This window comes from Metopolophium dirhodum, chromosome 6 (genome assembly GCF_019925205.1).
Source record: "Metopolophium dirhodum isolate CAU chromosome 6, ASM1992520v1, whole genome shotgun sequence".
Lineage (NCBI taxonomy): Eukaryota > Metazoa > Arthropoda > Insecta > Hemiptera > Aphididae > Metopolophium > Metopolophium dirhodum.
In genome coordinates, this window is record NC_083565.1 from 35,961,343 (window position 1) to 36,033,431 (window position 72,089).

At 28.3% G+C, this 72,089-nt stretch overlaps 1 protein-coding gene and 1 long non-coding RNA gene across 2 annotated transcripts; one reads left to right on the top strand and one right to left on the bottom strand.

The window, feature by feature from the left end:
* Positions 1-13,610: 13,610 nt before the first annotated feature.
* Positions 13,611-37,521, bottom strand: LOC132947766 (uncharacterized). The gene is made up of 4 exons (XM_061018008.1): positions 37,462-37,521; positions 36,362-36,524; positions 21,414-21,475; positions 13,611-13,966 (listed from the first exon to the last, which is right to left on the bottom strand). The coding sequence occupies exons 1-4, from the start codon at positions 37,519-37,521 to the stop codon at positions 13,757-13,759; spliced, it is 495 nt and encodes a 164-aa protein (XP_060873991.1). The 3' UTR covers positions 13,611-13,756.
* A 13,889-nt stretch (positions 37,522-51,410) lies between these two features.
* LOC132947816 (uncharacterized) lies at positions 51,411-59,465 on the top strand. The gene is made up of 2 exons (XR_009664938.1): positions 51,411-55,671; positions 57,083-59,465. It is a non-coding gene; the product is annotated as an uncharacterized LOC132947816 (long non-coding RNA).
* Positions 59,466-72,089: the final 12,624 nt, after the last annotated feature.

Here is a 72,089-nt window from a genome sequence, read left to right on the forward strand (position 1 = left end):
CACGAAGTATTCTATTATATTTTCAGAAATTGTAGCTCATAAGTCATAACTAAAGATAACCGAGGATATTGCATAAGATGCATCTGTTTCGGTACAATACATATTTGAGATCGAATATTCTTGTTCAATATGTCATTAAAGTTGACTATACAAAACCCTTATAACGAAGGTGGAACGTGTGTAAAATAAAATGTGAGTAAATAAATAAAAAATTCATTTTCCATTGCAAGGAAATCATAATCGCAAAAATCTTTTAACTTTGTAACATCACATTCCGTAATCGTGGCTTTTTTGACAAAACTATAAAATATAAATATATTTTAAACATTTTATTTTTAGTATAATTAACTTATATATCCATCCAATTTTTATTGTTAAGTTATAATACAAATAATAAAAAAATTTAATATATTATAATCCCTATAAAATTTATTTTATAATATTCCAAAATATATTACAAGATCCGGTTAATAAGTTTCATCGATTTGGAAAATCATTTTATTAAATATATTTAGAAATTTGAAACGAATCATGTACTTTTTGCCTATTATTCATCCCTAAAAAAACAAAATACGGTTTGTCAGTCTGGATATTTTATATTGTTATAATATATTATAGCTTGTGAGTTGTATTAATATTATAATATTATCATTTTAATTAGTGTCTATGGTGACAAACAAAGTGGCAGAAGTTAAAACCCCGTTTTTAGCAGTTTTTTTGTAACTTTTCGGTGGTTTTTCCCATGGCATTAAATAACTAAATGATAAAATCGGAAAACGACCTCTATAAAGTTCTATCCTGATCTAATTTGCTAAAAGATTAGATATTTTATGTTGTAATCGATGAACTCCGTCTGGTACAAGTTATGTATACAGGATAAAAAATAAATAAATAAACACCATAGTAAAACCAGTAGCTTCCTCGCTCCACTCAGAATCTAAAATTACATACAATTTTGTGTGTAAATACATAATATATATTTTTTATGAGCGTCTGAAGTTTATATTTTAGCGAAATTTGATATTCATGTTTAAAATTAATTTTATTCTCTACGATGTAAAACAAATTTAACAAATTACTAGTGCAGTTTTGAAATTTTTACACATAATATGTATATTAATTTTTACTAGTTATAAAAAACAAGTAAGTGATTATTTGTACTTTTGATTGAGTAAATTGTAAACTAAATCATGAAGTGTTTTTTAACAAAAGTATCTTTTGTCATTATATAGAATGTTGTATAGATTAGTAACCTACTAACCATTCAATTTATCAAAATTACATAGGTAAAAACAAATTTTAAAAATATAATTATTCATCAAAAAATTTACTCGGAAATCAATTTTCAGTTAACTTTTGTCAAGTAAATTTCACGAAGTATTCTATTATATTTTCAGAAATTGTAGCTCATAAGTCATAACTAAAGATAACCGAGGATATTGCATAAGATGCATCTGTTTCGGTACAATACATATTTGAGATCGAATATTCTTGTTCAATATGTCATTAAAGTTGACTATACAAAACCCTTATAACGAAGGTGGAACGTGTGTAAAATCAAATGTGAGTAAATAAATAAAAAATTCATTTTCCATTGCAAGGAAATCATAATCGCAAAAATCTTTTAATTTTGTAACATCACATTCCGTAATCGTGGCTTTTTTGACAAAACTATAAAATATAAATATATTGTAAACATTATATTTTTAGTATAATTAACTTATATATCCATCCAATTTTTATTGTTAAGTTATAATACAAATAATAAAAAAATTAAATATAATATAATCCCTATAAAATTTATTTTATAATATTCCAAAATATATTACAAGATCCGGTTAATAAGTTTCATCGATTTGGAAAATCATTTTATTAAATATATTTAGAAATTTGAAACGAATCATGTACTTTTTGCCTATTATTTATTCATAAAAAAACAAAAGACGGTTTGTCAGTCTGGATATTTTATATTGTTATAATATATTATAGCTTGTGAGTTGTATTAATATTATAATATTATCATTTTAATTAGTATCTATGGTGACAAACAAAGTGGCAGAAGTTAAAACCCCGTTTTTAGCAGTTTTTTTTGTAACTTTTCGGTGGTTTTTCCCATGGCAATAAATAACTATTGATAAAATCGGAAAACGACCTCTATAAAGTTCTATCCTGATCTAATTTGCTAAAAGATTAGATATTTTATGTTGTAATCGATGAACTCCGTCTGGTACAAGTTATGTATACAGGATAAAAAATAAATAAATAAACACCATAGTAAAACCAGTAGCTTCCTCGCTCCACTCAGAATCTCAAATTACATACAATTTTGTGTGTAAATACATAATATATATTTTTTATGAGCGTCTGAAGTTTATATTTTAGCGAAATTTGATATTCATGCTTAAAATTAATTTTATTCTCTACGATGTAAAACAAATTTAACAAATTACTAGTGCAGTCTTGAAATTTGTTCACATAATATTAATATTAATTTTTACTAGTTATAAAAAACAAGTAAGTGATTATTTGTACTCTTGATTGAGTAAATTGTAAACTAAATCATGAAGTGTTTTTTAACAAAAGTATCTTTTATCATTATATTGAATGTTGTATAGATTAGTAACCTACTAACCATTCAATTTATCAAAATTACATAGGTAAAAACATATTTTAAAAATATAATTATTCATCAAAAAATTTACTCGGAAATCATTTTTCAGTTAACTTTTGTCAAGTAAATTTCACGAAGTATTCTATTATATTTTCAGAAATTGTAGCTCATAAGTCATAACTAAAGATAACCGAGGATATTGCATAAGATGCATCTGTTTCGGTACAATACATATTTGAGATCGAATATTCTTGTTCAATATGTCATTAAAGTTGACTATACAAAACCCTTATAACGAAGGTGGAACGTGTGTAAAATAAAATGTGAGTAAATAAATAAAAAATTCATTTTCCATTGCAAGGAAATCATAATCGCAAAAATCTTTTAACTTTGTAACATCACATTCCGTAATCGTGGCTTTTTTGACAAAACTATAAAATATAAATATATTTTAAACATTTTATTTTTAGTATAATTAACTTATATATCCATCCAATTTTTATTGTTAAGTTATAATACAAATAATAAAAAAATTTAATATATTATAATCCCTATAAAATTTATTTTATAATATTCCAAAATATATTACAAGATCCGGTTAATAAGTTTCATCGATTTGGAAAATCATTTTATTAAATATATTTAGAAATTTGAAACGAATCATGTACTTTTTGCCTATTATTCATCCCTAAAAAAACAAAATACGGTTTGTCAGTCTGGATATTTTATATTGTTATAATATATTATAGCTTGTGAGTTGTATTAATATTATAATATTATCATTTTAATTAGTGTCTATGGTGACAAACAAAGTGGCAGAAGTTAAAACCCCGTTTTTAGCAGTTTTTTTGTAACTTTTCGGTGGTTTTTCCCATGGCATTAAATAACTATTGATAAAATCGGAAAACGACCTCTATAAAGTTCTATCCTGATCTAATTTGCTAAAAGATTAGATATTTTATGTTGTAATCGATGAACTCCGTCTGGTACAAGTTATGTATACAGGATAAAAAATAAATAAATAAACACCATAGTAAAACCAGTAGCTTCCTCGCTCCACTCAGAATCTAAAATTACATACAATTTTGTGTGTAAATACATAATATATATTTTTTATGAGCGTCTGAAGTTTATATTTTAGCGAAATTTGATATTCAAGTTTAAAATTAATTTTATTCTCTACGATGTAAAACAAATTTAACAAATTACTAGTGCAGTCTTGAAATTTTTACACATAATATGTATATTAATTTTTACTAGTTATAAAAAACAAGTAAGTGATTATTTGTACTTTCGATTGAGTAAATTGTAAACTAAATCATGAAGTGTTTTTTAACAAAAGTATCTTTTGTCATTACATAGAATGTTGTATAGATTAGTAACCTACTAACCATTCAATTTATCAAAATTACATAGGTAAAAACCAATTTTAAAAATATAATTATTCATCAAAAAATTTACTCGGAAATCATTTTTCAGTTAACTTTTGTCAAGTAAATTTCACGAAGTATTCTATTATATTTTCAGAAATTGTAGCTCATAAGTCATAACTAAAGATAACCGAGGATATTGCATAAGATGCATCTGTTTCGGTACAATACATATTTGAGATCGAATATTCTTGTTCAATATGTCATTAAAGTTGACTATACAAAACCCTTATAACGAAGGTGGAACGTGTGTAAAATAAAATGTGAGTAAATAAATAAAAAATTCATTTTCCATTGCAAGGAAATCATAATCGCAAAAATCTTTTAACTTTGTAACATCACATTCCGTAATCGTGGCTTTTTTGACAAAACTATAAAATATAAATATATTTTAAACATTTTATTTTTAGTATAATTAACTTATATATCCATCCAATTTTTATTGTTAAGTTATAATACAAATAATAAAAAAATTTAATATATTATAATCCCTATAAAATTTATTTTATAATATTCCAAAATATATTACAAGATCCGGTTAATAAGTTTCATCGATTTGGAAAATCATTTTATTAAATATATTTAGAAATTTGAAACGAATCATGTACTTTTTGCCTATTATTCATCCCTAAAAAAACAAAATACGGTTTGTCAGTCTGGATATTTTATATTGTTATAATATATTATAGCTTGTGAGTTGTATTAATATTATAATATTATCATTTTAATTAGTGTCTATGGTGACAAACAAAGTGGCAGAAGTTAAAACCCCGTTTTTAGCAGTTTTTTTGTAACTTTTCGGTGGTTTTTCCCATGGCATTAAATAACTATTGATAAAATCGGAAAACGACCTCTATAAAGTTCTATCCTGATCTAATTTGCTAAAAGATTAGATATTTTATGTTGTAATCGATGAACTCCGTCTGGTACAAGTTATGTATACAGGATAAAAAATAAATAAATAAACACCATAGTAAAACCAGTAGCTTCCTCGCTCCACTCAGAATCTAAAATTACATACAATTTTGTGTGTAAATACATAATATATATTTTTTATGAGCGTCTGAAGTTTATATTTTAGCGAAATTTGATATTCAAGTTTAAAATTAATTTTATTCTCTACGATGTAAAACAAATTTAACAAATTACTAGTGCAGTCTTGAAATTTTTACACATAATATGTATATTAATTTTTACTAGTTATAAAAAACAAGTAAGTGATTATTTGTACTTTCGATTGAGTAAATTGTAAACTAAATCATGAAGTGTTTTTTAACAAAAGTATCTTTTGTCATTACATAGAATGTTGTATAGATTAGTAACCTACTAACCATTCAATTTATCAAAATTACATAGGTAAAAACCAATTTTAAAAATATAATTATTCATCAAAAAATTTACTCGGAAATCATTTTTCAGTTAACTTTTGTCAAGTAAATTTCACGAAGTATTCTATTATATTTTCAGAAATTGTAGCTCATAAGTCATAACTAAAGATAACCGAGGATATTGCATAAGATGCATCTGTTTCGGTACAATACATATTTGAGATCGAATATTCTTGTTCAATATGTCATTAAAGTTGACTATACAAAACCCTTATAACGAAGGTGGAACGTGTGTAAAATAAAATGTGAGTAAATAAATAAAAAATTCATTTTCCATTGCAAGGAAATCATAATCGCAAATATCTTTTAACTTTGTAACATCACATTCCGTAATCGTGGCTTTTTTGACAAAACTATAAAATATAAATATATTTTAAACATTATATTTTTAGTATAATTAACTTATATATCCATCCAATTGTTATTGTTAAGTTATAATACAAATAATAAAAAAATTAAATATATTATAATCCCTATAAAATTTATTTTATAATATTCCAAAATATATTACAAGATCCGGTTAATAAGTTTCATCGATTTGGAAAATCATTTTATTAAATATATTTAGAAATTTGAAACGAATCATGTACTTTTTGCCTATTATTCATCCCTAAAAAAACAAAATACGGTTTGTCAGTCTGGATATTTTATATTGTTATAATATATTATAGCTTGTGAGTTGTATTAATATTATAATATTATCATTTTAATTAGTGTCTATGGTGACAAACAAAGTGGCAGAAGTTAAAACCCCGTTTTTAGCAGTTTTTTTTGTAACTTGTCGGTGGTTTTTCCCATGGCATGAAATAACTATTGAGAAAATCGGAAAACGACCTCTATAAAGTTCCATCCTGATCTAATTTGCTAAAAGATTAGATATTTTATGTTGTAATCGATGAACTCCGTCTGGTACAAGTTATGTATACAGGATAAAAAATAAATAAATAAACACCATAGTAAAACCAGTAGCTTCCTCGCTCCACTCAGAATCTAAAATTACATACAATTTTGTGTGTAAATACATAATATATATTTTTTATGAGCGTCTGAAGTTTATATTTTAGCGAAATTTGATATTCATGTTTAAAATTAATTTTATTCTCTACGATGTAAAACAAATTTAACAAATTACTAGTGCAGTCTTGAAATTTTTACACATAATATGTATATTAATTTTTACTAGTTATAAAAAACAAGTAAGTGATTATTTGTACTTTCGATTGAGTAAATTGTAAACTAAATCATGAAGTGTTTTTTAACAAAAGTATCTTTTGTCATTACATAGAATGTTGTATAGATTAGTAACCTACTAACCATTCAATTTATCAAAATTACATAGGTAAAAACAAATTTAAAAAATATAATTATTCATCAAAAAATTTACTCGGAAATCATTTTTCAGTTAACTTTTGTCAAGTAAATTTCACGAAGTATTCTATTATATTTTCAGAAATTGTAGCTCATAAGTCATAACTAAAGATAACCGAGGATATTGCATAAGATGCATCTGTTTCGGTACAATACATATTTGAGATCGAATATTCTTGTTCAATATGTCATTAAAGTTGACTATACAAAACCCTTATAACGAAGGTGGAACGTGTGTAAAATAAAATGTGAGTAAATAAATAAAAAATTAATTTTCCATTGCAAGGAAATCATAATCGCAAAAATCTTTTAACTTTGTAACATCACATTCCGTAATCGTGGCTTTTTTGACAAAACTATAAAATATAAATATATTTTAAACATTATATTTTTAGTATAATTAACTTATATATCCATCCAATTTTTATTGTTAAGTTATAATACAAATAATAAAAAAATTAAATATATTATAATCCCTATAAAATTTATTTTATAATATTCCAAAATATATTACAAGATCCGGTTAATAAGTTTCATCGATTTGGAAAATCATTTTATTAAATATATTTAGAAATTTGAAACGAATCATGTACTTTTTGCCTATTATTCATTCCTAAAAAAACAAAATACGGTTTGTCAGTCTGGATATTTTATATTGTTATAATATATTATAGCTTGTGAGTTGTATTAATATTATAATATTATCATTTTAATTAGTGTCTATGGTGACAAACAAAGTGGCATAAGTTAAAACCCCGTTTTTAGCAGTTTTTTTGTAACTTGTCGGTGGTTTTTCCCATGGCATTAAATAACTATTGAGAAAATCGGAAAACGACCTCTATAAAGTTCCATCCTGATCTAATTTGCTAAAAGATTAGATATTTTATGTTGTAATCGATGAACTCCGTCTGGTACAAGTTATGTATACAGGATAAAAAATAAATAAATAAACACCATAGTAAAACCAGTAGCTTCCTCGCTCCACTCAGAATCTAAAATTACATACAATTTTGTGTGTAAATACATAATATATATTTTTTATGAGCGTCTGAAGTTTATATTTTAGCGAAATTTGATATTCATGTTTAAAATTAATTTTATTCTCTACGATGTAAAACAAATTTAACAAATTACTAGTGCAGTCTTGAAATTTTTACACATAATATGTATATTAATTTTTACTAGTTATAAAAAACAAGTAAGTGATTATTTGTACTTTTGATTGAGTAAATTGTAAACTAAATCATGAAGTGTTTTTTAACAAAAGTATCTTTTGTCATTATATAGAATGTTGTATAGATTAGTAACCTACTAACCATTCAATTTATCAAAATTACATAGGTAAAAACAAATTTTAAAAATAAAATTATTCATCAAAAAATTTACTCGGAAATCAATTTTCAGTTAACTTTTGTCAAGTAAATTTCACGAAGTATTCTATTATATTTTCAGAAATTGTAGCTCATAAGTCATAACTAAAGATAACCGAGGATATTGCATAAGATGCATCTGTTTCGGTACAATACATATTTGAGATCGAATATTCTTGTTCAATATGTCATTAAAGTTGACTATACAAAACCCTTATAACGAAGGTGGAACGTGTGTAAAATCAAATGTGAGTAAATAAATAAAAAATTCATTTTCCATTGCAAGGAAATCATAATCGCAAAAATCTTTTAATTTTGTAACATCACATTCCGTAATCGTGGCTTTTTTGACAAAACTATAAAATATAAATATATTGTAAACATTATATTTTTAGTATAATTAACTTATATATCCATCCAATTTTTATTGTTAAGTTATAATACAAATAATAAAAAAATTAAATATAATATAATCCCTATAAAATTTATTTTATAATATTCCAAAATATATTACAAGATCCGGTTAATAAGTTTCATCGATTTGGAAAATCATTTTATTAAATATATTTAGAAATTTGAAACGAATCATGTACTTTTTGCCTATTATTTATTCATAAAAAAACAAAAGACGGTTTGTCAGTCTGGATATTTTATATTGTTATAATATATTATAGCTTGTGAGTTGTATTAATATTATAATATTATCATTTTAATTAGTGTCTATGGTGACAAACAAAGTGGCAGAAGTTAAAACCCCGTTTTTAGCAGTTTTTTTGTAACTTTTCGGTGGTTTTTCCCATGGCAATAAATAACTATTGATAAAATCGGAAAACGACCTCTATAAAGTTCTATCCTGATCTAATTTGCTAAAAGATTAGATATTTTATGTTGTAATCGATGAACTCCGTCTGGTACAAGTTATGTATACAGGATAAAAAATAAATAAATAAACACCATAGTAAAACCAGTAGCTTCCTCGCTCCACTCAGAATCTCAAATTACATACAATTTTGTGTGTAAATACATAATATATATTTTTTATGAGCGTCTGAAGTTTATATTTTAGCGAAATTTGATATTCATGCTTAAAATTAATTTTATTCTCTACGATGTAAAACAAATTTAACAAATTACTAGTGCAGTCTTGAAATTTGTTCACATAATATTAATATTAATTTTTACTAGTTATAAAAAACAAGTAAGTGATTATTTGTACTCTTGATTGAGTAAATTGTAAACTAAATCATGAAGTGTTTTTTAACAAAAGTATCTTTTATCATTATATTGAATGTTGTATAGATTAGTAACCTACTAACCATTCAATTTATCAAAATTACATAGGTAAAAACATATTTTAAAAATATAATTATTCATCAAAAAATTTACTCGGAAATCATTTTTCAGTTAACTTTTGTCAAGTAAATTTCACGAAGTATTCTATTATATTTTCAGAAATTGTAGCTCATAAGTCATAACTAAAGATAACCGAGGATATTGCATAAGATGCATCTGTTTCGGTACAATACATATTTGAGATCGAATATTCTTGTTCAATATGTCATTAAAGTTGACTATACAAAACCCTTATAACGAAGGTGGAACGTGTGTAAAATAAAATGTGAGTAAATAAATAAAAAATTCATTTTCCATTGCAAGGAAATCATAATCGCAAAAATCTTTTAACTTTGTAACATCACATTCCGTAATCGTGGCTTTTTTGACAAAACTATAAAATATAAATATATTTTAAACATTTTATTTTTAGTATAATTAACTTATATATCCATCCAATTTTTATTGTTAAGTTATAATACAAATAATAAAAAAATTTAATATATTATAATCCCTATAAAATTTATTTTATAATATTCCAAAATATATTACAAGATCCGGTTAATAAGTTTCATCGATTTGGAAAATCATTTTATTAAATATATTTAGAAATTTGAAACGAATCATGTACTTTTTGCCTATTATTCATCCCTAAAAAAACAAAATACGGTTTGTCAGTCTGGATATTTTATATTGTTATAATATATTATAGCTTGTGAGTTGTATTAATATTATAATATTATCATTTTAATTAGTGTCTATGGTGACAAACAAAGTGGCAGAAGTTAAAACCCCGTTTTTAGCAGTTTTTTTGTAACTTTTCGGTGGTTTTTCCCATGGCATTAAATAACTATTGATAAAATCGGAAAACGACCTCTATAAAGTTCTATCCTGATCTAATTTGCTAAAAGATTAGATATTTTATGTTGTAATCGATGAACTCCGTCTGGTACAAGTTATGTATACAGGATAAAAAATAAATAAATAAACACCATAGTAAAACCAGTAGCTTCCTCGCTCCACTCAGAATCTAAAATTACATACAATTTTGTGTGTAAATACATAATATATATTTTTTATGAGCGTCTGAAGTTAATATTTTAGCGAAATTTGATATTCATGTTTAAAATTAATTTTATTCTCTACGATGTAAAACAAATTTAACAAATTACTAGTGCAGTCTTGAAATTTTTACACATAATATGTATATTAATTTTTACTAGTTATAAAAAACAAGTAAGTGATTATTTGTACTTTCGATTGAGTAAATTGTAAACTAAATCATGAAGTGTTTTTTAACAAAAGTATCTTTTGTCATTATATAGAATGTTGTATAGATTAGTAACCTACTAACCATTCAATTTATCAAAATTACATAGGTAAAAACAAATTTTAAAAATATAATTATTCATCAAAAAATTTACTCGGAAATCATTTTTCAGTTAACTTTTGTCAAGTAAATTTCACGAAGTATTCTATTATATTTTCAGAAATTGTAGCTCATAAGTCATAACTAAAGATAACCGAGGATATTGCATAAGGATATGCATCTGTTTCGGTACAATACATATTTGAGATCGAATATTCTTGTTCAATATGTCATTAAAGTTGACTATACAAAACCCTTATAACGAAGGTGGAACGTGTGTAAAATAAAATGTGAGTAAATAAATAAAAAATTCATTTTCCATTGCAAGGAAATCATAATCGCAAAAATCTTTTAATTTTGTAACATCACATTCCGTAATCGTGGCTTTTTTGACAAAACTATAAAATATAAATATATTGTAAACATTATATTTTTAGTATAATTAACTTAATATATCCATCCAATTTTTATTGTTAAGTTATAATACAAATAATAAAAAAATTAAATATATTATAATCCCTATAAAATTTATTTTATAATATTCCAAAATATATTACAAGATCCGGTTAATAAGTTTCATCGATTTGGAAAATCATTTTATTAAATATATTTAGAAATTTGAAACGAATCATGTACTTTTTGCCTATTATTCATTCCTAAAAAAACAAAATACGGTTTGTCAGTCTGGATATTTTATATTGTTATAATATATTATAGCTTGTGAGTTGTATTAATATTATAATATTATCATTTTAATTAGTGTCTATGGTGACAAACAAAGTGGCAGAAGTTAAAACCCCGTTTTTAGCAGTTTTTTTGTAACTTGTCGGTGGTTTTTCCCATGGCATTAAATAACTATTGAGAAAATCGGAAAACGACCTCTATAAAGTTCCATCCTGATCTAATTTGCTAAAAGATTAGATATTTTATGTTGTAATCGATGAACTCCGTCTGGTACAAGTTATGTATACAGGATAAAAAATAAATAAATAAACACCATAGTAAAACCAGTAGCTTCCTCGCTCCACTCAGAATCTAAAATTACATACAATTTTGTGTGTAAATACATAATATATATTTTTTATGAGCGTCTGAAGTTAATATTTTAGCGAAATTTGATATTCATGTTTAAAATTAATTTTATTCTCTACGATGTAAAACAAATTTAACAAATTACTAGTGCAGTCTTTAAATTTTTACACATAATATGTATATTAATTTTTACTAGTTATAAAAAACAAGTAAGTGATTATTTGTACTTTCGATTGAGTAAATTGTAAACTAAATCATGAAGTGTTTTTTAACAAAAGTATCTTTTGTCATTATATAGAATGTTGTATAGATTAGTAACCTATTAACCTATTCAGTTTTTCAAAATTACATAGGTAAAAACATATTTTAAAAATATAATTATTCATCAAAAAATTTACTCGGAAATCATTTTTCAGTTAACTTTTGTCAAGTAAATTTCACGAAGTATTCTATTATATTTTCAGAAATTGTAGCTTATAAGTCATAACTAAGGATAACCGAGGATATTTCATAAGATGCATCTGTTTCGGTACATTACATATTTGAGATCGAATATTCTTGTTCAATATGTCATTAAAGTTGACTATACAAAACCCTTATAACGAAGGTGGAACGTGTGTAAAAAAAAATGTGAGTAAATAAATAAAAAATTCATTTACCATTGCAAGGAAATCATAATCGCAAAAATGTTTTAATTTTGTAACATCACACTCCCTAATCGTGGCTTTTTTGACAAAACTATAAAATATAAATATATTGTAAACATTATATTTTTAGTATAATTAACTTATATATCCATCCAATTTTTATTGTTAAGTTATAATACAAATAATAATAAAATTAAATATAATATAATCCCTATAAAATTTATTTTATAATATTCCAAAATATATTACAAGATCCGGTTAATAAGTTTCATCGATTTGGAAACTCATTTTATTAATATATTTAGAAATTTGAAACGAATTATGAACTTTTTGCCTATTATTAATTCATAAAAAAACAAAAGGCGGATTGTCAGTCTGGATATTTTATATTGTTATAATATATTATAGCTTGTGAGTTGTATTTATATTATAATATTATCATTTTAATTAGTGTCTATGGTGACAAACAAAGCAGCAGAAATTAAAACCCTGTTTTTAGCAGTTGAAAGGTTAGTGTTAAAAGGTTTTTGGTTAATAAAAACTGGAAACGTCTTTGTCAAGTAAATTTCATGAAGTATTTAATTATTTTTTCAGAAATTGTAACTCATAAGTCATAACTAAAGATAACGAAGACAAATGGCATTGGATGCATCTGTTTTGGTACAATACATAGTTTGTAATTTGACTTGGGTTTGTATATAATTGTATTTAATACCGTACGAAATCCACATTGACTTTATTTTATTCAACGAAATTGATAAAATCCTTAATAAAAACAACTTACTTATCGATAAACATACGATATTAAAATGAAAATTACACCTCCGTCTTTTCGATGGACATCAGCAATATAAAGCAGTAGACATCCTGAAAATATATTAAGTACCTCACTTTTATTAAATTAAGTTGCATATTTTATTCAATACCTGACGTACGATAATACTGACAGTCCAACAGTTGTATATATAATAATATAATACGATTTTTAAAACTTTTTAAATGAACGCGTAATTACCACTACAATAATATTTTTTAGTATTTTTTTAAATGAATAATATATTAATAATAAAAACAATGTCATCATTTATTTTTGTTAACAACTCGTTTTATTTCGAACACCTGCGTACGGTACACAAATAAAAATGAAAAAATAATATAATTTTATAATTTGAAGAGTATAATAATATAGGCGTTATATAGTTATGACGACTACGTGGTGTTTTTAAAAATAAATGGCTTGGCATCCTTCGGCCGTGTTGGTGAAATAAGCGCAAGGTCTTCTTCTGCTTTATCTCTAGCTGCCTTAGCTTTATCCCAATCAGACACACATTTGTCCAACGCCTTTTGAAGGTTGAATAATGGTTCACCATCTTTTGAAGATGACGGAGAAGGAGACTGAGACGAAGACATGTTGGTAGTCTAAAACAAAACGATAAGATCATAACCAAATAATAAGAAAATAATTAACTGAGCAACTTAAGTTAATTAAATTTAATCATCTTCACTTAAAAGTTGAAAAAGTGGATAAGTGGTTGTCACTCTGCTATATACATTAGGTTACAAGCTGGTCACTGTAATGGATGGTGTTAAATTTGAATTCAATGATATAATATCATTGTATAAGAAAATCTTTTCTTAGTGAAAACGGTCAGTCAGCATATGATATTATTAAGTATATTTAATGATATTATTGTGCAAAAAGTAATTTATATAGAACCTATTTACGTGGAACTTTGTTTTAAATTTTAAATCCTTAACTATAAAAGTTGAACATTTATACATTTTTAACTACAAAATAATTATTAAATTTTAAATTTGATATATTTTGTCAAAGTTTGAACTGTGAATGCTTATAAAAAAAAATTGTCCATATGTATTTTTAATATTTTTCAACAACTATTGTAACAATATTTAAGGAGCCTTGCATTAAATTTTCACGCTTGTTTACTCAACAAATAAAATAGTATTGGTATTTATAAAAAAAAAAACTAAAAAAATTGAAAACTGACAATGTCCGTAAACAACTCAAAAAGAGTCAAAATATTTTCAAAATTTTATGGTGTATAGAAAATAAAAATATAAATATTCAGTAAAATGTTCGTTTATCTACAGTCATTCCTTTTTGAACTATAAAAAAATAACAAAAACGGTACATGAGAAATCGAGAGGACTATCCAATCTTTAAAAATATGAACTTCAAACGCTTATAAAAATTTGATTTGCTTGTAGACATTTTTTTTTTTTTTTTGATAAAGGTAGACAAACTTATGAGGAATTCTTGTATTACTTTTTCGAATCCTAGATTTAAAAAGAAAAATTTTTATGAATCCTCAACTCAAAATATTTTGCTAATATTCGTGATTTTTCCGTATTTTGTCAAGATTTAAACTTTAAATGTTTATAAATAAAAATTGTGACTAAGGGTTTTTAATATATTTCAAATATCGTAGTAACAATCTAGTAGGAGCCTTGTATTAAATTTTCAAGTTTTTTTACCCAACAAATAATGTTTTATTGACATCCATAGAAAAAAATACTAATAAAATTGGAAACTGAAATTGTTCCTAAACAGTTCAAAACAAATCAAAATATTTTGAAAATTTTTTATATATAGAAAATGCGAATATAAAAGACCAGTGAAAATATCATGTATATACGTTCATTTATTTTAGAATTACACCAAAAACCAAAATCGATTTTTTGAAAACCTATTTTGCGTAAAAATTTTGGTTTTTCCTTAATTTTTATGTCGTTTTTCCCGTCGATTTTAAAAACTATAAGGAATTCTGACCTCCTCAATGCATAATCAATGTTCACTTTCCCATCGAACAATATACTTAAGCTGAAAATCGAAGTATTATTTTGACTACTTATCGTATACACAGACACAAAAAAAAATAATAAAAAAAAAACACACATTGTAAAATCAATACATTCATTTTTCCACTCAAAATCTAAAATTGAATTTTAAAATTGTCCGTAAACAGCTCAAAAAAAGTCAAAAAATTTTGAAAATTTTATGGTGTATAGAAAATGAGAATTTAAACATTTAGTCAAATTGTTAATTGTCATGTATCTTCAATTATTTGTTTTTGAATTACAACAAAATAACAAAATTGATAGAAATGTATTCGTAATTTGAATGTATAAATAGTTGCCATTAGTTACTCGGGCAGATGAGGTAAAAGTAAAAGATATTCATAAACTCGTCGTATTTATAGCCTCGTATGAAGAAATTATAGTTAAAAGTTAAAACAAATACGAGATTATTTTAAAAAATTATTAGAGGCAATAAGTCCACGGATGTACATAATAATATAGTATATAATATGAGCCTTCTAAATTCATTGTGAGGTAGGTACGGTGAAAGCACTATTCGTTGCAGGTCTATGTATATATTATTATAGTGGACAAACAATGATATTATTGAAAATTTAAAAACTAATTCAAGATTACCGACGACTTAAAATAATTTTTAGAGTTTCAATGATTTTCGAATATCGGATAGTACAATGCAAGTAATACAACTCAATTTAAATCTCCTTACGTCATGCCCAGGCACTAACCCAATTCTCTTGAATTTATTTTATCTTATCATAGATAGTAATTTCGTCGAAAAATATTATATTGTATAAAATAAATCGATCCTAAATAAGACCCATGTACGTCACGTTCATCACGTGACACACGTACAACTATAAAGTATAAATATAATAATATATAGTTTGGTTTCAATAATCTTCAATAACATGTACAATAATAATATGTAGTCATTCGCCACGAGATATAAAAATCTAGTTATATAAATTCGTGCTATACGCCTATACACAATTAATTGCTTTCACATTTAGAAGGCGGACGATTAGATATTATTATATAAATTCGGTAACCTTCTAACTTCCTTATAGATTACTATAGAAGCCAATAACGAATAAACGGATTTTATCATAAAATATTATATGATTTAATAATCTTTTAATATGTACAGTCGTGTTCGACATTTTCGTGCAATAGTTTTGTAATAATATAACACTATTGTAATTTCAAAGATACAACTCGAAACTGTAAAACTGTAAAATTGTAGCGAGAAAAGTAAATATTATAAGTGTTCAAATCGTCAATCTTACGAGAAAAAATATTATTTTCAGTACTTCAGCTGCGACCGCGCCGTACTGCAGCTGCTCAAACACGCAGTGCGATGGGTCTTTTCGAAGGGTTCACGAGCAGAGTAGAAGTGTCCACGGGGTATTATCACTATACCAGTCGTTACATTTTAACAACGACGCATCTCGGATGAGTGGCCTCAGGGTTGTTGCCAGAGGGTCGGCAGCTTTTGTGTCTCATTCTAATACAATACATTGTGAGTGTGCTGCTCGTGTACGTGAGAGTGTACGTAGTGTGTGTGCGTGTGCGTGGGCTAGAGCGCAGGTGTATCGTTTAGTTAATAATTTTACTCGTATAGAATACGTGTTTGTTTGGAAACTGTGCGTGGCGTGCGAGAGAGAGATAGAGAAAGCACTGAGGGGAAAGAGGAAAGAATATTATTATATTTTCTTTACCAAGGTTATAGAGTGTTGTATAGGTGAAAGGTATTCAATGCTACACCCAAATACTGAAATAATTACATAGGTAAGAATATAATGTATTAAACTAATCGGTTAAAATTAAATTAATCAGCATAAACAGATGAACATTCCATAAAAATATAAAATATAATTAGAACTAATTTTATTAGTTAAACTTATTTATAAAAATATTTATATTTCATAACATCGTATTGTACAAAAAAATATGTGAGATATACTGATATCCCACAGAAAACACTTCCTAATTCCTGCATACACATTTAACGATAAAACGACAAAAATTATAAAATATAACGATTAGTCATAATCTTAGTACACCGTGTATCCGTATGGTTTATAACATTATACACGCAAGTTATGGATTTATAATCAAAACCTACATGTATTTTTTTGTTTGTTGAGGCTTTAGTATTTTACATTTTGACTACGCTATACCAACAGCTTTAAGTACCAACAGCTCTAAATCTTTACACGAAAACAATTATTTAGGAACAATAACTACAATATAGTCATTATAGTCATTACTTACTACTTAGTAATCGTAGATCACAACTTTTAAATTTAAACATGGGATATATTTTTTATATTGCTGTTGCTTAGGCATTAACTCGTGGAATCGTATATTTGGTATATTTTATACTTTTTCGATTGATATTCTTCTAATGTACATAAGTACTATACATATTAATATATAAAAATGTATTTTAAAAATAATGAGAAAGTTAGCTGTTGAAGTTTAATAAGATCATTACAAATACAAATTAAAAATATATCATGGTGATTAATATGTTGTTTTGTACGCACTATTGTTATACCTGTACAACAATATTCAATATAAGTAGTATATCCGTGTAGGCTAAATCTTCTACCTATAACAAGAAATGTCTTGATAATAAATTATAATTTATAATAAAATCATAGTTATTATGCTTAAACTATAGATGTATAATAGACCTACGTCCTACCTATATAGCTATATGCGTACACTTACTAGTTATTATTATTATTATTTCTTTATTTTTAATTAATTACAATACGCGTTCATGAATTTAAGATAGGATTTTTCTCGTTTATATTCCTCTACCGTCGTTTTATAATGTATAATGTATAATTTATGATAATATGATATTATTTAATAATACATGGTACTACACATGTACACTCTACCCATTACGAAATCCCGAACGCAGCACTAGCTGCCAGGCCTAAACAAAAAACACGTTTTATAGGGTTTATTAATTTATTTAAAAAAAAAACCGGCTTATAATATATTATGTATAATACCTACGACCTACGTATAATATTATTTCGTCAGCCTGCGGGACGGTGTCAACGACCAACAACGCCGATCGTTATTTTCGAGGCCGGGAAAAGTGAAATACATATTAAGTATCGTTGACCCTCGCCGGCGTCACCCGGGAAACGACGCATGTGCCTACCAACCGTCTACTCGTCGTCGTTGCTACAATGTGAGTGCTCGTATAATATAATATTATCGGTCTTCCCGCTTACGAAATATTTAACGGCTGTCGAGAGAGAATCTACGCCGTAAAAATAACGACCTTATGATAATAATGCAATAAAATATTCAATATATTTTATAACGTTTAGTAAAGAGCAGTCGTCGAATAGATTCGGCGTTTTTAAAAAGTATAATCGTCTTTCTGTATAATATTATATTAATTATAATCGCTCGTAAAAGACGCACGAGGTTTTATCGACTCTGTCGTTTTAATATCAATTCCGCCGGTTATTTATTTATGTTGATTCCGCCGACTGTTAATTAAACAATAACCGAGATATTATAATTAATATACGGCATTTTTTTTAATTATCAATATGGGTTAGAGTACACTTAGTTTGCTATAATAGTATAAAGTAAGTTTTATCTATCTATACTAATGTATAAAATGATAGCGTTTGTTTGTATGTTCAGGATAAACTCCAAAACTACTTATTCAATCGTCATGCAGTTTTTTTTAAATCAAAGAGGAAATCACAGAGAAGGTTTTAGGCATAAATTTAGTCCAATAAAGTTAATAAATAATTATTAATTAAAATAAACGTGTAAATTGTATACCAGTATATTTAATTTCACATATTGTGCGGCACGGCGGCCCGCGGTTTCCAGCTACCTGCAACCTGGCCTTTTTTCTTTTGTGTGTGTTTTATCGGCGAGTAGATATGAATAATTGTTCCGAGAAGTAAAATTCAACAATCTATCTATATTATAATATGATATAAATGTATCTATATATATAAATTAAATATATATTCCTTTGGACGCGGCATCACGAGTGAACGGCTGGACCGATTTCGCTAATTCTTTTTTTGTTGTATTCATAGACCTTATACTAGGTCTATGGTTGTATTCGTAATTGTTAGGAGAACTGAGAAGGTTCTTATATACCAACAATTATGTAAAGGGACGGTCCAGGGCATGTCTCAGCTGTCCTATGTGGCTACGCCAATATAAATTATGTAAGGCATCATCAACGTTCTTATGAAAGAACATTTTAAGATCCACCAGAAAAGTAGGAAATATGGATGACGAAAATACAATAGTGGCGACATCTCTCCAGAAAAAAATAATTTAGCTTAATGTTGCTGATTAAAATAATAATAGTGTATTATATATTGGTTGCTATTGGTTAATCGGGCATGTTTGTTAATTTGTATTATTATTTTTCGTCAATATAAGAAAAATATATAATGTTTGTGTTTAGATTATACCTCTGGGAAGAAGATAGAATACTTAAAAAAGGGTTAAATTTTTTTATTCATCGGACTTCAGTACGGTTAGGTTACGTTAGGTTTTTATATTAATTGATTATATTAATCCATCGTAGGTGGAATTTAGTAAAAATGACTAACTTGGTATAATTTTGATACTCTAGAGCTAAATCATACACTTACGTACAAACAGCAGATAATAATATATAATTAGTATATTATACTGCTACGAATCAGAATGTTTATACTGGGCACAACGGTTAGGTTAGGTGTAACACCATACACCGAATAATAAATAACAAATTGAACAAAGTTTGAGTCATATAGAGTTGGTACATTTAACGAGCAACGAAATACACGGGATCGTTTTTTTTTGTAATAAAAATATATTTATCATTAATACCGCTAGAAACATTTCAATACGTTTGCATTAACCATTTTTTCATATTTACTTGCCGACCACATTAAACAATAAAATTTGAATAAACAATTATACATAATATCATCGTCCAGAGGCAAAATAAACGACCAATCACGGGCGAAGCTGTGACGGGTCGGCTATATTTAAATATAAACATTTCAAAAAACAATTTAAATATTGACAACGGATAATATTTATTTAAAACAATACAACTCAAATCTACCTAGTGATTATTATTTTTACAAAATGAAGTAAAATCGTCATATTATTACAAATTACAGTGAGTTATAGTGTGTACCTACTAATGAAACAAAATATATTTTATATCATAAATTCATAAAATAGCATTAACATAATTGTAAGCATAAGCCTTTTACACTTTGTTATTATTAAAATAAACAATTTACAAATATTCAGTGGTTTGAAAGTCGGCGCCCGGCGGAATCAAATATGTTAAAAAGTTCCGCGGAGTTGATACACCAGCTGCTCAATCGATAGATTTTTTACAGATTAAAAGGTAATTTTGGAGCAATCGATATATGCCCCGACGCAGTATATCGTTTTACATTTCTTTTTCTCGGAACACATGTCACATAATGTTAAATATTAAGGAGCCAGGCTATAGCATTGATTTAAGCAGAATCATTTATATTATTATTTATATTTATAATATGCAATTTCTAATCTCGTCATCGCCACTCGAGATCTATGTATTAGTCGTTAATGATTATTAGTGTGTGTGGTGTCCATGCGGGTCAATTGTAGCGGTACGGAGGGCTCTCGTACGCACATGTCAGTATGTAATATTGTGATCACGAAAAAATTTTTATTTTTCACTCCAGCATACGATTCTAATTCCAACAATACGACGTCTCGATTAGCATTCTGACAAAATATTCTTTTTTCCACAATATGTATGAGGGATCGATCGAGACACATTTTTAAAATTGTATTTAGTTAATTAAATATTTAAGTTGGAAATTCTGAATTTTTTGAAAAAAGGCGTAGTGATGAGGCCCCTTAAATATAAGTCGTGATTTTTGGTTGTTTATTAACGAAAAAAAAAAAATAATATATCCCTACTGGCTCAACAAATAATTATAAATAATAATAAATAGGTACTCACAATATGTATAAGGTGCGAAGACTGGCCAGCCGCTACGATTGTAGGACACTTTGTACGGTCACCTAGAAAGAATTAAAACCGCGGCCAGTTTGTACTATTTCATATGGTAATAAAATGTCTATGATGGAGGACAGTTTGTACTATTTGAAGTAGAAAGAAATAATTTATACATATCACATAATTTGTTATTAAAAAACTCATGTAGTTAACAGACAAATAATGATAATAATAATAATAGTTATGATAATAAATTCGTGCTACGTACAATGTACAGATTACAGGCTTCGTGAATTTTTAACGTATGCACAACATACAATTATAAATTATAATAGAGAAACGATAAAATTGTATTAAAGAGTATTCAATTTTACGAGTTAATAGTTTCAATTAACAATAATAATTAAAATGTGCAGTATAAATCTATTCACATCATAAGACATTACACAGTACACAGTGCACACTATAATACACTGAAGTAGTAAATATATTTCCTGGTTTATTTATACCTACCGTACAAAGAGTCCGCGATCGATTTTTTTTCAATTTATTTTCATCGTATAAAATGTCTGCGGTATGCAACTCAAACAATAGAGAACTAAATAATAGATAGAACAAACTACAAAGTGTCTGTTTAACGCCACTATACATGTACCTAACCTAAGTGATGCACCACTTATAAATAATAATTATGACAATAATATTACGACGATTTCGACAAAAGGAATTTTTGCCAAATATTGCGCCGCGTATCGACTCCGCCGAACTATTTTAGATATTGATTCCGCCGACTATCAATCCGCTGAATATTTTTAAATTATTTATTTTAATAATAACAAAATGTAAAAGGCCTATATTTACATGTAATGTTATTTAATGATATAAAATATGTTTTATTTCATTAGTACACATTATAACTGTAATTATATGATAATTTTTAAAATATCAAATAGATAATAGGCACCCATAATTTTACACTATATATTTTACTGTTATTATATTGTATAAATATATTAAAAAATTACAATTTTACTTAAATTTGTAAAAATAACAATTACTAGGTACCTATTCGAGTTATATTATTTTATTATTTTAACAAATTTTACAATAGACATAAAAGTTAAAAAAAAAGAAGGCATAATATAATAGGCCACCATTTTACTGTATTTATTAAATTATAAGTCAATGGTTAAAATTAAATTAAAATATTCTAGTATAACTTTAGTACTTAACTTTATTTTTCTTAATTAAATTTAAATACCAGCCTTCATTTTTTTTTTATTAGTGTCTTTAGATACTAATGTTAATTAGATTATTTAATACAGTAAAAAAATATGGGTTTAACATTTTAAATACCACCAGTTATAACCCATGACTTGTGGCCCAGTTAACCCCTTAGCTACACGGCCCATCGGCCATCGGGAATTTCCTGATGATTTGGGCCCATGATGGCCCATGTGTCCTTGGGGTAAGCGTCCGTATGTTATAAGTTAATAATGTAATTATTACCAACGCTACACATTTTAAAATTAAAATATTATTATAAATAACTAGCTATATAGTAAGTACATACATATTATATAGTAAAATCACTTATACGAAATAAAAATTATTTAGAAATGTAAAGTGTGTACAATTTTGTAATGGTTTTCATGATTCCGTAGTTATAATTTTTTTTTAGATTTTAGTTTTTCCATACACATATAATGCATATATTTTTTTGTTAACTAGTTGTAAGTGTTTAAATTATATATTACTCGAAAGGTCAAACACGTAGAAAATTAAAATGAAAAATAAAATAATGAAGCAACAGATAAGCATTAATGATCTCATACAGTCATACATATAGGTTTTATAATAGATAATATTTTTAATCGTATACATATACCTATTACCGTTGAATGTATTTAAAAAATATATACTCAATGAATAATAATGATATTACCAACTAAATCTAACGTATTATTTTCACTGGAACACTAAAACTGGTTAATAAAGAAAGTCACCTTGACGGTATAATAAATGGGAATTTTGACCTATAACCTTTTAAGTTGTAATCTAATAACTATGCGTTTAAAATATTTAAATTAAATTAAATTTGATTGAATTAATTCGTTAGCATACATTGTGGAAAGGAAGTTGATGAAATAAATATAATAAAAAAGAAAATAGTGATTATTATTAATTAACACTATACTCTATAGACTATATTGACTATAGAGTATAAAGTATAGACTATTCAAGATATTATATAAAATAGACTATAAAACATACGTTATAACTTATAAGTTGATATACATATAATACATATTATATGTACCTATACTATTAAGTTACTACCTAACCTACTATAGTACATATGGTCATCAAATGGGTGAATACGGTTCTGCTGTATAGTAGGTTACAACTGGATCACTGTAATAAATGGTGTTAAATTTGAATTCAATGATAAAATATCATCGTATCGAAAAACGGAAACTTTTTATTAAATTTTAAAGTATTTTTATCAACCGAAAATTTTTTTATCGACAGTAAAAAAAAACTAATAAATATCCAAATTTTTTTTATGCCTTAAAATAGCTCAAAAATAGTCAAAATATTTTGAAATTGTAATGTTGTATATAAAATAATAATACAAACATTAAAACATCAGATGAAAATTTTAAATATTCATGGTATTGCCGTATAATATAGATTTCTTAGTTGCACCAAAACTTGGTTTTACATAAAAATCCTAGTTTTTTCTACATTTTTCAGGAAGAATTTGTTTCGCGCAAAACAGTTTATGCAACGAGAAAACACATGCGGGTGAGACGTACTGACGTCCTCTTAAATCAATGCTATAACGAGGCCCCATTAGAGGATGTGACACTCACATGTGTTGTCTCCGTCTTACACACGTACGACATTGACGAAACGCGTGTACGCAGTCTGAGTAGAACTCGCTCAATTTTGGTTCTAGAGCAAAATTACATATTAAAAAATTTAATTGTGACATTATTTATGAAAGCAAGTCGTTGCGCTTTTAAATTTTAAAAGTTAAAGGTATTTTAAGAATGTTGAAATTTTTACTATAACCCAAACGATTTAATGAACGTTATGTTAGGTATAATGGAAAAAACGCCGGACCACACATAATGGTTTGAACCATGTGGTTGAACCGCCCAATAAATTCGTTGTATAATATTCTTAATTTAAAATATTATATTATGTCAATGTTATAAAATATAGGTAATCATAATTTTTTTTTAAATTAATTCTAGTATTCTACCGAGATTTATAAAATATATGAAAATCTCAATAAAAAAAAAAACAAAAAACTAAAAAAATGAAAATATGTCCTATGATCTATATCAAACATTTAAAATATGTGTAGGTATGCCTAGATCAACACTATCCCAAAAACTAGATAAATATATTTTATGAAACCCAACCACAATTAATATCGAACCCACACCATCCCGATCACAAAAATCGAAATGTAGTAGGTACTTACCTACAACTAAAAAAAATAATTGTAATTTCATTACGTTGCGATTTTTATTTTAAAAATTTTAGAATATGAGTGAAGCGAAAGAATGTATTGATCTTAGAATGATATTTTCTAGTTAAGTTAAAAAATTTAAAATTCATAAATATATTTTGTGTTTTAATAGTTTAAGTTAAATGTCATTATAATTATATTAAAACATGATATTGAAGTTTTAATATTATTATTATTATTTTTTTTTGATTGCTGGATCGATTTTGATTTTTTAATGATTTGTATTTAGTTTTAAATATATAAATAAATTGTTTATTTGATGGTAGTATAAATAGTTGCACGTATTGAACTATGTTGATATCTTGTTTTTAAAGCTTTAATATTATAAATTGTTTTTGTATGCTGCCGTGCTGCCTGCTGGTATAGAACACATATAAATATATAATATAATATAATATAATTATTTATTTGTATTTATTTGTATTTAAATTAAATGACTAGTTAAATTAAGATTGAAAATTCATACAAATATTTTGTATTTTATTAGTATACCTGTACTGATGTAAGTTAATACGTTAAAATAGAATTATTCTTTATTTATAAATAAATTTAACTTATATTTAAGCGTGGACACATCGGACAGACAATTTTCGGATGGACACGAGTCTGGCCGAGCTATACCACGCCTATAGACGAGCAAGAGCGTTCCCACGGTGCGTGTAGTGTACCAGGCCAGCGCATTTAACTTGTGGCTCGCCGTCACGCGCCATGGGAATCCACCTAAATACCTACGCGCGCGGTATGTGTGTGAGACGCTATGAGCGTATAATGATAATAGTAAATGGACATTTTCCCGCCGACTGTTTTCGGTCTAGTAGGACCTTTCCCCTCCCCCATTCTTTTTTAAAGTTTTTTATTGAACACAATACCTAATGTTGAATTTAATAATATTTTACTATTTATTATTTAATATGAAATTATATTTTTTAAATAAAATATAAAACATTTTTTTATTTTCATAAAATATATGATAGAGTATTATAAATGTATATGTTTGATCAACTTAACTACTGAAACATTACAAATTTAAAAAAAAATAAGTATAAAATAAAATAAAATTAATAATTAATAAAAAAAAGGCTAAAAATTCCGAAATAAAAATGATACATTTTATAAAAAATATTTGATTTCTGATTTTTTCGTTAGTTCCAAACACATTTTTTTAGCCTTTGTTCATAATTATATGTTTTTTTTACTGTACCAGTTTGGATATTTAATTGATTGTGAGTTTAATTCAAGTAGTTCAGTTAATCAAAAATATAGGTACATTTATAATTTATTTTTATTTTATTATTTATCAGACTATTTTAACATAAATGATATCTATAGTTCAAGGACTTAGCTACCTATAAAATTATATTTTCATATTTCGTATAATTCCGTAATATACTGGTAGTATACCACATTACCACATTAAACTTTGCAGTAGGTGCTATATATATAATAGTTTGAACCGGAAATGCTTAAATGTGTTCATCTGATTTTTAAAACGTACCTAACGTATTCGTATTCGTACGTGTTTATAACGGACACAACACATGCGGGTGTTATTATTATTTACTTTTATTTGAAAGTTTTATTGAAAATAGTAATGAATCATGGTACCTACAACGGACAATTATCTGATGGCCGGCCAAGTGACAAATGTAATACACGGTGCACAGTGCAGCGGATGATCGATAATAAACAAATAAAATTACCATATTATATTTTTACTAGCTGATCTCGTGCACTTTGTTTCTCGTTAAATGTGCCAACTGTATATGACTCAAACTTTGTTCAATTCGTTATTTAATATTCAGTGTATAGTGATCAAAGTTTATCTTAACTTTTCTGTTGCCTGGAATAAAAATTGTGATTCGCAGCAGTATATTATCAGGTAGGCAATCTACCTGCGGTAGATCGCGGACCCCGTGCTGTTTGTACGTAACTTATAAGTGAGTATAACACACTCAATATTTACGTAGTTGTGATACATATAATATTAAAACACAGCATACAAAAAAATTAAATGCATTGAATGAATACTCTGATTTCACGGCAACCAATAATTATTATTATAATAGCTTTAAAACCCATGGCAACCATTTATAAACAAAAATTTCCACCGTAAATCTCTAAATCCCCGTTTGAGCACATCCCCTGGTTGGTCCTAGGGTGATGATTTGTGAATCTAAACCATCCGGGGCGTAACCCAAACTCATACAAAAAAATTCATTTAAATTGGTCCAACCGTTTAGAAGGAGTTCAATCACAACACACGTGCAGTAAAATTATGTATATAAATTATAAAGATTTTGAAATGTGTATTTTTTCTTCTACTTGAGGAATTTAAAAAAAATATAGGTAACACAACGGACGAATAGGACGAATGTTTTTTGTAATCGCTTTTACATTTGATGATGTATACCTACGATAACCTTCTCGTATACTTACTATTGTATACGCCTAAATGAACTCGACCCTCTCTGAATGCGTATATACATGAATTATATTATATGGGTTTTTCGTGTATTATTTTAAATGAATGTATAGACGCGTCGAAGGTAAGGAAAGAAAAAAATACGTATCATTATTTGGAAATTCTTTCTGTTCGAAAACATTAAAACCGGTCGCACCTTAGTATAATATATTATTATTGTCGTCCTTCGATGCACTATACTATAATGTTTATAACGAATTATCGTATATACTTATATAATATTATGTCTATCGCCTTCTTCTGTGTACCTACGTTTTTTTTTTCGGTTTATTATAGCATTTCTAAAACCTTGACCTTATCGGTATAATATTTAATGGGCCGCTTTGGACGTGAGAACCCACCGAGTTTACTTTACCTGCATCGAGCGGACTTCCTGCTGCGCACGGATCACCCAGGTTGTTAGTCGATGCACAACATTTAATATTATATAATAAAAGCATGGACGCACTAAAACTACATACTTAAATCCACGCATTTATAATAAACTCAATATGTACCATACATATTAGTTATTAGGTCATAATTAAACCCAAGACCAATATAATAAGTATATACAATATTAAAATATACATTATAATATTTGTAATTAAGCGTCCGGCCACCAGAACTATATATATATATTATAACAACAAAAATTATCAAAATTAGTTTAAAAAAAAGTTATGATAATGACATTAATAAGAATATTTGATGATTACTAAGACGTATAAGACGTCCAACGTACAAAAAATTTGAACATCAAATGACAGAATTATACCTGTCCAAATTCAATATCTTGATAATTGAAAAGTATATTATATAATAGCGATAGCCATCGGTTGCCGACAATCATATTTGCGTTTGAACAAATTTCATAATAATTACACTAGTTTGTAATCAGTTATCGGTTATGTCTACAGTTAAATGTGTCGTTTATATAATGGATATAATTTCAAATATCTGATATTTATTATAATAACTTCGGTGGCGACGGTCTTCTCACCGTAAATGTTTAATCGATGAAACTATTCGAAACTCAATGGTGACGGTACACTGTAAATCGTTTATCTTTAATTTGATTTATTGTAAATATATAATGAAAAAACAATTATTACATTTTTTTCATTTTATTATTTTTTATTATATATTTTTAAGTAATAAACAAAAACTGGGACTAAGGATTTTTAATATTTTTAAATTTCTTTGTAGCAATATATTAGGAGCCTTGTATTAAATTTTCAAGCTTTCTTACCCAACAAATAAAGTTTTATAGACATCCATAGAAAAAAATACTATTAAAATTGGAAACTGAAAATGTTCCTAAACAGTTCAAAACAAATCAAAATATTTTTAAAATTTTATCGTGTGTAGAAAATGCAAATATAAAAGACCAGTGAAAATGTCAGGTATATACGTTCATTTGTTTAGAGTTACACCCCCCCCCCCCCCCACAGTACCAACTAGATTCACTTTCCTATCAGAAGAGATACAGTTGAAGACAATCTGAGCATTTTTACTGTTCTAAAAGGTGACGGCAGACACAAAAATAAAAAAACCACACATCATCGTAAAATCAATACATTCATCGTCCCACTCAGAATCTAAAACGCGATATAATAAAATTACATTTCGATTTATGTAATCGGGTATAATTGTGGGTTTCATATACCTGCAAAAACTCTAGAACCTTATAATTAACCTAAATTAACCTATAACCTTATAATATCCCTTTTCCATCTTTATTAAATTAAATTTATCTAAATCTTAAAAAAATGTATATGAGTGTGCATCAAAATGCGTACAACATAAATTAATAATGCACTACAGTAGGCTCGCCGAACCTCACGCCTGTGGTAACGCTGTCTAAATGCGCGGCTCGTTTACTTTGGCGCAGACTACAGTTCTGCACGGTCCGTTTTCTTTTAGACCGGACCGGACTGATAATTTTTAACAGAGACCAGGACTGGACCGGACCGATAAAATAAAAATTAAGCCAGACCAGACCGGACTGATATATTTTGACAAAGACCAGAACCGGACCGGTGGACCAGACTAATACATTTTAACAAAGACTAGGACCGGACCGGACCGGACCAGGCCGATAAAATAAAAATGAAGCCAGACCAAACGATTATTTCATTATGATAATGATTTTTATTTTTCAACGTACCTAATATAAATTATATTATTACATCAACGTTCAAAATGCAGATCACTATAGACCGGACAATATATACCTAATATAAATTTGAAGGCGGACTGGACTGGACCATTTTTTGTTTTTTAGACGAAGAGACCGAACCGGAACGAACCACATTAAATTATAATACACAAAGACCGAAAAACACAAAGACCCTGGTCCGGTAGGGTCCTGTTCGGACTGGTATAGACCAGACCGTGCAGAGCTCTAGCGCAGACACATCGGACAGACAATTTTCGGATGGACACGAGCCTGGCCTAGCTATACCGCGTCTATAGACAAGCAAGAGCGTTCCCACAGCCCCGTGTAGTGTTACAAGTCGGTTGTCCGTAGCCTCGTACTTGCCAAGCCAGCGCATTTACCCGTGGCTCGCCGAGCCACGCGCCATGGAAATCCACCTATATACCTACGCGGGCGCTTGTGTGTGGGTGTGAGACGCTATGAGCGTATAATGATAATAGTAAACGGACATTAATTATAATAATAGAATAATATTTTAAACGTAATTAAAAATAATATATAGGCACTATCACAGTATAAAATATAATATATTATATTATATACGAGAAATAATAAATTACGAGGATCAGACATATCAAGCGATCTCATTTCCTTCCCCAACATGACTGGGCTGGATAAATAATTTTAACAATTAATATTCTTCCAATGTACATAAGTACTACATATTATTTTATATAAATATATTTTAAAAATAAAGAGAAAGTTTGCTGCTGAAGTTTAATAAAATCAATAGGTACAAATAAAGAATAAATATATATCATGGTGATTAATATTTTGTTTTGTTCGAACTACGTAGTCCTATTATTTATTATACCTGCAACACAATATTCAATATAAGTTGTATATCCGTGTAGTCTAAATCTTATACCTATAACAAGAAATGTCTTGATTATAAATTATAGTTTATAATATACATTGTTATTATGCTTACGGCCGCTAAACCATGGATGTATAATAGACTTACTTAATACATGGCTATATCGCCTAATTCGGGCGTACCTACACTTACTATTTATTATTATTATTATTTTTTTTTTTTAATAAATTATAATACGCGTTCATGAATTTAAGATAGAATCTTTCTCATTTATATTCCTCTACCGTCGTTTTATAAATTATAATTTATGATAATGTGTTATTATCTAATAATATATGCATTTTAGTACTACGTGTGTACGCTCTACCCATTACGGAATCCCGGACACACCACCTGTCAGGCCTAAACGAAAAACACAGTTTATAGTGTTTATTTAAAAAAACCGGCTTTTAATATATTATGTATAATACCTACGACCTACGTACAATATTATTTCGTCAGCCTGCGGGACGGTGTCAACGACCAACAACGCCGATCGTTATTTTCGAGGCCGGGAAAAGTGAAATATTATGCAGCCTTGACCCTCGCCGGCGTCACCCGGGAAACGACGCATGTGCCTACCAACCGTCTACTCGTCGTCGGCGCCACAATGTGCGCGCTCGTAGAATATATTTTTACGAAATGTTTAATGGCTGACGAGCGAGAATCTACGCCGTAAAAATAACGACGTTATGTTATAATATACTCAATATATTATAATAATGTTATGTAGAAAGCAGTCGTCGAATAAATTCGGCGTTTTTAACACGATAACACGAACACATCTCACAAAGAGCGATGACCGCAATCATTATTGTGGCACGTGTCATGTAGTATTACAATTTTTCATTTAATATCACAGACTCTATATCTTTTACATTTTAGTTCAGAAAGAAAAAAAATTCTGTTTTCACTGCCTATTTTGTTCGTATTTTATTATAATAGTTATTATCGTTTGTAATCATTTTTTGTTCGATTTAATATTATCTTCATCAGTAATAAATCAAGAAAAAAAGTTTCGAAAATCGATTTAGTGTAGTTACATCGTACATATCGTATAGGATACATATATATAGCTAATACCAGGATATACTAGCCTACACCGGGTGTGCGTTCCGACATTTGCAACCCTGGGCGCTTATCGATTGCGTCAAAATGACATTTTTACCTGTAAAATATCTATGGATTCGCCACGTATCGACTCCGCCGAATTTTTTTAGATATTGATTCCGCTGACTATCAATCCGCTGAATATTTGTAAATTATTTATTTTAATAATAACAAAATGTAAAAAGGCTTACATTTAAATTCATGTTAATGTTATTTAACGATATAAAATATGTTTTATATTGCATAAATATATTAAAAAAATCACAATTTTACTTAAATTTGTAAAAATAACAATTTGAGTTATATTATTTTATTATTTTAACAAATTTTACATTGTATTTTATTGTTTTTTTTTTCGCCATAATATAATATGTAATTACTATAGTAATTAGGTTATATTGTCAGTTGTGGACGTCAATTATTGATGTTTGAATCGTTTTTTAAAATCTTATTATTTAAATAAAAAAAATACATTTACAGTTGTGGTATTAAACTGTGTCTACTTATACTATTTATTAAAAAAAATCTGTACAATATGATACATCGATTATTGTTTGATAAACAGTCAGCGGAATTAACATAAATAAATTTCCGGCGGAATCGATAACCAGCAGAACTTATATTAAAACGGCGGAATCAATAAATCCCCGCAACCCCTGATGTAAGAAAAGTAGGATTTTTACCCGTTTTCACAAAAATAGTACCTACATCAGAAACTTTGTTTTTTAAACGTTGCATTATTTTATTCGTTTAATGATTAAGTAAAATAGTCAATAAAAGTTGTTCTTCAAATGTCAGCAGAATAGAACAGTATTACAGTAATAGTCTATCATAAACTATAATACCTAATAACATCTATTATGGCTACCAATATTGCCACTATTAACTAAATAAGTAATATATAGTGGACCATTAGTCACCTTTTAAACTTCTAAAATCAAGATAGGCAGTAGATCGTCTATGGGTCTATGGTTATTGGTTATATAATATTAACTATTATTTGTTTTTTCTTGTCTGACAACGAGTCAAAAAGGCATTAGTTGGATGGAATAATATTGAATATAGCCAGGATGTCCAAACTTTTTTCGATTAAGATCTACCGAGGCCGTCTGAGGGTACATTATTTCTCTCTTAGGATCGACTAATGTAAAAAAATGATTTTATATCAATGGTAAACACACTTATATAAATAATAAAATAAAAGTGTAAAGTTATCTGAAATGATTGTTTCACATTAAATAATTTTAAAACGTATTGACATTATTATACTGTTCGTGTAGAAGCATTTCGTTGCATATCATTTAGCGTAGTTTCGTTGCCAGTTAATTATAATCTCGGTAAGATCCACTACTAACTGTCAAACGAAGACGCTGCGCTAAAGTTTAAATTATCATCAGAAAGTATAGCTCGGTACCTATTCAGCGTTTATACCTTTCATGTGAAAAAAAATACTTTTTCACAATAACAGGTTAATCCGAAATATATGTATTTGATTACTGTATCTACAAGTAAATTTACAAGAATAATTAATAAATTCTTACGAGGGGATCGACTTAGTAATCGTCCAAGATCTACTAGTCGATTTCGATCGACCGTTTGGCCACCCCTGGAATGTATACTACCTATAAATACCTATACAAAGCGAGTTGTATCTACATTGTAACGTTCCAATGAATCAGCAGGTTGAATGTGTGCGACTACCTGATGCGTATGGGGATAGAAGGAAAACATATTATTATGGGTGTCGATCATATACTATGGACGTCGCCGCCCAGTATTATTTTGTACCCGATATATTAGCGACGAGTATCCGAATGAGGTGATCAATGTGTGCACGCGCGATGCAACTCCTCGCAGAATTATTATAGAAAGGTTACTATTACAGAACTATTGTAAACCTCAGTACGTGGTTAATATATTATTATATTGGGTATTTACTGTTTTTTTCAGTATAATATTATATTCAAAATATACCACGGTGATTGATAACAAATTATTATCAGTAGATAAATATGCAAGAAGTTGCGTCACCTAATTCGGCAACATTTTTTCGTATTGATTTAATGCGCTGTGCATCCATAGTTTATTGTTATGATATCATATTGTAGAGTTCAATGGTCAAAACTCAACATCCGGCCATCAAATATATACGCGTTTCGAGGAACAGAAAAGTGTATTATTCACTAGCGGAGGAAAAAAATATAGACGTAGGTATATTAAATCGAAATCAAAATCGAAATATCATATAAATTATGTGAATCTGTATAAATATTAGATAGGTATATTTGGTTGTATGAACTCTAAATGATATTAACACAATACAATCTTTTTTTTTATTTTATTAATTATGGAAACTTGAAACATTTTACTAGGTATTTACTTACATTTTTATTGCATTTTTTAGACCTACTTCTTCTGACTTTCACGGACCTATGCAGAACGTTTTACAGTACGCCACGCAGTGGTTTAAAAATGAAAATAATAGGCCAAAAGTCGATATTTTGAATTTGAAAATACTCAAATGAAGATACCAAAAATAATTTCTATAATACCTTAAGACGTATAAATATATAAAACTTATCGCAAAACAGTCAATAATCATCATATAGTCCAATTTTCTACAGTAAATAAAATAAAATAAAATTGAAGTATTTATCATTTTATCTATGTTGGATTACATACTGGGATAGTATTTAATGACCAGATTATGAGTGTTATTAACCCGTATGTGGTAATGGAAATGAAAAATGTTACACATGATAATAAATCTATTCGCTTTGATATATATACAAATTTAATTTAATATTTCACTAAGTTACACGATGATATTGACACCAATTAGACCACTGATAACAAAAATATCATCATTACCTAGTTGCTCATATTTGCTCGTTTCGTTGTAGTGAGCACTTTAAGTTTTTAACGGTTATTTATAATCAATATTTTTTTTAATTACATTTATGCAGTTTATTTTATATTTTAATGGCTTTAATTTAACAAATTACGCGTAATATAAAATCCACAAATATATTACGACCTACTGTCTAAACGAAAAAAACGCGTTTGATTATGTTTTAAAAATTGATCTTAAAGATGAAAAACTACAAAATAAAGTAAAAATATCAATAAATGTTTGAATTAGTAGTTCAGATAATAACTTAATACTTAAATATACTATTTTATATTGACTATTTAATTTTTTGGTCATTTTTTAAGGGCCCCGCTCGTGTGTCTTTAATAAGTGGCAATAGGACCGACAATTTTTTGCTCAAAACACGCTTTACAGTAAAAATACTTACGTCTCGTAATGATGACTGATTAAATTAATATTTTTTTGTTGGAATGAGAATAATTTTATACAGGGCGCTTTGGACATCAATTCTTGATTTTGTTGCTAAAAATATAACACAATTTAAAAAAACAAATATCGTAAAAAATTTCCATATTAAAAGTAGTATTTTATTAAGGTTTAGGAGTACAAATTAAAAATTGAAATCCAATGTGCCGTGTAAAAAGTGTGTATCTCTTTCTAAAAAAAAAAAATTATCAAAATTAGATCCTTTTACGAGACTTTGAAGTTTTTCCTGTAAGAAATTTTGTTGAGAAAAAACTGATCACGTGAAGGTCTGTTAAGTCGATATACGAATACAAACTATTATGTAAGTAATAGATCATTTTACAAGATTTCAGTGAAAATTAGGATTTTGGCCAACTTTATTCATGCTTGAACCACTGTGCGCCAGTTGTATAGATTTATTATAAGTTAGTAACAGCTAAGTATTATTATAACGGCTACTATTATTAAAACGTTCGATTTGTTTTTGGCACAAATATGTCCATCCAGCCATTATTACCAATTGTTAAGAGCCAAAATGCTTATTTAGGCTAGCTTTGGTGGACGATTTAGTGGACTGTATTATGAAATTAATTTAACGCTGATGTTGTTGGTAAATGAACCAGATAGCATTTAATTGTAATAATATAATATGTAATGATTGTTTCTGGCCTGACAGCTCAGATTAATAAATAATACAATAATTGGTTGTTTCTGGCCTGATGGCGCGGATAATTACACAGTGTAAAATTATAATAAAATATTATATGTGATGCTCAGTTAGCATGTATAAATTAATTTACAATAATAAATAATAATAAATGTGTGATGCTAATTTAGCATATATAAATGACAATAAGAAATAATAATAAACAGCTCGTCAGCCGATTTACCTGGAGAGCTGATGTCTGTTAGCGGCTTTGAACCTAACGCTACCGCCTCAGGATGCACATATTTGCACAATATAATACGAATACAATATTATAATAATTAAATAGGGTAAAGTTAGTGCAGTTATTAACACCTTAAGAATTTGTTTTTGGTAGTTATTGGCACCTAACCTGCTCTATTACGAAATCGAATAATAAATAATATGATAACATTAAGATTGATGATTAAACAGTATCAGTATGACCGTATAATCGAAAAATAATATCCCTAAAATTCATAATCAAACATTTTATATACGAAAAACCAAATTACTTGGTTCCAATAACCAATGTTATGTAGTTACACCCCTGTCAATAACACCATGATTTACCCTATGTAGCAATTCCGAGACGTGCGACTAACAGGCCACCAGCTCAAACGAATAATGCAATGGACACCAGACAAAATTCACGTGCTTCTGCAAGTATGTTGATCACACTGAAGTGTAAAAATATTTAATGGCTTGAAATGATATTATGACTGAACGATACTTACAGAAGGCTTTGACAATGATGAATACAAAACAGGATGAAAACAGGTGATGTATGGCTACAAATTGAAAAACAATGATTGCACACACATAAAGATGAACATGAAAACGTGGGTTGGTGAGAGCTTGAGCCGTTAGATAAAAAACAAACGTTGCTCGACCGACTGCCTAAGAATGAATAGTAATAAAATGTTTTTATGGTTAGGTCTGGCTTAAACTCTACCATCTGAAGCTAGTAACTACTTTGATCCAATGCAGGTGTGCGCACCTACTGTCTGGCAACCTACTGATAAGCGGTTATCAATTACACACACCAGGGATCATATTGTGTCGCTAACAGACCTATACCTTTTTTTTACTGAGGTGCTGGCTGTGGAATTAAAATACAATAATTTGATTAAGCCATAACACCAATATATTGATTTTAGAATAATAAACAGGTCTCAGGTGATATAGGAAGATTTGTCGACTACAATTTTATAATTTTATTTATATTCGTTTTCAACAGAGGTCTTTGTAATATTTAACATGAATATTTAATTATTTTTTCCAATGAACCTTTATCCCGGCGCATCATTGTATCTACAACCGGTTGTTATAGTTTATGTTCATTTAATCAGTCACACATTTATATTATGTATTATAGTATGTAATATAATATTGTTCAAACAGAAATGTTAATAAACTAAAGATAAAACCACTGTTTATTGCTCATTCATAATTATTCATTTTTAATTTTATAACTGTAGTTAATCATCGTAAATAATTCCTTTATCGTAGTATTAGATAAGGCAATGTAAAGTATACGCGTTACGTCATTATAGTCATTAAAATTATATATTGTAAAATATTCTAAAATCAATGCCAAATGCCGATAACCATAATAGTATACATATTGTATAATAATAATAGTGCCCAATAAGCTTAAATGAGTATAGTAGATAGGTAGGTAAAACTAAAAAAACTGATTTTCTTTATTATCTGAACATTATTTAGAAGTTTTAAAAAGAATAATTTTGGTGGTTAAAAAGTTATTGTCGGAGATGAGGTATTATACTACTACCGTGCTTAAAATTTTAAATATATAACTCACATATTTTATTACGTGATGTTTTACAAGTACACTGTCGTCCAACAGACCGTATTCAAAATAAATTCGTGGCATTATCTTTTCGTACAGATAAAAATAAAACGATAGGACAATAAATATGATTTGACGTATAAGTTATTAAGAGTTAGTATTATAATTAATCAGATGTTCGTATATTAAAGTACAGTATTATATTAAATTAAAAAAAGGGTTCAGCTTGGAAAAGATAAGAGCTAGCTGAATTTTGGTTCACGACATTATGACATGGTTATAAACAACGTGTAGAAAGTCGACATCGATTTTCATGTATACGCGTTAGAGGTTATTCGAGGTTAAAAGCCTTTTTTTGAATATGTCGTTTTTTATCGGTCATACACTAAACAATTTTGAATAAAAATTGTAGAAGAAGTAATTATCTACAAAAACAGTCCTGAAACATTTTCACGTAATAATTATAGTTTTTGCATTATAAGGCAAACAAAGTGTACGCTTTTAATGAAATATGTTTTTTTTCGCTAAAAACAATCAGCATTTTTGTTAATATCTCGCATTATACTGGTTATACAAAAAAAAGTTTCAAACAAAAATTGTAGAGGAGAAAATTATCTACAAGATGGTTATATATATATATATATATATATATATATATACAATTGCACTTTCTGTATACGAATTTTAACGTTTAACGTACAAAATTACGATAATATTATACAGAGTATCCCGCGAGGATCTACCCATAGTGATATCTCCTGAGATAATAAATATATTATAAATCTGTTTTTTATTAGACTCACAGAGACAAGGACTATACATATTTTATTTTTTAATTCAATTTTATTTTTTTGGTAAAAAAGTTAAGAAAAATATTTTTTTATTTTTGGAACGATTGAAGATAACCATTTTATGAAGTCTGAGTAAAAATATTGACTTTTCAACGTTTTATTTTCATTAATCTCATGAATTTTAATATTTTTTTTTAGTTTTTAGGTAAAAGGCAATAAATCAGTTTTTGTCAGGGCGGTGAGTCCTCCTCTACGGCTAAATGGGTATATTCTCACATAGGACACCCAGTATATTAGGTACATATAATAACGATAATAAGAATGCATTCGTTTTATGCGCTATGTTGTATTATGTACATAGTATTATTATCGTCTGGATGCCTGCAGGCAGCTAACAGAGGTTGTGTAATAATATGTTGTATATATATATTGATTTAAGGACCGGTCTGTCCATTTTTTTTGGTAACAATAGACCGAAGCCAGCAGCCAGCTGCACATAAGCCAACACAATGTTTTGGAGCCAATATAACGATATTGTTACCACCCGAACCTAAATATGATTTTTTGTATTTATCAAAAATTATTGTAAAAAATGGCTGTGGTAATAACTGCAGTTGTAAAAAATGATATATATATATTGGATATATATATGTTTATATATGCGCTCGCCGACGCGGTTATACGAAACCCACCGATCTATCTTGTACAAGAGCAGCCGGCGGGGGACCGTCAGCCTGGCGCCAGGGCGCCCTGACGTAACCCGTCGGAGGGATGTTTCCGCGTCACCCAAAGGCGTGAAGGAGCCGCCCTCGCGACATATGGCTAAAGGTGTAAAAACCCCCGAGGGAATGGTCTTATAATTCCCCGTCACACAGTGGTTAGAAATATGTTTATATAATATACCTAACCATCTAGTAGATAATTTTCTCCTTTCCTTTTTTTATTTGAAACTTTTTTTGTACAACCAGTATAAAGCGAGATATGAACGCAACGGTCATTTGTTTTTAGCGAAATAATCCTATTTCATTAAAAGTGTGCTCTTTGTTGTCCTTATACCGCACATTTTATTAAAAACTTTTTATTGAACGACCAATAAAAAACGATATAATCAAAAAAAGGCCATTTTGTGTCGAATTAGAAATTGATAAAAAAATTTATATTCATATCTAAACTTTGAAAATGTAACACAAGATTCCTCTTAAGTTTTCATACATTTAAAATAAAAAAAACTAACCTAACCGAAATGCCAAATTACGTTTTTACGAGCGTTTGAAATTAGACCAAATTTACACAAAATGTTTATTTTGATAACATTTTCAAAATATTATTTTGACATGTTTTGAGTATACGGACTTTTTCAACTTTCAATTTATTTAGTTTTTTTTCTATAAATCTCAATACAAATTTATTCGTTGGGTTAAAAAGCTTCACAATTTAATATAAGGTTCCTGGCATATAGTTACAACAGCAGATGAGAAATAATTAAAATCCATATGCACGATTATTTTTTTATGAGCATTTAAATTTCAAATGTTGACGACATTTATCAAAGTGAAAATTAACAATTATTTAGTAGTGACAAACCATCTCCGCTCAGAATCGTTTGTCGTATACAAATATACAATGATTTAATGAGTTCAAATTAAACACCACCGTAATGGATGTAACCCAATAACAACCTACTGTACAGTAAAGCGACACCCGCTTACCCATTTTTTTTTTTATAATTAATAATAAAAGAACTAGGACAATGAAACTATAGGTAGGTTCCTACATTAAACAAAAAAATCCAGTAACAATAACTTATGAAGAACTTTGTATTACATTTTCAAATCATAGATTTAAAAAGAAAAATTTTTATGAATTCTTATCTCTAAATAATTTGCTAATTTTCGTGATTTTTCAATATTTTGTCAATTTTAGATTCTGAGCGAAGCGATGAATATGTATTATTGATTTTAGAATGTGTTTTTTTAAAAGATTTAAATAGGTAATACAAGATTCCTCATAAGTTTTTCTACTTTTATCAAAAAAAAAAATGTCTACAAGAAAGTCATATTAAATTTTTATGAGCGTTTGAAATTCATATTTTTATTTTGATATTCACTCGAATGCTCATGTAACGATTTTCTTATTTTATTGTAATTCAAAAACGAATGACTGAAGATACTTGAAAATTTCACCGAATGTTTATATTAGCATTATCTATGCACCATATAATTCTGAAAATAATTTGACTCTTTTTGAGCTTTTAACGGACCATTTCAAATTTTCATTTTTTTTAGTTTTTTTTTTTCTATAAATATCAATAAAATTATATTTGTTGGGTAAAAAAGTGTGAAAATTGAATGCAAAGCTCCTGATATAATGTTACAATAGCAGTTGAACAATATTAAAAATACATTGACACAATTTTTTTTATAAGCATTTACAATGACCAACATTGTCAAATTTAAAATTTAATATCTATTTTAAATTTTGTAGTTTAAAATGTATAAAAGGTTCAACTTTTGTAGCTAAGGATTGAAAATTTAAAACAAAATTCCACGTAAATAGGTTATTTATAAATTATTTTATTCACCTTAATATCATTAAATATACTTAGTAATATCATAGGCTAACTGACCATTTTCGCTCAGAATCGTTTTTCTTACACAATGATATTATATCATTGAATTCAAATTTAACACTATCCATTACAGTGACCCACTTGTAACTTACTGTTAAGTAGAGCGACATCCACTTACCCGCCTTTTTTTTTCATTTATTTACAATTCGACATTTTACACGAATAAAGTTTACCTATTTAAAAAAGACCAAAGTAAATAAGAGGTACTATACATTATATAAGTGGTATACACAGATATTTCCAATGGGAGGTGTTGAATTATAAAATCATCTCCATACTGTGAGCTTCCAGGTTTTTTACGACCTGTAAACTACTCACAATTCAAGAGGAACACTTAACCTGTACATACAAACCGCACCGCGGGTAAGCCCTGATGCTAGGTCGGTGGAACTTGTAGGTTTTAATCATAAATGTGTTGCTAAAATGAAATAACCAGTACTAATAAAATGTTTTTTTTAGCTTTTTTCTATGAATATCAATAAAATTTTATTTGTTCGGTAAAAAAGCGTGGAAGTTTAATGCAAGGCTCCTGATATATTGTTACAATAGCAGTTGAAAATTATTAAAAATACATAGGCAACATTTTTTTTTATAAGGATTAAACATTTTAAAACACGATTCCAGGTAAATAGGTTATATATAAATTACTTTATTCACAATAATGTCATCAAATATAATACTTGGTAATATCATAGGCTGACTGACCGTTTTCGCTCAGATTCTTTTTTCTTATACAATGATATTATATCATTGAATTAAATTTTTTAGCACCATCCATTACAAGTAACCCACTTGTAACTTACTGTACAGCAGAGCGACATCCACTTACCCACCTTTTTGAACTTAAAATGCTTTTAAATAAACTGCAGTGACTAAGGATTTTTAATATTTTTCAAATGTCATTGTAATAATATAATAGGAGCTTTGTATTAAATTTTCTAGTATTTTTACTCAACAAACTTATATCAAATGTCTAACCTATATAGATTATTATATTATGACTTTTGAGTTATTTTTAATTGAAACATGTTGAAAAAAATTTCAAGATTGGATTACATAAAAAACTGTGGGCTTCAATTTTAAAATTTAATATTAAGGTACTATTTAAAATATTATACTAATTAAATAAAATTAAATAACATTTTTTTTTCTAATGTAAATTCTTTATTATAATGTTTTATAATTATATTGATTATCTTGTTTGTGGGTGTTTTTATACTAATAAATATTTACTATAAATATGTAATTTAAATGTTTTTAATTCATTTTATAATCACGAATAGCATAGTATTAATAACTATATGATTTTAATAAAATACACTTTTTTTATAAAATAAATTTGCGCTTATGGGTTATTAAAAAAGGTAATTTTCTTTGCACTTATGGGATATTTATTTTTGCGCTTTTAGGTTGCGTTTGGGTCATATTTTGCGCTTATGGGCTACAGCCCCTAAAAGAGCTGGACGTGCCTCTGCACAAGCACCAAGTCAAATCTATACCACGATCCTTACAAAACATAAACTTTAGGTTATATCTTATAATATATTCATATTATAGTCTCCCCGCATGACGCGTGAACATTTTTCTTTCATGTAATTGTCTTCATAGAATTGTCTGGTTGTTTCAAAGGTCCCTGTATAGTGCATTACCTTTCCCGTGATCGATTAACGCAGAGGCGCGAAAGAAAATACTATGTGTGGCTTGAGCGGGAAGGCAATTTCAATCTTGGGTGAAATAACTCACTTCCCGCCCACGCCACATAATATACTATTACTGCGTAGGAACTTATATACATCATTTTTTCCACAACGTAGGGACTGACCTAAGTATTTTTTATCCGATAAGTCTCGTTTAGAAACTTATACATTTGCCTATAATCGGACACTGTTGTACACCCATAAATACTTTTCAATTCTGAACACGTTAATTGGTATATTATATTTTTTTCGTGTAGAATATCAGTTTCTTTGAATTATATAGGTATGGAACTCAACAAATACTTATGTATAGATGGGTCGTTCCTAGAAAAGCAACGGACTGACAGGCGGCGATTTGGTATGACAAGGGTAGATAATTTATTATTATTATTATTATTATTGTTATTGTGGGGACATTCCAACCGGCGGCGGGACCGGTCTCGCTTTGTAATAATATATTGTTGGCCGCGCGTTTCGTTAATGTATATTTTATTATTATATTTATGGTTATGATATTATACCCTCTTTATTTTCTTGGGTTTTATAGAAATGTGAGCACACAGCCTTCGACGTAATTTACCAGACGTATAGGACCGAGAACCAACCCGGGGGAGTATACCCAAGACCAACAAATGCATTGTTGCGATAATCGAACACAGGAAACAGCTGCATTCGTTGAGGGTTAAAATCCATGTGTGAAAAACATTTGGTCCCCATGTAGTTATGCCACAAAGAAAAAAAATAAAAGGCAACAGCTGCCAAGGGGCGTAATTTTACGTGTGCGCATAAGTATCTTCGTTCGAATGTAAATTTGAAAATCGGAACGGTCAGGTCATAGCATTGCTTCTCAAACTTTTTTGTCCGTGGAGCTATTATGTTTGTCCAAAAAATTAGGAATGCTTGTAAAATATGTGCAAAACTCATGAAAAATTATCCATGAATGTTTTGTCTATAATTTGTTTCTTTATAATATTATCAAAAATTACATAAATGATAAAATCTAATATCGTTTTCGACTACAATACAAAATAAACTAAAATTATTTTATTTTAATTTAATTCAGATTTGTTCATTGAGTCAATATAGATTACCCTCCCGGAGCACTGTTTGAAAATCGCTGGTATGATGTTTTGGAAAAGTAAATGAAATAGACCAAATAATATTAATATGTAATTATATACAACAATTATCAATTTTATGATAAAAGTCATAAGCATAACTAATAACATTATCTAGACGAAAAAAAGTAATAGGTAACACCACAGTTATTAATATTTAGTGGGAGGTAATTTGAAATTTCGACGACCATTATATATGCAACAAATTTGTTTGTATTTTACTGTAAAATTTTACTTAACAAATTTTAAAATTCTCAATAGTTTTCAAAAGCGCCGGGAAAAATCACATAAAAATTAGGGATAAATGGGAAGTGTTACGCAAAATTGATTTTTGGCAAAATCGATTTTGCCTTTAAAACAAATGAACGTATATTCATGAAAATTTCACTGAATGTTTATATTTTCATTTTCCATACATCATAAAATTTTGAAAATAATTTAACTCTTTTTGAGCTATTTACAGACATTGTCAATTTTAAATTTTTTAAATTTTCTTTTTCTATAAATATCAATTAAATTTTATTTGTTGCGTAAAAAAGCGTGAAAATTTAATGCAAGGATCCTGATATATTGTTACAATGGCAGCAAGAAAATCCAAGCACTTTTAATGTCCTAAAAGGCGATGACAGACATAAATAAAAACACACATCATTGTAAAATCAATACATACATCGCTTCGCTCAGAATCTAAAAAAAATACAAATCATTGTAAAATAAATACATTCATCACTTCGCTCAGAATCTAAAATATAATTTCAGGTCAGCACTCAGCGCCTTGTTAATGCTCTCCATTTGCCCTCGCGTAACATAGCTAATAAATTCATTCATACAAAATATTTTTTGTTACGCGTGTTATGATTGTTTCAACTTCTAGGAATACATACATATTGGTGTACGTGTGATGCCCGCGGGATTAATTTTATCGATAAATTTCTGGGAACAACTGATACGCAGATATCAAACACATAATTTGACGGAAAAAAATTTCAGATTGCTGGTAGCAGGAAACCTGCGGGTCGCAAATAGGTATACGTAATTTACACGTTAATTTTACACGTTTATTTATAACTAATTATTTACTAACTTTATCGAATTAATTAATTAATTAAATGTATGCCTATGACATCCACGTGATCATAAGGAACACATAAAAAATTCCGATCAAAATTCAACCGATTGTGTTATCCAGTTTAATATACAAAAAAATGCGCGTGCAGCTATATAATATAATAGTATGGATTATCATTTTCTCGAACTTCTATTGTCAACTATGCTACTATTAATATTGTAAACAATATTCCAATTATTATTATTTACTTTTATTTGAAAGTTTTATTGAATATAGCAATGAAGCATGGTACCTACAACGACGATTATCCGATGGCTGAGTGATAAATGTCATACACGGTGCACTGTGCAGCGAATGAGCGATGATGAACAAATTACCATAATATGCTTTATATAATTATGTGTAATATTATTATTATATTGTTATTTTAAAATGTATATTTTTTCTTCGACTTGGGGAATTTAAAATTAATATACCATACCTCAACGGATGAATGTTTTTTGTAATCGCTTTTATATATTTTGATGTACCTACGATAACCTTTAAATAATAAATATCATAGTAGGTACCTATAATAACGGATGGCTATCCGATGGCTAAGTGATAAATGGTTCACTGTGCAGCGCATGAGTGCATAATAAATAAATTACCATATTATTAAATTATTATTTTCAAATGTGTATTTTTTCTTCGGCACGAGGAATTTAAAAATATTATAGGTACCATATCAGAATGGACGAATAGGACGAATGTTTTTTTTAATCGCTTTTACATTTGATGTACCTACGATAACCTTCTCGTATACTGTTTTATACCTACGCCTAAATTCACTCGACCCTCTCTGAACGCGTATATTATACATAAATTATATTATTATACGGGTTTTTCGTGTATTATTTTCTTAAAACTACCGCCTGTGACTAGTTTAACAGGAATGTATAGACGCGTCGAAGGTACTTAATGGGCGACACGCAGATGGGAGACGGCGACTCTGGATGACAGGGCTAGAATAGATAATAAATTATGTTGTTATCGTTATATAGATAGGTAGACGGAATATCATTATTTGGAAAATCTTTCTGTTCGAAATAATAACAATATTATACATTGGACGGACTTCCCACTGCGCACGGATCACACGCGTTGCCACGTCGATGCACAACATTTAAGCCGACCGAACAAATTATATGCTAATATAATATTATAGGCATGGACAAACAAAATCTACTTAAATCTACGCATTTATAATATACTCAATATGTACAATACGATAGGTCATAATTAAACACGTGACCGACATAATAGGTACCTATATGAAATATTCAAATATACACCATAATATTTGTAATTTAGAGACACACTATCTATAGGATATTAATTTTAGGGATTTTTACTAAGCGACATTATAATGAAAAAAAGTCACAACATTTATAATTTGTTTGTCATATTCAGTTTTTTACAGTATACATATAGCTATAGGCATATAGCATTATTTTGTAACATAACCGTTAGGTATATAATGTTGTTTTGTAATGATATTTCTACGTGTTGTATTAATTACAGTTGGTTTATTATTTCATTTAAAAAAAAAAACTGTATTTTTTGTTTTAACGAATAGGTAGTTTGAGTTTTAAACCGTTTAAAACAGAATTTAAACAGTATATTAAAATGGTTAAAAACAGTCTCAAACAATTTGTTTTGTTTAAAATATCGTTTTGAACAGAAAATATAATCTAACACGTTGATAAAAGTTAATATACATATAACAGTTAATTAGTTAGGTTTACAAATATAACCTAACAAGTCACAACTATACAACTACGACGGTGCAGGGCACGAATAAGGTTTCGGTATTGAAACCAAACGTTGTATAGGTATACGCATATTATTTCGTCTGGAAATTTTCGGCTGGAAACGCGCATCAATCGATGTATTTCATAAACGGACGACGGTTTCACCAGGACACACCGTAGCTCCACACGAATAAAAATATTTTGTGAATCCGTAGCTCCACATCCACCGCATTTTCGCACGGTCAAAAAAATAGACGCATCGTAGCTCCGCATTCTAGAAATTTTTTAACACTAAAATTTCGCACGCAATACAAGTGTTTGAAATATGAGACATTAAAGCTTCACATTTATCAAGTACAGACAAGCAGCTCGCTCTATACTATATACAGTATGTCCATGAAGTCCCGTTCACCCTTAGTATCCCCGTAGGAAATCAATATATTTAAATATAGTTTAAATGTATATTTTTTACAGTCATATGGAAATTCTGATTGAATAGCATAATATTCTATTTTTTTAGGCAAATATATTTTTGAAATTTCCAAAATAGATGTTTTGTTGATCGTATTTTTTAAAACAGTTAAAAAAAAAAATAATAAAATCTAATGAAAATTGCCCAAGTTAGAGCTAATTATTATATTTTGAATTTCTAAGAAAAATATTTATGTTACCTATGCATACGGCAAAATTAGCAAAATACGATTCACATGTTAATTTATTATTACAATCACTCTGATTTTTCGGCTAAAATTAAAAATATTCGTATACATATTATATGCGTACACGCACTACATATAAAGGTATTATAATTATTCACGAAATTAAGACTCATAATTCTCGGTGGTATTTCATTTCTATTTTCATCTCTGAAATATTCATTACACGCGTGATCATCTTGTACGATCTGAGACCGCAATCCACAAATATACTAGAATAATAAATACGGTTTATACTTATGCACAGCCGTACACGTTTCCGCAGTTTCAATTATGATGAGTGACGGTTTTTTCATAAAATAATTTTTGTTTTGCAAACAAATTTATTTTTTGCACATTGTCTTCGTATTTATTTTAAAGGGGCCTCACCACCACGTCTTTTTTTTGTCAAAAACTACTGTTTTTAATTCTAAAGATACGTGCAACAATTATCATGGTTTTTATTCTGAGTATATATTCGGATTATCCGTAATATATACAAGGGAACGATCGAGCGACATTTTTAATTTTTGTAATTTAAATTGCAATAAATATTGTAAAAAATTCAAAAAAATTCAGAATTTCCAACTTAAATATTTAATTAACTAATTACAATTTTAAAAATGTGCCTCGATCGATTCCTCGTACATGTTGTGGAAAAAAAGAATATTTTGTCAGAATGCAAATCGAGATAATCGTTGTGACGTATTGTTGAATGGTTAACGTATGCCACCAGCATCGAATAAAATGTAAAATAAATGTAAACGTATTGGATAATATACTTATTCACTGTTCCAAATTCTATAAATATAGTATTGACATTTTCTGTAGAAGGTTTAAGATTGATACGATTGATTAAATAACTAATTTAATATTATTGTAGGTAATATAGCAATTTCACGCATCCATAATAGATTAATAACTTACAAACTTATATAGAAAAAACTTAAATATTAAATATTATATTAGGTATGTAATTATATAATAAGTCATTCTAGCCTCAAGGAAATTCCCAATTATATAATGAATCCAACCTTAAGTATTAAAGTATAATATGAGCTCAAAATAATTAAAAACAATTGATAGTTTAATAGTATATTATAGTGTAGCCATGTAGGTATAATATAATAGCTAACATAACCTAACCTCTATACGATTGTGATGCACTTAACGTTTTATACTTAGCGTTTTTAACTTTTATTCATCCAATATAATTTTAGAAAATGATTTATTTAATGTAATAAATTTTTTATCAGGACAAAAATGTTGTACATTTTCAAATTCAATACAACAAACGCACTCGCAATCAGTACTTAAATTTACGCACTTCTCACATAAACACCATTCGTTCACTGGTTTTATCGATACACAAATTTCTATTTAAAAATTTGTTAGCAAAAAGCATCGGATTGAAATTACTGTCATAAAATTTTGAACTATTTGAACATATTTTATTGTACAAATAGATACAACAATAAACCACCACAATAACATTATTCAGATATTGAACACGAACGGCGTACGTAAGTATAGAAATGAAAAAATCTAATAATACAAAGATATTTCTAAGAAAGTTTATCATTCGTTTATAAATAAACCATTTAATAATTCTACTATAAAGTAATATTAAATTAAAAATTCCGTTCTAAAGCTTTAAATTATTATATGAGTCTAAATCAATAAATTGAGTATTAGCTGAGTTATAAGCGTTTAAACAGCGAAACTTGTAATATTCCCGTAAAAGCATGTAAAAAGTAAACGGTGATGGCAAAATTATGACGTAACCAAACCATTTTGACCAAATTATAACCTAACCATCTTGATCCAATTTTCTAAAAGATAAAATACTATATATTGAAATCGAAGTATTCCTTCTGGTAGAAATTTTGTATATAGGATAAAAAAATAAAAATAAACACCATTGTAAAACCACTAGATCCCTCGCTCCGCTTAGAATCTAAAAATTTAAAATATTGATTAGAATTAAAGTTATTCCAAAAGTCAGTTCTATGTGTTACACTCTGTGTAGCATCATACATCGTACAGTAAGACATGGTTTTAATTATTTTGACTCGAATAAAATATATTTACATACTATATTGTTATGTAGGTATATGTATTATAAAATATTCAAATAAAAAAAAACTGCTGCGTTAGTTGGCTAATTAATAGTTCTTAGAATAAATAGTACTATACATAGTTAGTTATTACTTATTCATAACCTATATATTTACAAAAAATACTAGATAATGATTAACCGCAATCATTAATATAATGACCCGATTTCCGTTGAAAATACGCCTAAAGGTCAGACAGAGGAGAAACAATAACATTTTTTGTATTACAATTTATATTAGTATTCCTCGAACTGTACATAGAAGTTGATTTATACTATAGTTATCATGTAGGGTATATAAATGCGAGTATTCGATAATTAAGAAAAATGAACATCACATACAACTCTGCTATAATACAGCATCGTCGACTCGACTATGGAATTAATTACTGCAGTTTATCGAAAACTTGTTTTCCTAACACATTTCTGACGATCTATACAACTATATCGGAGATTCTCAACATTTTTGAGGACGCGGCTACCTATAATGTCACCAAGGTTTTCGGCGACCATTTTGAAACGATAATTATACAAAATATTCACTATAGCAAATTATATCTGTGTTGGTGACAATGAATAATTTTTTGACAACCCACAGCTTGAATCATGGGTGGATAGGTACTTACTTTTGTTTTTACCGGGATATATTTGTTGGAGCCTCATATATTAAATATATAAAAAAAATGCTCGCTTCGCTGGCAAGCGAATGTATAATATATTTATTAATATTTACATTTTATACATTATTTAGTTTTAGTAGTTAGTACCAATGTACCATAGTACATTCAACATAAATTGCCAATAGGTATTTATACGGGCATCAACGGGTACTACACTGAGAGCTCTAATGGCTAATGGAGTATACACAAATAACAAATACGCAGGCACGCAGCCGCCAGCCGGTATAATAAAAATTAATTTTTCAAATTTTTTTTTATTATTTTTTTTCGGGAGGGGGGGGTTCTTGAGTGTAATATCGATGGGAACCTACCGGGAAAATCCCGATTTCCTGATGGGCCTATCCGCTCATGAATTATTTTGAGCTTTGTTGGTCGTCTAGACCAGCGTCATTAATCTTCGACTATTAAAATAATATTAACTAATAGTTTTATACAGAATATGATTATTTTTTTTATTGTTTGTACAACATGATAAAAACCGTTTCACGCAAGAATAAGAACCACTTAGGCTGTAATCCAAGTTAAACAACCCAATTTTCAGTCTTCACGCTATAAAAACGATTAGTCTTCACGCTATAGTCCACCGAACTATTCGATAGTTTTTCGGACTATTCGATAGTTTTTATTAAAAACTACTAATCGGTTATGTTAAAAACATTCGAATAGATATAAACTATTCGATAGTGCCCATCACTAATTTTGACCCACGACGCATACGGCTGTACCAGCAATACTGCTAATAATAGTTTATTAATAGTATAAGAATTAATCACTGTGTTTGAAATTACGTAATCACCGATTTACATCAGGTCATTTATCCGTCATTTATCTGTTGCGCATTGCAGTTGTCTCAGACCTCAGTTTGCGTGTAACTAAATATTATATTCCAGCCAAAGCAGGTAATTTATTAATTTTTATAATTTATATTATATAAATACAATCAGAATTATTTATTTAAAATTGTTTTTCATTTTGTCATTTATATTTAAAACGTTCACTGCCGATCGCCGTTGTCAACACATAGTTGACGTTCGCGATCTCACCCCGGTGATCGACGTCAACACAGCACGTTTTATCCATTGTTTGATGTATCCATATTTACGTATTCATTGTATTTATACAATTATACAATTTATATACCTACGCCCTTGGGTACGATAGACAGTAAAAAAGAACGGGGGGATATTATACAGTGTTAGATTATAGATTTTTGATTACTACTTTATGTTATTTCTCTCTTTTCTCTCTTCGTTTTTTCTTCTTTCTTTCTCTGATATGATGCCCGTACATTGATGGCAGGGTGGAGTGGGAAATGTGCTGTCCATTAGTTTATAGGTCTATGGTCCCGCCACCGCCGGAACACTCTGCGGTAACGCTCTCTGTCATGCGCGAGTTTCGACCGGTTTTCATGTGCCGCGCCGCCCAGTGCCATGGTGCGGCGGCGGCGGTGAGCTCTTATAAGAGCCTCTTATTCGGTACAGACTATAGTATGCTCCGGACCTGCACGACTGGTGTACGCGTCTACCGTTCGTCATGACGCGTTTTTGAGTACGCGTTATGGAAATTCCGTATGACGAGATCAGTCTCTTGCCGACCGTTGCTGTTGACGATCGCCAGTATTGTTGTCTCATGCCATGTACTATGGCTCTCCTTTCGAACGTCGAGTCGACCGCCAACTGTGGGTCATCGAGCCGGTCCACCATTACCGAACATCGTATGATGCTGTTGCTGTTATTCCACGTCAAACAGTCGGTCTGGTCCTTCATTTACCACGCCCTCGGATTGTCGTATACTGATATGAGAAAGCCGCCGTCAATGAAATAAACTACACGGTCGTATTAATTTGTTTTTGTTGTTACTTGTCATCAATATTATTAATAAGATTTATTAATTCTGATTGCCTGTATCGCACGTAGGAATTTATTAATTATTATTGAATAAATTGTGTTTTGTTTATATTGCAACAAAACGCAATACGTGTTCCTCTATCACACAAACACTTCATATACTTTGTAAAGAATATTCATATATTCAAAATTCAAATTTTTACCAGTATTCTCATCGGGTTCATTAACAGGTGATCTATATTGTAATTTTGGTGTAAATCTATATCATATGAGAAGCTCAAGATATAGTCTTAATGCTTCGTTTCTATTACTTGCTTAGATGTTTTGTTACTAAGTTTTAGTACCATTTTTAACTAGATTCATAATATGCACTTGAATAATGGTACGACAAAATGTTGTTATGACTTATGAACAACACATAAAAATGATGTCATGCGTATTTCTATTGTAGTTATGTCAATTTCTAACAATTCCAATTTCTCCTCATTTGAAATATGCCAGTTCTGTAGGTATGCAGCTTTTGAGCTTTAATTGTGTCGTCTATGACGTACATACGGGCGATGTTAACCCACCCCCTGCCACGCTCTTGATAATTCAAAATTGAGTTTCGTGGTTAAAGATTGTCAACATTCTAAACTAATTGTTCCAAATATACGATTATATTTGTAACTTATAAAATGTTATGAAATTATAATTTTGGTGTAAATATACATCATATGAGTAGCCCATGGTTGTAGTCTTGCTGGTTCATTTCATTAATTAACTTACATGTTTTGTTACTGGTTATTTTTACCAGAATTCATAATATGCACATGCATAATCGTACAACAAAATATTGTTATGCACAATACATAAAAATGATCTCATACGTATTTCAATTGTGGCTATGTCAAATTCTAAAATTTCTATTTTTTTTTATTGTTTGGTTTAGCCAGTTCTATAGGAATACAGCTTTTGGGCTTTAAGTGCCTCGTCAGTGATGTACATACTGAAAAGTCCTTAGCTAATTTTTATCCACATTTTTGTCAACCGTTTTTTTTTTAAATAATAAATTAAACATTTTTTAATGCTAACTTTTTGTTTAATGATATTTAAATGAAATCCTTCTTGAATATAATATCTACTTTTTTCGTCCATCTTGCTATTTTATCGTGCTTTATAACTGCTATTTGTTCTCCTCTACCACATTTGTTCAAAATGTATTAAAGAAAATAAGAAAAAAAAACATATTATTCATTTACATTATTGCGTATGTTAATTGTTTATACATATATAACATTCAACTGATACATGGTCTTGTTAGCTGTGGTCTTATATATTATTTAATAAATGCATATGTATGAGCCCCTGGCATAAATGTATAATATTTGATATAATATTGCATTAAAACCCATGAGCTCCAACATAATTGTTTAGTTGTAAATGTTTGTATGTGGTTGAAAAATATTTATAATTTATATATATTGATATATCTACATTCAATAGAGTTATACAATTAAACTGTGTATTAACAGTCAAAAAAATGTAATCAAAAACGTGGTAAGGGATGTTTAACAAGTAGTTGTTATATAAGTGTATATAATTAATATTATCTGAATTATGAATTTTAAAATAATTTACCAATCAAATAATAGTTATCTTACTTAAGCTATTATTTTAACTGATCAGGTGTAATGTAATTGTATAAATGAAAATAAAAAGAGAATCAAAAATTACGCAAAAATGAGTTGATAAAAAAAAGTACAGAATGTCTGCTAGAAAAATAGTAATTTGTGTCACAATCTTAATTAATATAAAATCATTATCAATACATTAAATTGTTTCTTTTTATAATTATTATATCATACATGAGTTATTTAAATGTTGTGTTAAGAAAAAACGTGATTTTGAAGAATTTTAATTAAATTTGCAATTTTTTAAAAACCCAAGGAGTGTTAAATATTGTTTTTGTTTCATAAAAAAAAAAATAAGATCAGAATGTATCCTTTTTTTTATATTTATGCACATGATCAAAATGTTTTTTTCTGAGTATAATTCCATTGAAAATTTGGTATAATGGGTGGTCGAAAATACCTAATTTAGGTACTAACTTTGTGAATTGTCACACTCCAAAGCTTTTTTATATTGTGTTGAAAGATCTTTAAGATTTCCATTGTTTATGAACCAAACAATTCGCTAATATCATATTATGCATAAAAAATGCATCTAATTCATCAATTTCTTGAAATCTTTGATAAATATCCACCATCATAAAGTTAGCCCATTTTTTTTTATGATACGACATATTAATCGAATCATTTAAATGGTCCGGTTCAAGTTGAATCACCGTTTTATGATACATCATAGCCTTTCATACTTTCGATGTCTTCGTAGTCTTCCTCACTTTTCGGGTTCCAGTACCACACAGTTTCTAATGCTGCGTTTACAATGAGTCCATGTACCAAAAAACCAACTGAGCCAACGAGGGAAATCATTGGCCCGACGTCGGGTATCTCAGTCGCGATAATTACTGCAATCACACGTAAAACCATAAGACATACATTAATAATTTACCCATCAACTTGTCACGATCAAACTCGAACTTATATCAATAAATTATCGATAGTTTGTCTGTCCATAAATAAGATGTGCGATAACACACACGAAACGATATACCTACTTCAAGTCGTCAAGTATCTAGTTCGCACACTAACATAACACGCTCGCATTCTTTGCACCTTCTGCAATGTACGTTTATTTTGTTAATCGAAACATAATTTATGAAACTTTTTTATTGCAGTTTCAATAGAAATTTCTCTGTTTATATAACACTATTTCATATTCAATTCTTTCTTTATTCTTTGCGACTTCTTCAAAGCATGTTTATTTATTTCGTCTAGTTTTTTCAGATCTTACGTCCCCTTGAAATCAGTGCCGTTGCTAGAATGTTCTTGTTTTTTTTATTCAGTTCTCAGAAAAACTTTAGTCTCGGTCTTTCTTTTCAGCCATTGCCACACTAGGTCCTCGGTGTCAGTCAGCTGGAGTCCGTATGTCACTATAAATCCCAAAGTTACTGCGATTTTTACAGCCTCCGAAAGTTTGTACGAACACGAAATCGACAACTACAATATAATAAATTATAATACTTATCACGTGACACACCGTTTACAGGCGTAGCGTATAGGTAATTTATATGTAAAATATCATGTCCCCTGTTTTCTGATGGTAAGTTGAGTGGCACACTGCCCAAGCACCGTTCTCCGTAGCGTATGTATCCGAAAAAGCCCAAAGTGCCGTTGAGTCTAATGATGATTAGCATATACCAGTGTAATGTACAGTCAGGTGATCCGGTGAGTTCACGTGTTTTTTTCATTGCGTTTTCGATGTGCATCAGCTTTATACGTCAAAGGTACGGGTATTTACGTGCGTCTCGTGGCGAGCACCAGCGAGCATGTACGACCCAGACAAGTTCGGATAATAATATACATGCCGGATAGTAATAATAACATGTTTGGTTCTAAAATACGTAAGTATATTAATAATCGCACATTATGCGCTCTTCGCCTTTTCCGTTACAGCTTGTTGACCTTCACACTATTGACGCAGAAGTGGGCACTTGGGGCTACGCATTGCACGGGTTGTCTATCTGCTGGACCCATTGTTCGTAGCTCTACTGATCATATTCTATTTTATTTTCACTGACCCTGGAGGACGAAGCTGAGGGAGCCAAGAAGAACGTTCCCAATTAGTGGTATGGCCGATGACTTACTGGTGTCTGTTTGCCGGAAGTGCTCTATGCTCAATGGAGGGCGTTGGAATGGTGAGCATTGTTTTTTTACATTTTTTTTTATCGCGTATGCCCACATATATATAAAAACAGCGCAGCCAAAACAATGACAAAATAATATGCGTTATCAAACCGTTCTGTTTAGATTTATAAGATTTGATTACCAGTGGGTTATGGAAGTACCCAAATAGTGTTTATAATATTATGCGGTTTATAAATAGGTACCATATGACATATATATTGCGTTTTATGAAGTGAACAGATGAAATATTATCAGAACAGTCAAGACTAAAATATTAAAGACACGTGTTAATTTTATTATCGAACCTTCGAGGTTACAACGTTGTTGTGTATAAGACTACATTGTTGGTAAAGAAACGTGTGGAAAAAAAATATGGTATACACATAAACGCATTTAGGGTTATACATTTTACTCGGCATGGGCTTTCTGTGAATTCATCATATCTCACAACACATCAATGCATCCAGGCTTAGAATGGCAGATTATATATCTCTGGTATCTGATATATAGGTATGTGTTCATTTTGGCTATCTACATGGCTACATGAATACACAATTAGAGGTAGGTAATTTTAGGGTCGGATTCGTTGCACGTAAATTCCAATGGTACATTGTATCGACTCGAATAAATAAAATATCTAAGCCCTATCAATATTATTTTAAAAAAATGGAAATACTGTATAGAGTATCAAGACTAGAGTCTATAGTCTATAATATAGTATAGGTTGGAAAATAATTAAGTACGCCAGCGTTGTACAAACAAATTAACTTTTTTTTTAACTTAATAAAAAGTTATCAAAAAATGTGTATTATTTTTTAACATAATTGATTTAACTTATAGTTAAATTAACTTTTAACTTTTAACTTTTTGTTATTGGTGCATATTAACTTAACTTAACGGAGTTAATAAAAAATAAGTAAATTGCACAGCCTTACTAATACTATCATATTCTACAGGATAATAACCAAAAAACAAATATTCAAGGAATAAAAATTATAGCCGATAACATTGAATGTATTACGTTAAATTGAACGTGTTCCAATCTTATCCTCGAGTAAAACTTGCTCTTATAGTGTTTAGTAGCTCACTGTGTACTTGATTTAAGTAGTTAACTTTATGTTATAGCCGTGGTCGAACATTGATTATAGCAATAATAACACATTTTAAATAGATATAATATATTGTGTGTATAGGAAAATCCCATCTTTATATATTACAAAATAGTTGTGAGTCCACCTGAATATTTAAATGTCTTAGTGATTAGTATATAATTAGTCATTAGAATATGGTTACGGTAAATCTAAGCATAATATTTTTTTTTATTTTTTTTTTATAACACTTTCCGCCTCCACCCCCTTAAATAAAGTATAACTGTCGATGGGCCATACTACTATATTTAAAACAAAATTTTGTTTTTTTTAGTTGAATATGTCATCCGTCCGTCCATCTCATGCCGTACTCGAATACTCGTACCTTTTACGTAGAAAGCTGCCACTCAATTTCCATAGGATAACTGGTCGGTAAATAAACAATGCTCAGCATTCCAACGCCCTCTATTGAGCACAGAGCACTTCCGGCAAACAGCGACCAGTGAGTAATCGGCCACATCACCAATTTGGAACGTTCCTCTGGACTGAGGGTCGCGTCCTCCGTCGTCAGTGAAAATAAAATAAAATAATATAACGGTGCCTGCCAAAATTAGCGTGTTGGCAGTCCGTGCAATGCATAGCTCCAAGTGCCCACTTCTGCGTCAATAGTATGAAGGTCGACAAGCTGCAACGGAAAAGGCGAAGAGCACATAATTTGCAATTATTAATATACGTATTTTAGAACCCTTCAAGTTACCCAAACATGATATTATTAACTATCTGGCATGTATGTTATCATCCGAACTTGTCTGGGTCGCACCTGCTTGCTAGTGCTGGCCATTATACACACGTAAATACCCGTACCTTTGACGTATAAAGCTGATGCACATCGAAAACGCAATGAAAAAACCACGTCAACTCACCGGATCACCTGACTGTACATTACACTGGTATATGCTAATCATCATTATACTCAACGGCGCTTTGGGCTTCTCCGGATATGTACGCTACGAGGAACGATGCTTGGGCAGTGTGCCACTCAACTTACCATCAGAAAACAGGGGACCTGCTATTCTAAATATAAATTACCTATACGATACGCCTGTAAACGGCGTGTCACGTGATGAGTATTATAATTTATTATATTGCAATTGTCGATTTCGTGTCTGTACAGACTTTCGGAGGCTGTGAAAATCACAGTAACTTTGGGATTTCTAATGACTTCTGGACTCCAGCTGACTGTCACTGTGGACCTATTGTGGCAATGACTCGAAAGAAAGACCGAGATAAAAGTTTTTTTCAAAAAAACAAGAAGAATCTAGCAGCGGCGCTGACGTCAAGGGATGTAGAGTCTGAAAAACCAGACGTAAAATCGCCGCCCGCAATACATTACGACATGTGAAAAATTCCACATATGTTATTTTGGCCTTGTCCGCACTGAACGGTGGAGACTTCTAAAATCTACGAGAGATGTTTCCTCCGGCCCACGGAACACACACTATAATTCCAGATTGATAATCGACCATTCCATAACAACAATGGGCCAAGTCAACGACATGGGCCCGTAGTTGGCGAAGACACCAACAACAGGATACCCACGTCTCAAACCATCAGTTGTCACTCATTGTAACGTATAATTTTCCCCATCATACCCCCAACCACCCCATACAAGCACGTATTAAAGGCGTCGCATGATGCAGGTCTCTTTCTTTCCATTTCCTTATTCTAATTATTTATTTATTATAATTGATCATCTTCTTTTATTGTGGAAAGTCGTAAATCACATGACCAAAAGAAAAATACACTTAGAAAATCAATATAAAAATACCACTATTAAAACATTATTATTATTAAAAGATTTACGCTTAGACGGTGTACGGGTCACAGATCGCCTTGCTCTGGCGCCGACACCGAGATGTTTTATTGTATACAGAGCATAAGCTCACAAAATGATTATTATTCGTGTCGACGCTTGCTACATTATTTGCAATGATCTAATATTATTCTTTAAATTAAAATACATGTCCTTATTATTATTCCTCTTGAACCTGCCAAGTGCCATAAACTGTAATATTTTTTCTGCACTTGCCACGTGCTAACCAATTATTTTTTCCCCGAAGCCACACTCAAAAAATTGTTATTTTATTATTTACTACGTGAACGAAATTATAATTATAAATTGTAATTGACCATTATTATTATTTTGTTAATTACCTTGGTCAAATGCCGACGATCGTAAAAAAAATATATTCAATAGTGTACTTGGAGAAAAATAGTTTATAGGTGACATAATTCTGCATCTCACAATAATAATCCTTATATAATTTGATTTGTTTTTAATTTAATTTTTAGTCTTATTATTTAATTTTGTTTATTATTTAAAAAATGTTTAATTTTTGTATTTATTTTGTACCACTCTATGTTTAATTAACTTTAATTTGAAATGTATTTATTGTATTTATTTATTTGTTATTATTATATTGTATACAAAATGTCAACAAAATAATGTTAAACTCCTACTCCATTACAAGCTAAACTACAGGAGTCGTACCTATATTTACATTCTAACTGTATTGTTATAGAAGAAAAAAAATTACATGCGCACCAGCTATGTGCATAAAAATGATTATTATAAAACTGTCATTCTTTTTATGTATTTCACTACAAATTTTCACTTTTTGTTGGATGTAAAATATAAAATCATGATAACCTTTAAACTTTCTCTTCAATTATTTAATATTATTATTTAAAGTGTTACCCTTACTATTTTTGCAGAAACTAACATTTTATTAGTACTGGTTATTTCATTTTAGCAACACATTTATGATTAAAACCTACAAGTTCCACCGACCTAGCATCAGGGCTTACCCGCGGTGCGGTTTGTATGTACAGGTTAAGTGTTCCTCTTGAATTGTGAGTAGTTTACAGGTCGTAAAAAACCTGGAAGCTCACAGTATGGAGATGATTTTATAATTCAACACCTCCCATTGGAAATATCTGTGTATACCACTTATATAATGTATAGTACCTCTTATTTACTTTGGTCTTTTTTAAATAGGTAAACTTTATTCGTGTAAAATGTCGAATTGTAAATAAATGAAAAAAAAAGGCGGGTAAGTGGATGTCGCTCTACTTAACAGTAAGTTACAAGTTGGTCACTACTCACTGTAATGGATAGTGTTAAATTTGAATTCAATGATATAATATCATTGTGTAAGAAAAACGATTCTGAGCGAAAATGGTCAGTTAGCCTATGATATTACTAAGTATATTTAATGATATTAAGGTGAATAAAATAATTTATAAATAACCTATTTACGTGGAATTTTGTTTTAAATTTTCAATCCTTAGCTACAAAAGTTGAACCTTTTATACATTTTAAACTACAAAATTTAAAATAGATATTAAATTTTAAATTTGACAATGTTGGTCATTGTAAATGCTTATAAAAAAAATTGTGTCAATGTATTTTTAATATTGTTCAACTGCTATTGTAACATTATATCAGGAGCTTTGCATTCAATTTTCACACTTTTTTACCCAACAAATATAATTTTATTGATATTTATAGAAAAAAAAAAACTAAAAAAAATGAAAATTTGAAATGGTCCGTTAAAAGCTCAAAAAGAGTCAAATTATTTTCAGAATTATATGGTGCATAGATGATGCTAATATAAACATTTGGTGAAATTTTCAAGTATCTTCAGTCATTCGTTTTTGAATTACAATAAAATAAGAAAATCGTTACATGAGCATTCGAGTGAATATCAAATGTCGTAAAAATATGAACTTCAAACGTTCATAAAAATTTAATTTGATTTGTTTGTAGACATTTTTTTTTTTTTTGATAAAGGTAGACAAACTTAATATTAATCTTGTATTATGTTTTCAAATCTTAGATTTAAAAAGAACAATTTTTACGAATTCTCATCTCAAAATAATTTGCTCATTTTCGTGATTTTTCAGTAAATTGTCAATATTTGAACTTTAAACGCTTATAAAAAAAAAAACTGTGATTAAGAATTTTTAATATTATTCAAACATCATTGAAATAACATAATGGGAGCTTTTTATTAAATTTGAAAGCAAATTTACCTAACAAATAAAGTTTTATTGACACTCATAGAAAAAAAACGTAAAAAAGTTTGAAACTGAGTATATCTGTAAACAGTTTAAAACAAATCAAAATATTTAAATTTTTTTTTCATGTATAGAAAAGGCAAATATAAACATTCAGTGAAAATTGTATGTATCTACGGTCATTTGTTTTAAAGTTACACTAAAAACCAAAGTCGATTTTGTTAAAAATCAATTTTACGTTAAACTTCCCTTTTTTCCTTAATTTTTCTTTTGTTTTTCCCGGCGCTTTTGAAAATTACTGAATTTTTAATTCTGACCTCTTCAATGCATCAACAATATTCACTTTCCCATCGAACAAGATACTGAAGTTTAAAATCGAAACATTATTTCAACTACTTATCGTGTACACAGACACAAAAAAAAAAATTAAAACCAAAAACACACATCATTGTAAAATCAATACATTCATCGTTCCACTCACAATCTAAAATATAATACCTATGAAACTTAATAAACCTAAATAAATGAAAAATATGTGCAATTATTTAGGAATTGTGACAAGGCTGGGCAAGTTAATGATTTTTTTTAACTGAGTTAAGTTAAGTTAATATGCACCAATAACAAAAAGTTATAAGTTAAAAGTTAATTTAACTATAGGTAAACTCAGTTAAGTTAAAAGTTAATCCACACTTTTTGTTAACTTTTCATTAAGTTAAAAAAAAGTTAATTTTTTTATACAACGCTAGCGTACTTAATTTTTTTCCAACCCAAAACTAAATTTTAGGATATAGTATTAATACTTCATACAGTATTTCCATATAAGTTAGATTCGAATGATATACATTTTTAACTTTAATTAATTTACGATACATATTTTTTGACATGAAAACGAAATAGACTGAAATAGTGAAATATTATAAAATTAAAAACAAAATAAATTAACTTAACTTACTTCTTAAAACGAAAAATTAACTCGTTAATTTCACGTTAATTTAGAAAGAAATTTAGTAAGTTAACAGTTAAGTTAAAGAAAAGCCAAAAGTAACTAGTTAAGTTAAAAAATTAAAATTAAATTAACTTTTTAACTTAACTTTAACTTTTTAACTCGTTAATGCCCAGCATTGAATTGTGATAGAGAAAAAAATATCTAATCAAAGAGAGTCTAACTACGTGAATTGTCAGTGCAAATTGCAAGTCCGTCAAAAACACTGAACGGACGTGGCTCATTTTTATTTTAATTGAAAGTAGAGAGGTACGATTTAAAATTTTTTTAATTAAAAATTGTATTTTATTGAACTTCAATCTCATACATTCGCGTTCACGCCAATTGTTGTCAAATATATTTATCAAAAAAAAAAAAAAATTGTTAGAATTTTGATTTACAACAACGGTGCTCTTGTATTTTGTGTGACGGCGAAATTAATATTTGTTGTAGGTAAGTTATACTTATATTATAATAAACGTCAATGGATGATCAAAATATACGTTCAAGTACCTAACCACTTCGACTTGTATTCGAGATGTCAACATTAATCGTAGAACGGGTAAGTGATATACGTATCAAAAATTTTGTTCGTATGCATACACTTTTATATTTTTATATTTCTAAGTCAATACTTATAATAAACAATGTGAGAACAAAAAAAAATGTAACTTTAGGTTGGATTAAATTGCAATACATAATACATGAATAACAATTTAAAAAAAAAACCATTAAAAAATGTAACTAACTTATAAATAGAAAAAAGGTGGATAAGTGGATGTCGCTCTGCTGTACAGTAGATTACAAGTGGGTCATTTTAATGGATGGTGTTAAATTTGAATTCAATGATATAATATCATTGTATAAGAAAAACGATTCTGAGCGAAAACGGTCAGTCAGCCTATGAATTTACCAAGTATAATTGATGATATTATTGTGAATAAAGTAATTTATAAATAACCTATTTACGTGGAATTTTGTTTTAAATTTTCAATCCTAAGTTATGAAAGTTGAACATTTTATACATTTTTAACTACAAAATAATTAATAAATTATAAATTTGATAAATGTTGTCAAAATTTGAACTTTAAATGCTTATAAAAAAAAATTGTGCCTATGTATTTTTAATATTTTTTAACTGCTATTAGAACGATATATCAGGAGCTTTATGTAAATAATTATAATATATGAAGTATCCGCAGTCAACATAAATATATTATATTAAATGCCTTACCAGTTACCAGACCCGTAGCTGCCTCTGAGTTATGCTGTAGCAGTTTTAGGTGACACAAAGTAATACTTCAAAATACACGAATTGAAATAATATATAAACACACTGACCTAACTAAGAATGCAATTTATACTTATTACAAATATGTACGCATATTGCATATAAATTACAACCAACAGCTGTGCAGTAAATGGAAACTAAAATCATTATATATAATATATACGAGTATAATATATCATTATTTATTATTTAGCTAAATATAAGTACAGAATACAGATATATTACATTCGTCGTCGATATATCGGATATCGAATACGATGAGGCGATATTACACCTAAATGTTTTAACTATAGCTTATAACATATAAGATAATATATAATATATAGCTCTTATTGGCTACTATTTTTCCATGCTTGCATTCATTAAGAGGACGCTACACCCGCATGTGTTGTCTCCGTCTTACAAATGTACAACATAGCAAAAACTGTTTTACGCGGGAAAGAACCGAAAAGGCTACAGTCATAACTAAGAAATGAGATTTGCACCACATAAAAAGGAGAACTTTGACTATGCAACGTTGTTTTTATTTTTTTGATATATTATATACTACTGATAGCGTATAAGCTAACCTCACCCAACCTATATACGATTGTGATGTACTTAATGTAAATTAACTTCCTCCAGTAAACATATAAATATATATGAATTCGGAGTTTTAGACGATTTTTATTACGTAGATATTAGCACTGATTAAAAATACCTATATTTTATTATATTGTAATCGTAAAAAAAAATAAAACCAATATTTTTCGATTAAATTTCAAATTTCATCAACATTTTAACTAAAAATTTAAAAAAATAATATGTGTCCGTGCGGCTATTCGTGGTATTATAAACATATAAAAATTTATAATCTACGTATAGGTAACCTACCTATATATTTTATAACGGTTTGTAATTATATTATAAAAAAAAATTATAATATCTATTTAAAATGATTTTGCTTTATATTCATAAAGTTTGAGTTTAAAGTGACAATATAATATCTACCCCCATATTATGTATATTATTATAATGTCAAGTATTGAGTAGGTTATTCTCAAAACGAATAGCATTAATCTTAAAATATATAATATATAGCACCGTAAGTCGCACGGAAAGAAATGGTTTTAATTTTGACTCCAATAAAACATATTTACATACTTATTTGTACACATTACATACTATTATACTTGTATGTACTTATCTGTATTATAAAATATTAAAATTTCATCATGTGTACAATGTACATACTTCATAATATATATATTTACAAAAAACACTAAATAATGATTAATCACAATCATTATTATTCATTATAATGACCCGATATCCGTTAAAATACGCCTAAATGTCAGACAGAGGATAAACTCCATAATTTTGTGTGTAACAATAGCACAACACTATTTATTCGAATAATAGTTATTCCTCTATATATGAGTTGATTTATAGTTTAATGTTCACGTAGGTATAAATGCGAGTATTCCATAATTCTTAATGTGAAAAGAAAAATCAACATCATATTATACAACTCTGCTGACTGCTGTAGTACAGCATCGTCGACGCGACTATGCAATTACTTACTGCAGTGTTTGAAACTTGTTTTCCTAACACATTTCTGACGATATATAAAAGTAGATCGGAGATTCTCAAAATGTTTGATGACACGGCTATCTATAATGTCACTAATACATAAATATCTATGTTTCATTTCTATTTCATATGGTTTTCAAACGTTTTTTACAATATTATTTACAATTACATAAATATATTGTATGATTACCTAATGGAAAACAATTTTTAGTGTAACTTTATAGTTATTTAATATTATTTTAAAACATAATTTTTAATCTTGATAAATGTTTGGTGGGCTAAGCTTAAAAATCCCGAGATAAAAAAGTACGGAATATTCAATGATATACATAACAATATTTAAAATAATTAATTTAAAAAAAAAAATCAATGATAATAATGTTTATCTAGTATTACCTAACCAAACTGTTATCAGTTTAACTAACTAACTGTCGTCAAAAGTATAATTTAAAAAAAACGGACTTTTTTTCCTAGGACTTTTTGGTAGTATACCGTCTTACAAACGCGCAACATACCAAATTTACACTCAGAAATTCACGTTTTATGCTGTTAGCTTAAATATTAAGCGAGTTATGAGCATTTTTAATTTACATTTATTATACACGCATAAATCAATTAAAAACTGAATTATCGTAAAAAAAAACTTCCTTCTTAAAACATCAGTATTCGTTTTCGATAAAACTATTTTATGAATTATTTAGTTTAATTCCAGCCGTATCGAAATATAACTACCAATCAGTTCCATGTACAAAAAAGTGGGTAAGTGAATGTCGCTCTGCTGTACAGTAGGTTACAAGTTAGTCACTGTAACGGATGGTGTTAAATTTGAATTCAATGAAAAAAAATTGTGCCTATGTATTTTCAATATTTTTTAACTGCTATTGTAACAATATATCAACGAAAAAAAAAATTGAAAACTGACAATTTCCGTAAACAGCTCAAAAAGAGTCAAACTATTTTCAAAATTTTATCGTGAATAGAAAATGCCAATATTAACATTCAGTGAAATTTTCAAGTATTTCCAGTCATACGTTTTTTAATTACAACAAAATAAGAAAATCGTTACATGAGAAATTGAGTGAATATCAAAAGTTGTAAAAATAAGTTCAAACGCTCATAAAAATTTAATTTGACATTCTTGTAGACATTTTTTTTTTGATAAAGGTAGATCAACTTATGGATAATCTTGTATTACATTTTCAAATCTTAGATTTAAAAAGAAAATATTTATGAATTCTCAACTCAAAATAATTTGCTAATTTTCGTGATTTTACAGTATTTTGTTAAGATTTGAACTTAAATGCTTATAAATAAAAACTGTGACTAAGGATTTTTAATATTTTTCAAATTTCATAGAAACAATATAGTAGGCGCCTTGTATTAAATTTTCAAGCTTTTTTACACAACAAATAAAGTTTTATTGACATCTATAGAAAAAAATACTAATAAAATTAGAAACGGAAAATGTTCCTAAACAGTTCAAAACAAATCAAAATATTTTAAAATTTTATCGTGTATAGAAAATGCAAATATAAACAACCAGTGGAAATTTCATGTACCTATACACGTTCATTTGTTTTAGAGTTACACCAAAAACCAAAATCGATGTTCTCAAAAACATATTTTGCGTAAAAATTCCTGTTTTTCCTTAATTTTTCTTTTGTTTTTTTTGACAAATAAAAAAAATAATAAAAAAAAACACACATCATTATAAAATCAATACATTCATCGCTTCGCTCAGAATATAAAAATTAAAAAGCTTTTCCCACAAGACATAGAAAACGGGCAATCAAATTCTAATTAGTATTCAAAATAAACAATTCTATCTTTTAGAGCCGTCTTAATACGATAGGGACGCCGACCAGTATGGCAGTATATTATTATTTATTATATTCCTACCGAGTACTGATGAAATGAGTACTAATGAGTAATGACTACGTATTACTGTTTTAGTTAACTGCAGTAAACACGTAGACGTGTACATACCTACTACCTAGTGGATATTGTAAGTTGTGTTTTAATAATTATAAATAAAAAATACCAGATGCCATGTCAGATACCTCATACCTATGTAACTAACAATTAATACTCTGTGCCAAAAATCACAATTAATCAAGGTTGTTAAACATGTTTAAAACATTGTGAAATCCAAACGAATACTGTGTTTTTTTGGTTTTAAACTAGTTTTTTCTCTTTAAAACGACGTTTCAAACAAAACAAATTTTTTGAGACCGTTTTTAACCATTTTAAATATACTGTTTAAATACTGTTTTAAACGGTCTAAAACTTAATCTACCTATTTTTTAATGAAATAATACACCAACTCTGTAACTAATACACCACGTAGAAATATCATTACAAAAAAACATTATATACCTAACAGTTATGTTATAAATATGCCTATAGCTATGTACTGTAAAAATCTAAATATGACAAACAAATTGTAAACGTTGTGTCTTTTTTTTCATTATAATATCGCTTAGTAAAATTCCCTAAAATTAATATCCTATGGTTTATGTGGCTATAAATTACAAATATTATAATGTATATTCAAATATTTCATACAGGTACCTATTATGTTGGTCACGTGTTTAATTATGACCTATCGTATGGTACATATTGAGTATATTATAAATGTATGGATTTAAGTAGATTTAGTTTGTCCATACCTATAATATGATGTTATAATATTTTGTTCGGTCGGCTTAAATGTTGTGCATCGACGTGGGTGATCCGTGCGCAACGGGAAGTCCGTCCGATGTGGGTAAACTCGGTGGGTTCTCACGTCCTAAGCGTCCTATTTTATATTATACCGATAAGATCAGGGTTTTCGAAATGCTATTATAAACTGAAAAAAAAAATGTACAGAAAAGAGGGTGGTAGGCACATAAGTATATAACAACAATTCTTTATAATATATTATATTATCGCGTGCATCGAAAGAACCCCGGTGCCAACAATAATAAAATAGTTGTTAATTCCAACAGAAAGATTTTCCAAACAATGATATTCCGTCTACCTATCTATATAACGATAACAACATAATTTATAAACTATTAAGTTACATAAAAAATCATATTATATCATAAGAAATAGAAGGGAGAATACATATCAATATAGTGTATATATTATAAAAAATATATTTAATTTTCAAGTTCCCTAATGAAGACCATATTTTAGGCTTTTGATATAATTTAGTAATTTACTATTTAGTTTTAGTGTAATGATAATATTATGGTATAGATAAATAAAAAAAGTTTCATATTATAATAATTATTCATCATAAATTAAAAGGTAATTGCAGAGGTAATTTTTAAAAAAATTAAATTTGTTATAATAGAAATTTATTCTGGATGGATTTTCAAATATAGTAGACTAATAAATATATACGAAATTACTATAGATACTTATAATTTGAACTTTAATTACAATAAATTTTAGAACATTACATAAAAACAAACGTTTTTTGGTATAATAATATGTATACCTGCCTATAAACAGGCCTTTTTAACAGCCGTAAGTCATAACATAAGAAAGATGTGTACCTAATTATAAAATTACATTTTTATTATTTTATAGCATTATTATTATAGTTATAAAGGTACTATAATTGTATTTACTATTGACTATTGTATTACATTTTATTATTTTAAACTTGTATTAAATTAAATTTTACTATATTTTAATATGTGATTTAAGTAGTTAATTAACATTTTTTATGATATTATAAGATTTTTTTATATAACTCTAAAGTATTTTTCAATACAATTTTAACATATTTATACTTCAGTTTTGATATATTTTTATTCATTTTTCCTAGTGTGGGACATTTTTCCGCGATTCGTACTACAGTGATCGATTATGGGCAAATGTAAGTTCCTAAAGAAAAATGTTTAAGCGTTATGAATATTATAAAATGTAAACCAAATTTTATGTTTTGTTAGGATCGTGGTGTAGATTTGACTGGGTGCTTTTGCAGAGGATACGCCCAGCACTTTTATGGATTTTACCAACCGGTACTTTTTGAGATTTGCACTTTGCCGTCCAGCATTTTATTTTTATGATTTTTAATATTGTTATAGGCACCATATCATATCATATTGTCATAAAATTAAAATGTAAAATGAAAATTTGTACTAACTGGACACAACTATTATGAACAAAAAATTATAACTTTAAGATATTTAATGAAGATAACAGTTATATTTATAAAATTTAATAGTTTTCATGATATCAATGACACTATTTACAATATACTATATATGTTACATAGGTAGGTATATAATTCAAATTACATCACTCATAGGCTTCTCATGGAAAAAAACGATTCTCCTATATGCGAAATGTGTGGAGTGGACTACACAGTCAAACATATTATCACCGAATGCCAAAAATACGAAGACGCGATGAAAAAACACCACATATCACAACAAATCGGAGAAGCGCTCGGACCTGACTTCAATCAATCACTAACATACTACAATTCACAATTCAATATTTATCAGTGAATAAGATTTATTTTCAAAATTGTAAAATTAACTGAAAACGAATTTTATTTAAATTTTGATATTTCTACGATTATAATTGTTTTACGAAATAAATGCTACAAAAGGTAATTAAATTAGGCCTTAACTAATAAAATATAAACTAGGTATTTCAATTATTAACATACATTATGTGAACTTATTATATTATAATCTTATTTAAATTAATAACATTTTTTTTTGTATATGGAACCGTTTGGTAATTATATTTTAATATGCCTGGAATTATGCTAAATAATTCATAAAATAGTTTTATCGAAAATGAATGTCTTTAGAATCGTCATTAAGAGAACGCTACTCATGCATTTATTATCTCCGTCTTACACAATATGTACAGCATAGCAAATTTTCATTAGCTAGTAACTGTTGCCTGTTGGTTTTGATATTGGAGTGAAATGAAAAACTTTTAGGTAAGAACATTAGGTATATGTGCTTAGAGTCGACGATTTTGTAATATTTTAATTTTCAAGCAAGATTGAGCATTTTTAATTTGTAATATTTCACATACCCGTTGAAAATAAAAAGTATTGCAAAATCGCCGACGCTAAACACAGATTATGTTCTTACCTAAAAGTTTGTTAGTTGTCACTCTAATATGAAAACCAACTGCACAATATTGAAACTAGCGATTGCAAATTTGCGATGTTGTGTGTTAGATGAAGTCAACAAATTCTCGAGAAGCGTTCTTAAAAATATGTATACATTTAAGTTTAAATTATTATTTGCCGTAAGTGGTGTGGTTATTATTTTGAATAATAAGACGTATATATTAGTTCTAATTTAACATTTTAACATAATATATTTACGAAGACTACGACTATACGTTACAGCTGTCGAATTTATTTTTATAGAGGTATTATACATCAAATCGTTTTTAGTGGTAAAATATTTTTCTCCCTGTCATCAGCTATCAAAACATACCATTAATATTACAGTTCACGCCCATACCTATAATATTGTCTGTCCATCTACCTGTTCATGTAAGCGCCGCTAATGCGAGTGACTTGCAGGCCGCGCCGATCCCATAATAATCGTTTTCTAAGCTGTCAAAAATAAAATGATATTGTTTCCATGCTATATAGACTGAGGGGTCATTTCCAATTGTATGTAGGGGTGTAGTACCAGGTACCTACATTTTTTCTGATCCGACTTGCTGTCGCCAGACTGCAGAGCAAACATTCATCAAGATTTTAATAGTTACGTTTTAAATAAGAATATTAAATAACAATAGGTAAAAATACACCAAACATTGTTTTTCATTAGGTAATCATATTATAATATATTTATGTAATTGTATATAATATTGTCAAAAATTGAGAAAAAAAATTATATATAGTATATGACATTCTAAATAATTATTTATAACTCATATCACACTTAAATAATATTCAAATCATAAAACAAAATATTCTATGAATCTTTAAAGTGAGACAAGTCAAACAATAAAATAAGTAATATTTAAATGAATAAGTATTAATTCTAATAAAATAAAAAAAACCTCATGATTTGCTATGAATATAACAAGGGTGATACGAGGGTTTTGGGACAAATTATAGGTATATATTATGAATATATTTTATGCCTTATACTACCTGCGATCTGTATCGCTCTAAAAGTATATTTCTTTAATCTCTAACCACTATCTTATGTAATACGGGTTTTTTATCTTATTATTATTTGTGTTATATATATTACTTCAATGTACTCGTTGTATAGGATGACTGCAGCGTCGTGTAAGTTTCCACACCACCTATGCTTGTTAAACGACATTAAATCACATCGTACATGTTGTTTAAAAGCATGAGGTATTACACGTGGCGCGTTTTTTTTATTGTGGTGTCCCCTGTAGGCCTAATCCACATCACAAGCGAGAACACGCGAACGCCGGTCTACTACAATAATATTGTGATTTACATAGATCAATAAAACATTTATAATATAAATAATTAAATATGAAATTTAAATTTGAATAGGTATTAATTTCACTTTTTTAATTTTGTCGCAGCACGGTATTCGCAAAGTTTCGGCTTACTATATAGGCTTACTATGGATGCATAAAAATATTTCAGTCTTCAGATCTGTGGCCTGCTAAAATATATAATCCTTCGTTAATAATTGCATTCATCTTTGATGTGCGTGCGTCTATGAATTTAAAAAGTGTAATTGTTTTATGTTGAAAATAAAAAGAATTTATAGTTTACGAATGAAAAAAAACTTAAAAAATAAAAAAAAATACAGGAAAACTTTTAGAAAATTAAAATTATAACTGTAATAGGAAAAATATAAATATTATTAACGAAAGTAAAAACTGATGTATTATTTTAGACAAATGTATTTTTAACAAAATTAATACAGTAATAACATTAATAAGAAAATTAATAACTAGGCAGCATACTTTTGAGCCAGTATATTATCTATTATTATTTATTTATTATAATAATTAATATGAATAACTTTTTTGTGTACGTTTGTTTATATTGTGTTTGTGGCCAACATACGATACAAAAAATTAATTCCGAGTAGGTTTAGCACTCCACTAGAATGAGTTAGGTTAGGTATATATTTACGTACATATAGTACATGTATACAAGCTTAGGTAGGTAAAAAATTGCAAAAACGTTGAAAATTGCAACATTTGGGACGAATATGTATAATTATATATTATATTTTCTGCCCAATGTTGAATATTTTATATTATAAATTATAATATACTCCCTATCAGTTATGCATTTTCAAATAACAAAACATTAAATATTACTATTATTAAATAAAAACGTTCCTATTCATTTGTCTCGATATAATTTTCCTAGAAAATAAATGCTGATTTAATTTGTATATTATGTTATACATTTTAAATTAAGGTATTTAAATG

Coding starts and splice junctions, on each gene's coding strand:
- LOC132947766 (XM_061018008.1), bottom strand. CDS start 37,521: ATGCCACGAATTTATTTTGAATACGGTCTGTTGGACGACAGTGTACTT. Junction 36,525..37,461: donor GTGTACTTGTAAAACATCAC/GTAATAAAATAT, acceptor ATTCATTCTTAG/GCAGTCGGTCGAGCAACGTT. Junction 21,476..36,361: donor CATCATTGTCAAAGCCTTCT/GTAAGTATCGTT, acceptor AATTCTTTCTAG/GTGACCGTACAAAGTGTCCT.